Source organism: Mastigoproctus giganteus, chromosome 12 (genome assembly GCF_048544385.1).
Source record: "Mastigoproctus giganteus isolate SK-2022 chromosome 12, ASM4854438v1, whole genome shotgun sequence".
In the NCBI taxonomy this organism is placed as follows: Eukaryota; Metazoa; Arthropoda; class Arachnida; order Uropygi; family Thelyphonidae; genus Mastigoproctus; species Mastigoproctus giganteus.
In genome coordinates this window covers 9397892-9469980 of record NC_143586.1, presented here as the reverse complement: position 1 = coordinate 9469980, position 72089 = coordinate 9397892, and the positions used below count along the sequence as shown (strand labels likewise).

The 72089-nt window shown below is 38.2% G+C and overlaps 1 protein-coding gene across 1 annotated transcript; it reads left to right on the top strand.

The window, feature by feature from the left end:
- The first annotated feature begins 17306 nt into the window (after positions 1 to 17306).
- glob1 (globin 1) lies at positions 17307 to 68025 on the top strand. Its single transcript, XM_090386609.1, has 3 exons — positions 17307 to 17550; positions 42101 to 42326; positions 67824 to 68025. Exons 1-3 carry the CDS (start codon positions 17417 to 17419, stop codon positions 67953 to 67955), a joined length of 492 nt encoding a protein of 163 aa, XP_090242735.1. The 5' UTR covers positions 17307 to 17416; the 3' UTR covers positions 67956 to 68025.
- Positions 68026 to 72089: the final 4064 nt, after the last annotated feature.

Genomic DNA, 72089 nt, shown 5'->3' with positions numbered 1-72089 from the left:
GAGGAATTCACTAAAAAAGTAAGTGCTACAGAAATGAGAGCCTAGAAGCCATTCGTATAAATCTTCCGGAACTTTTTAGGCAATGAAAAATCACAAAATTACATTGAAATTGTAGACGAGCTAGCGTACAGAGAGTTGGGATGCAACATGTTGTTAAAGCTTCATTTCCTACATTCTCATTTAGACTTTATAATCGTCCATACGACATTCCAACAGCAGTCTGCCAACATATTCGGACTCCAGTTTTCTGGTATCTTTTTCTCACTTGAGAAATGTCTTGGTGAAACCTTGTTGCGAGCTTTGATGTGGGCATAAAATGAAGCTGGAGTTTGGATACAATTGCGATATGCAACATTCTTATCTTGAACAGTCTTAGCACATTTATCTTTTTAAAGGTTTAGATAAAGGACGAGATTTTAAGGTGGAGTGTGGAATAAAGGATTTCGTCCCTAAAAGAATAATTGCACTGACACGATCTGAGAAAACGTTGACATCAAAAGAAATCTGAAACAGTAATCTGACCAAGGAAAAGAAATCTCACAGATCATCCCGAGAGGGAGAGAGAGAGAATGAAAATTATCGAATACAGTATATTGTTTGATTTTTATCTGATAAAAAGGAAAGTTTCAGATATAAGACAGCGGAGATTAAAAAAACAATGAACGCGTTATTTATTTTATTTTATTTTTTATCGTGGTGTCAGTTATTAGATGAAAGACAGCTGTTATATAACAACCGCACAGCCTGCATTTGTAAACGATTACAGTTTCACTAAATTTTTCCTACTGAAAAAAAAAAAAAAAGATTTAAGAATCAATTATCGATATATTGTAACATTTAATAAAAGATTCGCGTATCAATATTGCAGCATAAATTTATTATAAAGATAGAATTTATTCAGTTTTAATTATTTATTTATTCAATTCATTTCTAGTTACAATCGCCCCTCGTGCAGAGTGCAAGCTAGAGGGGATAAATAAATTACAACTCAGAATAAATTTACAAAACCGTTTAAAAATAAATTACAACTCAGAATAAATTTACAAAACCTTGACAGTTTAAAAATAAAAAAGGTCCTTCATGCTGGGTGTCTCAAAGAGGAGTACCCACAACATGCAAAGTTTACCAAATATGAAGGATACTTCATATCCTTCATGCTTAACAATAATGTGTCTCTCAGTTAGTAATTCTTGCAAGAGCGTGAGTAAGTTTCCTGTAATGCGACAGTGAGACTCCAGGGAGTGGAGGAGGGGTTGAATTGCTATCCTGTCGTAAGGCTTTAATGTCCAGGAAGAGGATATCCATCTGGCTTTTATTGTTCAGGGCTGTTTGGATCCTGCAACTGCTTGATGGCAGCATAACAGTGAGAAGCAAAAAGATTGTGTTGCTAGTTCAGTCAACCTCCAAAACCACGGCAGAGATTTTGAGAGAACTGCGCATTGGGACCACCTTCAACAGCGGGCAGGCTTCCAACTCAATTTTTACTTGTACCGCATGCAAAAGACTAAGGTGTCCACTTCATATTTGCATACAGAATGCCTCTTGATACAGTGAAGGAAATTGGAAGATCAGGTTTAACCACCTAAGGAAAGACAATATTCAATGCTTAGGAAGGTTTTGACGTACGTTTCTGGAGCTGATGACCAAATGACCGAAGCGTATAAGGCAGCCGGGCCAACGCACCTAACAATGTATTCTTTCACCGGTTGAGCATTATGGACCTCAGTTAATTCCTATCTTGCGCCAGATGGCGGCCAGGGTCTTCTTCTTTGTGGTAGTGAAATGCTCCGTAAAGGATAACTTGTTGTCCCAGGTAATACCCAGATCTTTGTGATATTCCACTTTCTGTATGGGTTGACCATTTAAGAGTATGGTGATGTTATGCTTCTTATGTTTTCTGGAGAAGGACAACTGGGCTGTTTTGAGAGGGTTTATTTCAATACCAATCGAAGCCAGGAAGTTGGCCAGGTTAGTTAACTGTTTTGTGGCTTGTAGAGCAACCTTGTGCTCACTAACACTATCGCTAGATGGAATAAACATTTTCATGTCGTCGGCGTAGGTAATGATGTTATTGCAGGTTGAGAGGAACAGATCAAGGGCTACAGCGAAAAGTGCCACAAAGAGAATTCCTCCTTGGGGAACCCTTCTGTTTATTGTGTAATTGGTGTTAAAATCTTCTTGCTTAACAATAATGTGTCTCTCTGTTAGTAATTCCTGCAAGAGTGTTTGTTTGTTATTTGGTTTTTAGGAGCATTAGCAACTAAGGCCATATTGCTCCGGGATATGCGGTGGTCATCCCCTGACCTTTCCGCATCCTCCGTATTTGGTGGTCACGGGCTCGAACCCAGGTCTAATCAAGAAGCGTGTGCTACGCACTGTTGCTCCTGCCCACCTGGCTACTGAGGCGCCCTGCAAGAGTGTAAGTTTCCTGTAATGTGACAGTGAGACTCCAGGGAGTGGAGGAGGGGTTGAATTGCTATCCTGTCATAAGCGGCTTTAACGTCCAGGAAGAGGATATCCATCTGGCTTTTATTGTTCAGGACGGTTTGGATGCTGCAACTTGTCTCTAATAAGTTTGCTATAGTTGATCTGTTTTCGATTACTGAGTAAAGATAGGATGGAGCGTGGCCAAAACATTGATTATTTAATTACCAGATAATTAGGCGCATAATCAGAATATATGCATAATGCGCCTGTTAACTTCAGTATGTCCGAGCTCATGTAATAACTAGACTCCTAATGGATGAATTTCATAAAATTTTATATTTGGTCCTTTTAGAAAGATTTGTGGAGCCATTCAAAAAATTACATTTAAATCGGACAAAGTAACAGAAATCTGGCAATTATTTCTTTGTCTGAAAATTCCATCTATTGGGAATGAAGTCATTAAATTTCACGTAATAATTCTATTCCCAGTGAATGGATTTTATATTTCGCTTTCTCATAAATACTATTTATGGGAAAAAGCGAATTATCGCTTCCTTTATTTAATACTTCAGTACTTATAAACGGCTTCAGCGTTCAATAAATATTGATAAATGCTTTAGCGTTCATGTAGCAGTAGTACTGAGAAGATGAAAGGTCAGTTTTAGCAGTGTGAAGTTCGTGTGTGAATGTGTACAACAAGCAACAAATGGGCACTGGAAATTTTTACTTGTCTAATTTTGCTAATAATGTAAATGCAAAAATTTTAAATGTATGGTTTGAGTACTTTACTTTATAAAATATCCATTTTTATGCAAAAAATGCGAAAACAATCCACCTCCCAGGGGAGGTGGATTGTTTTCAAAATTCCTGTTTTGGCCATTGAGCCAAAACCTACATTGCAATACTACCCAGTTGTCACTTATTTTGAGAGGACCGTATAAAACTACTGTCAGAGAATGAAGAAATTCTTAGAGGCCTTTCACTTTAGGCTATAGTAAGACGAACTCAGACAAGGGGAGTAGCATTCTCTCCCCATTTCTCTCTTGAGTTATTACGTTATTGTTCACCACCCAGCATGCAAATCTGCCCTGACCTGTGAACACATTTGTACCGATATAATACACAATAAAACTAAATGTGGTCTTTTTTTCTTTCTTTCTTAGTGCCGCAATTACGGCCTCGTTAAAACGTGGAAGAGGGGCTTAGATGAGGGGGCTACAGGCTTAGACGGGGTGATGTATCACTAGGACTTTTCCACATAGTTTGGGGTGACATTTTCTCTTTTGCATCCAGGCACTTAAAGCTGTTTGCATGGTGTTGTCCCAATATTTTTTTGTTTCACAGTACACTTGACTCAATCATAGACTTGGGCCTATGATATTGTTATTTGTTTTCAAGTTTTTCAGCAGCAAAGTTTCAGTTATATTGTGATGGCATTGATTGCGTATCGTAAGTAGTGATGGTCATAATCGATAATTTCAATAATAAAAAATAATCGGCTGTGCCATTTTAATATATATGTATATAAACGTAAATTCAAATAGGTCAGCAAAATGGGCACGACATTGGCGTATATAGGAGAGGGGCCGAAGGGGCCCTGGCCTCCTCAAAAAAACCCACATCGGCCGAAAATAGTGGGGCGCATAATAATAATATTTAAATTTAATATTTAAATAATAATATTCTATTTTATATATATATTTAAAATTCTTCGTGATCGACTAGAATTAACGCCACGATCGACTTGTTGGCCATCCCTGCTGTATATCATTGACAAGACCCCATGAGCTGCTCTGGCAGCCTGTCTGCACTGCTCAGGAAACTTCATATCTGAGTGCACAATTACCCCCAAGATCGTTTTCATTCTCCACTACCCTGCGTGTAATACTACACAGTTGGTACGTTTCTCTAGCATTACTGCTACCCATATGCAGTACTTTGCATTTGTTGGGTTAGGAGTCACGTCCGTCCAATAAGATATAATCATGATTAAATTGAATAACAAGACTGTGAAGATGGAACAAGTGTGAGATGGAACAAGATATTTGTGTCGCTGAAGAGTATTATTTTTTTATCGCTAATAATATTAATAAATTGAACGATATTACCCGAAGTTATTTATATATTTTTCTTTCCTTATAATAGTTATATCTTAAATCACGAAACGGTTATAAAAACAAACTTTACTGTTCTTCTGAAAACAGCCCTTTAGTGGGAGTGGTAACACCACAGAGTTAATAACAAATATGATGTAGGTTACTATGAAGGAAATTAGTGTAAAAGAATTAAGTGCAGAAGAGAAAAAAATAAGTTTTAAATAAACTATGGAGGCAAATGCAAATTTTAAATTTCCACAAGTCAAAACAAACACATTCTAGATCATTTCAAATGAAATGGCTTGATGAGTGTCTGGTTTCTTACTCAGAACTGAAAGAGGGTTCCTTTTGTAAATACTGTGTGCCTGTTTTTTTTTTTTTTTTTAATATAAAGGTCTGCTTTAATTTAATATAAAAATATTTAGTTTAATTTAATTTACTATAAAATACTACGCTTCCTTTAAGAACAAGAATATTGAGATGTTTTGTTATTTCGGTATTCCTTTATGAAGCTGAGACCTGGACACTGACAAAGAAGACCCAGAATAAGTCAAATACTTTTGCGATGTGGTATTACAGACGAATGTTAAGAGTGTTATGGATTGATAAGATAAAGAATGATGAGATCATGAGACGAATGAAAAAAAGACAGAAATAACTAACACCACTAAAGAGAGGAAACTAAAATATTTAGGACATTTGATGAGGATGACAAATATAAGATATTGTAATTGATAATCCAAGGCAAGATCAATGGAAAATGAAGTCGAGGGTAAAGAAGGAAATGTTGGTTAGCAAATCTCAGTGAGTGGTATGATCAGGGTAACGAAGGCTTTTTTAGGGTTCACGTTCTTTCATTGCGAAGATGGCAGCCAACCTCTGCAAAGAGAGCACACTGAAGAAGATAAAATATTAATATATTTAATATAAAATTAATATTTTATATAATGTATATTGTATTAAATATATCTTTAGATACGTCCATTGGCACTGTTCTTCTGAGTTGGCTTCTATAATTGCCGCTTTCTCTTCCCAACCAGTACGAGACCACGTGCCGCAACCAGTCGGTCTCCCTCACAGAACCAACTCTTCTTCTTCCTCATTTCTTCCTTCAACTTCCGTTTTCTGGGACAACTTCCCTTCATACGTATTTCCGGAAAATTACAATCTAGAGAAATTCAAGTGTAATGTCAACAAGTATCTTCTTTCATCTTCTCGACCTCCAACCCACGCAGGGTACTAAGTACTATAGGTTCTAATACCTCTCGTGCTTGGGGTTTTCATAAAAAAAAATGAAAGCTGGCTGCCCGCTTATAGTTAGTAATACTGAATTGCGATATAAAGAAGCACTGTTCCATGCGTTCGTTTTATGTTTCTGAAAGGCGTTGTTGTAAACAACTTATTTTTTTACTCGTTATTAATTAATGACTTGTGGTTTTTGAGCAGACATGAAAGGATCTTTGATACTCAAAGTACATAGTGCATTTTTCTTAGAATTAAAACTTATATTCAATAGTTTTAATTCTAAATTTTTCACCTGAATAATATATTTTCAGAAGGATCTTCCAATCCAGATTGTTCAAATCTAGATTTGAAGAATGCGTTATAAATAATTTAAATTAAATTGCTGCAGTAAAATGATCCGAACAAGCTTGTTGTATCAGAACTGAAGTCTTTATAAAGTTGACTGCAGTGAGTGAAGTAGTAACGCAAAATGGCTCTTTCGCAATTATGGATAGGATGGTAATAACTATTATTGTTCGACAAGATATTCATCTATCGACTGGTCATAATGGAGAGAAGGAAAAAATCATATGAAATTATACCAAAATAACGCAAATATACCAAGACAATTTAATGTAGAGTACGTGACATGCGGGTAGAAATGTTTAGACAGAAGGAAATTGCCCCTGATCAAGTTATCAAATGAAAAATGGAAAGGCTAAGTTTTGTGCATTTGCGAAGTCTGTCAGATGCAAATTATAAATTTTCTAGCTCCAAGCTCATGTTTATTTATTTATTTATTATTAGCATATAACATACACTATAGGCATAGGCCCAGTTAAAGAGTATAAGAGAGCAGTAAAGGATACAAAGATTGTACTAACTTATAAATAAATAGAAGAATAATACACTAAGTGCAATGATAGTTCATTTCAAACGGGAAAATGTCCGATTCAAGCAAATAAAAATAAGGTATTCATGACATCATAAGTCCAGTGCCATGAAGAGAATCGCAGAGAGCAGGCAGTTGCAGGACACACACACACACACACACACACACACACACACACACACACACACACACACACACACACACACACACACACACCGAATTGATGAGGACATCATTAACCTTGAACTCGTCCATCAACCAACCATTCTGCTCCAGATAGTTCTGTGAAACTGTTTACTGTGAAGAGCCATATCCAGACCTTCAACTTCAACTCCAGATCTTCAACTTCGGCCACTCTGGAAATCGGAATATCATTGGTATAGTATTGGTGTTTAAAAAACGGAGAAACAACACAACTTGTTTTAAAATCTTTCTGTGTATACATATACTAGCAGAGCAGAGTACAAAGTGCGTTATGTTTCTCCAAATCCATCTAAATAAGATGTTAGAGTGCTTTAAGATTATTATCAGAAGATGGGACATTTCTTAATCTGATTATGCATCATTAAGATTGTACACGTTGTTCTGTACATGTCAGTAATAGACCACCACTACATGGTGAGAGTTCACAAGACAGAGATAATATAAGAAACAACACCGTATTTAGCAGTCACGTAGAGTTAGACCACGGTGACCGTGAATAATTTAGATAAGTTAGCTAAATTATTTTAATTTAATCTTAATTCAGCCAACGCTACTTTTCTGTACCAAGCTCACTTCATTTTCGTATCTAAATTATTATAAAAGCTACAATGTAATAATGTAATAATATTAATTTATATCTCGTGATTTGATTTTAAAATATGATTAAATGAATATTATAATAAAATAATTAAATAAAACTTAACGTTGTAATATAATTTAATTTTTTACTAAATAATAAACTGATAAAAAAATTGATGAAAAGCAAATGTACATTCTCGATATGTGGCGTCAGTACTTTGCAGTGTATCTGAAAGTTGCGTGTAATAAATGGTTAGATCTGGCAAATTGCCTGTGTCTTGTTGTTGACAAAACGATTATTTCATTTTCGCAAAGGTAACTAAGGCCATGAGATATTGGTGGGATAGTTGCTGGAATATATTTAATGCTGAATTAAATCTATTCTGTACTGCATGAAAGAGTAGCAAGCCTAGCTGGTGGAACTAATAATTTTGCCATTATTTCATTCGATTTCCTCCTACTCAGTAGACACTTATTTAAACCCATTACTATCCGCAATTTTCTCAGCGGGCCGGCTATCTGTTTCAGTTATGATTACAACTATAACCTTGAATTGCGCCTACTGTCCAACAAAAAGTGCTATTTCTGATATGTAATGGTGCTAACTGTCCTTTTGCAGGGCCAAGAAATTATATAAGTTTAGGATATGAATATAGAGTTTTTAACTTAAGACTTATATGGCTAAATCCGTGAAATAAAATGTTTAATGAATATTGAATAGCGTGAAATAAAATAAGATACTTATTTCCAAGCTCTATGTTTTACAACTATCAAAATGGTAGTAAAAGCTTACTTCTGCTTATATTGTAAGTAATATACTGTATATGAAGAGACTTATCACCGTATTGAGTAGGATTGCCACCTTTCCCTGAATTAATCCACGGTAGATGTGTCTTTCTGGCTCTCCGACGGTTTTTGTCCAAGAGTCTGAAATCGCCAAAAAGTTTTGCATTTCTAGATTTAGTGCATAATGTGAAATGTGTACTTTTACTGGTCTTCGAGAGAAATTCATACTACCTATCGTACCACAACATTTCGTATCTCGTCCAACAAGTGTTTAAGATTTGTCTCATTGCGCTTTCGCGGGCATCGCAATGACCAAACACTGTTTCACACAGTGTGCAAAGGGCCTGGATCTAATCCCCGTAGCCAACCGAAGTTGAAAATTGTTTTTCATCCCTGAAAATGGGTAAACAGGCTACTGAATAAGCAAAATTTATAAGACGATATACTAACACCTCATGGCGTTAACAACCTCGACACGTATTCTAAAGCACCAGATATCTCATCGTAATGCATGATGGAATTTATACTGAAAGACTTTAAAGATGCATGTATTATTACTTTACATATTAATAAAATGAAATATAAATGTCATTGTAATGTTAATTAATGTCTCTACAACTGCAGATATAACTGATATTTACCACAGCCAACGTTTTATATACTTTACTAAATGGAACTGGACGTAAGATTTGCCAAGGATATAAAGTAAAGTTAGGTTAATTAATGATCCAAATCTTATGAACTCTCAGAGATTGTCTCATAGGCGCTCAATTTCTGTTGCTTGGATTCCTTGAACACTGTTCTTTTCAACTGGCACCTGCAATTCAACCACTCTGCCAAACCGGTCAACATCCATCCACTGTTCCAACTCTAAGCATACAAAAGTACCTTTTCTTCATTTATCATTGGCTAGACCTCATGAGCTGCTCTGGTAGCCTGTCTGCACTGGGTTAGTTAATGCCCACTTTAATTAGTCACCTCGCTGGCTACGTACAGGAACATTTCATTTGTGAAGTTGGAGTCACATCAGAGTGGAAGATCTAAACTCGCGGCCTGTTGAGTTTAGTCCTGAGTGCGTGGTTATACACAAGTGATTTTTATATAAAAGTACATACACAAATGGATGAACCGACATCTCGTATATCAAAAAGAAATATCTGTATATATCCAGAAAACTGTATTCAACGCTACAGAACATTTTAATAAAGAAGCATCATTAAATTGAATATTCAAATCAAGCAAGAAACAAACGTGCTAAAATAGCAACAGAAGTTTCAGTGCAATTTATGATTCGAAAAAAAAAATGATTGGTACAAATGATTCGAAGTCAAGAAAAAGGTAAACGTTTTCCAAGTTTCTTAAACCTCCAAGAAATGTTGTTAAACTTATATTTTCTAGACCACAGAAATGACATCTTTAAGAGAAGAAAGTATTCAAGGCAATGAAACGAATAAGAAATTTTTCATATGAAATAAGGTTTATGTTTCATAAGACTCTTAATTAAAAATGTAATATCTATTTTCTAATTACCAAAAGTTTAATTTTTATCTTTAAATTCAACTACTGTCATAGGCGTTTGCCGCACCAGCAAAAAGATAAAAGAATCAAATCTCAGCTGGATCAATACCAGGTATCGATCCAGCTGAGCTTTGAATTTCCCAAACCCTTGACGTTAACTTTAATTAAGGCCAAGGCCATTTAACCTTGGTCTTAATTCCAGTAATTAACAACTTTCTGGCTAAAAGAATTAGCGCGATGACAACTTGTTGAACTTACTTCCATTTGAGATAATAAAAACAGCCGACTTTGCATGCGCACAGTTGTTGAGGGGAATATCTGCCGCGGTCAACAGACAGTGGTTTCGCTCTGTGGAACAACTCCCTCCAAATGTATTTTTTCGAAAATCACAATGTACAGAATTTCAAGTATAATGTCAACAAATATCTTCCGATTTCTCGACCTTTAACCCATGCACGGTACTAATTACAACAGATTCTATTACCTTTCGTGTTTTATTCATTCATTTATTGTACTAGGCGTTCCCTGCCGTATCATACAATACCGTACTTAGAGACATAAATACATGAATCCACTTATAAATATACATAAATACATATTTAAAACACAGATCCAGTTACTCCAGTCCAGTAAAAGACTCCCAGGAACTACAAACCCATTGGATAAGTTGCTTTTGTTGTTGCATGGTTTTAGGAGCATCAGCGACTAAGGCCATATTATCCATGTATATTGTCTGTAAATTGCGTGCGTTCTGTGGTCGATTTTCTGTTTGCTTGTGTGCCCTTGTGTTTTACTCCCAAGTTTCCGGGAGAAAAACACAAAGGCCCATTTAGATAGGAAGCTCACTAAAAAGCCATCAGTCGATTAATTATAAAAAGTGCATATTGATGAAGTTCAGACTTAATGAAGATGCTACAAAAAGAAGAATCCGTGTTAGCTGACTTAACTCAATGAAGTCCAAAAGAAGTAATGGGTTCACCAAAGATGTGCCTCCACATCAGGATGATATACATCTTGGCATACTGTAAACATCGTTAGCAGCAAGTCCAGATAAATCAAATTAAGTCCACCCATATGATCACTAAATTAGAATACAGTACAAGCTGAAACTCTTGGGGGTTAAAAAAAAAAGTGAATATTCATGTTAAAAATAAGTTTTTTCGAATTTAGAATTATGCGGAACTTCAGATGATCCAGATTAGAAACAAGAAAAAAACATAAGAAAATAAATAAATTAAATAATGTACACCTCTGTTCCGACAACATTTTCCAAATCACAATTTTCTCCAAACCAGAGAAAAAGCACGGGAAAAAAGAAACCTATGCCTTCCGAATATTGTATGATTTCAATGAAATTTTGGATGACTCACAAATCTAGACACAAATAATTTTTTTTATTAAAACTTGTCTCCTGGGAGCAAAGTTGCTACATCGGACTGACAGACAAATGGGCGAACAAGGGGAAGACATACGGGAACGCTCCTAAAAGAACAATTAGGTATATACATAGCACTGCGCTACATTTTAGAAACTTCTATATGGGGTGTGATAAACTAAAATGTTGTTGTTGTATGAACAGGCTACATAGTACAAATCTGAAATCACGTCCAAGTGATAGAGGTGTTTGATATGGCACCTTTAGTTACTGCACAGATAACCTATAACCAAATTCTTTTCATATTCGACTCAATATATCCCTGTCATTTGGACTTTTGCTTCACAAATGCGTTGTTAAGTTCCATAATGGTTCCTGCCATAGGGGGAACCTACACCTGGTCTTTAGCGAATCCTCAGTAAAATCTAAAGAAATCAAATCAGAAGACAGTGCAAGCGACAAAAATCAATCCTCATCTTCTAATCCCCTTCCAAGGAAACACTGCATTCGGTATGCATGAATTTTTAGTAATGTGGTAGAGCTCCGCTTGTTGGAAAATCATTGTCATCTTGCATGCAGTTGGGGCAAAAGGAAATTCTGCAACAAGTGAAGATACATGCCTATGGTGGCAATTCTTCCAAAGAAGAAACGTCCGTACACTTTACAATTCATGGCGCGAAGGCAATTATCCAATGCGCCCTCATTGAATTTCGTTCTGCTACCGTCTCGGATGAGATGATTGCACGAACAGGTGCCGTATGAACTTTCTGTACTCTTGCAGAATTATTGGTCTACTTGGTAGCTTCTTTTTAAACGCTTTCCAAATTTACTCATGTGGTGGTAGACTGCAACTCGTTGAACCAAAATAAGCATTGAGGCTCATCAGTGGTGATAAATTAAGCCATGATTACAGTTTTACAATTATACTGCCATCTACTGCAGCGCGTACATTTTCCAGGTTAATAAAAATTTGAAGATATCCTCCGTCATCTGTAAGTGGCTTCAGATTTGCATCATGTGCTCTATTCAGAGAATAACGTTTTACTTTGTAATTCAAGGTACTTAGGTTAACCAATTGACATGATATTTAGTACAAAGGACCAGAAAAATATTCTGAATAAGAGATTAAATTTTGTAAAGGAGATTAGAGTCACTGTTCCAGATTTAGAGCAACGTTTCTGTTGGGAGAGGGAGCGAGAACGCGGAGCTATGAATCAAAAGGTATTGCAGGATGCCCTGTGGTAGTGCTACCAATGCGTTGCACAATGTGGGGGGTGGAAATTAAAGGAATTGATGATATATATATTTTATATTTATTATTTTATTTTATATTTATTTTATATATTTATTTATTTAGTTCCCTTATGTGTTTATCCACCTTATTTTAATTTCCCCACTTACACATCTGACTTTACTTTACAGGAGAATTCCAAATTCAAGGGAACTTCTCAATTAATTATAATTCCCTTCGGAAGGGCTGAGTGTTCAGGAATAACAAACAACACATTTTAATAAGCAACAAGTTTATTTACATATATATATATATACAACATAATATGCAATTGAATAAAAAAACATGTAATATGCATACAAAGTTAAATATAGGATACCTTGCATATATTATTCTTATATTAACAATCAATATGCTGTTTTTATCATTATACTCTGTGTTCTCACCATTCTGTTACAATAACTGAAGACCAATCTTAATTTTCCTAAAGTCTCTATTTGTTATTAGTCTTTCAGTTGGACCAACAATTCTTCATTAATACTAACCCTATATTCAATTATCTATCCTTAAAACATTATAAAACCTTCTCATATTAACTTTACTATCCTCCTAACACATTATATAATCATTTGACAACAATCTAATCTCTTACTTATCTTTCGTTTATCTTGCATTCTACAATAGCCTTTTTTTTAATAATTAAACTCTGTTTGTATATCTATAATTTACTTCAGAGATAATTTATCTATCAATTTACTTTTAGTGCTACCACTCTTTTTCATTTTAATTAATCACTATACTGTTTCCTAACAGTCCTTGTTAACTTACATTACTTACTATTATCTTCTTTCTTTCCTTTCCGGGGAGGTTTCAAACTTCCATTTTTGGCTCACTGAGGTTCTCCTTCATCTGCTTTCACCTGGAACTGCTATAGATAATTATCAGGAACTCTTTGCTGCATGGATCTGGCGTCCTTCCTCCACTTTATTCGGCTACCTTCCATTCACTACTTCCTTCCTTCTCATTGAGCTACTAATTCCGAGTTTTCGCTCCTTCACGAGCTACTGATTCTGCGGATTTCGCTCCTCCATCGAGCTACTAATTCTGCAGTTTCGCTCATCCATCGAGCTACTAATTCTGCAGTTTTCGCTCTCTTTTCTCCACCTTATTAAAACCTTTCACAAGGAGAAAGCTCATAGGGGCTACCCTCGCTTTTCCGCTCCACCTATTAAAACTCTTTCCAGAAGAAAACTTCCCAGGGCGCTACCCTTCTCATTTTTCCAACACGACCGAACGCTCAAATGTTAACTGACACATATTTTCTACTACAACAGAACTCTCAACTGTACATGTTACTAACACATTTTTACCTATATCGACGAAAAACCCAACTGTCTGTTCTAACTCATTTTTACAACTCTGACAAGAATCTCGACTTTGTCATTCTTAACTCGTTTCCCCAAACACCCACAAGAATCTCACTTTGTCTGACGTCTAACTCATTTCCATAACCATCCACCTAATGCTCAACTGCGGGGTCTCACCTCTCTCCCCCTCTTCACTCACTTTTTGTACATCTCAATTTCTGTACCGCCTACATATGTCAAATCCGCTCTAATTTTCAGTTAACCAATCTTATTCATTTTATCAACTTTCCCTATTTCCTATTCGTCCTTTAAAATTTCTCAAGCTGTATGTATCTTCAGAGCTAATTTTAATCTTTCTCACGGTGTCCGTTTAGTGCCCTATCCCTTCTTATTTTAAGAACTTTGTAAATTTCTCAGGCTGTCTGTACTTTTGAAGTCAGCCGCTTATAGTCATACTGTGGCAGACTAATTTCCCACGATCTAACAACTTTGCCATCACGACAGCCAGCCGCCAGTCTTATATCTAATTCCCAGCATTTGTTCTGTTTTCACTGTCCAGGTGTAACCGATTAAAGAGATGTCCCGACAGCACATGTTCCACCGCGCTATTGTTTACCAGAGTTGACACCTTTTACTAATAACAGTTGCAACCAGTTTCCATTGTTTTGGATGCTCCTGTGCGCTGGGAACCGAAGTACACCCCCTTCCTTGCCATTAGCCTTTGTCAAGCTTAACGCTGACCTTCATAAACGTTGTCTAATTTAATTGCTTGGCTTGTAAGGTTCGCTCCCCCATACATCACCTTTTTTTTTTTTTTAAATATTAAACATGTAAGATTTTACCTCTTACAACAATGTATCCAGTAATGCCGCACAGTGTCAGATGGTCGTAGCACCGACTGTCCTTTTCCAACTGAGCATGTTTCTCAAACATGCTCAGTTCGGTTGAGATTAATGAATTCGGCAGCAATGGGAGGATATAGAACTGGTTTTCATGTTCTTTAAATCTGTCAGATCATTCGAACAAACTGTCAATACTGACAGTGGCAGTTCGTTCTTTAAGATGTTCGACATTGTGCAATTTCGTATACCACAGTTTGAGATGCGACCACAGGTAAAGTTCAGCTATTTAGGGAAACTAGTGGCACAGTCTTCATACACACGAGATCTGGAGCTCGGGAACTTATTTCACATCTTCGCTATATTTAAGAATTCTCCACTACGTGATCCAGTAAGATGTAACTGCTTTTGAGTCAAGTATTTAAGCTATGTGCGAAACCTTGGGTTCAAATAGATAGTCATTTTTGTAGAATCGCGACAGAAAGCGTGATTCCTCTTCCCCATTACACAGATTTCTTTGAAATTAAACAAAAATAGCAGCGCTTTTTATCTTGATTTCATGTCTAGGGGAAGGTTACCTGAATTGGACCAGCGCCAAGGATGGACCACCGAGTTAAATATAAGATTTTAACTTTTGTGATGGCATCTAATGCCCATTGTTATAAATTTTTCCAGTAGAGCCTCTCATAATAGTCTTCATCGAGCAAGTAGTGAGAATTTGAAATTAAAAACTGTGTTTTTGATGCTTTTAATATTATTTCAAGGTTTTCAATTCTCGCGATAATTTCTCAGTGATTTCTGGATCTTTATAATCGATTAATACTCATCAATAGATTCGAATTTCCTTGACTTACAGCCGATTTTTTTTCTTTGCTATCTTTTGACTACCTTACATCTGAATACAAGATAGCACTTTGTTACTAGAATGGACTGGTAGTCCAGTGAATTAAACGTATTTTCAAAGATACTCTAACTGTTGTCAGTCAACTTTTGACACTTCTTAAAAAAGAGATAATGCAGGAAAATATGTTTACATTTTACAGCAGTGTAAACTAATAGTATTATGAATCGGGCAATTTATTGATGTTTGAAACTTAGAAGTGGCTTCGTGCTCATTCAGGCCGGTGCGGTACGCAATTTCAAATATGTCAGTTGTTTAGAGAAGCATACTCCAAATTGCTTCTACTTCTGTTGCCATGAATGGGTTTGTCGAAACAGGAGTTTGGCCAAATGACAGAAATGTATTTCAAGATCACCATTTCTCTCCATCTGTTGAACTCAGCAATCTAACAGAATGATCTTCTATTCAAGAATGCAGTTTTCTTCACACAGATATTCAAAGTTCATAAGCCTCTGTGAGTGGAATGAGTTTCTCACCTCAGTCTCAACAAGATATATTTAGGCCTATTATCACTTGAGTGTGCCGCAAGAAGCCTAAATTTGATGTGCTTGCACCTAAAGAAGATATTTGTCCAACATCTGCTGCTATTTTTACAATGAAGAAAAGACCAAAGAAGAGCACTCAACCTGTTCTTGAACTGACAAGCAGCCCTTTCATCTGAATCTCTTCAGATGGTACACGAAGAATGCGTTGGGATTAAAAAGAGCAAAAATATATGCAATTGCTTTGTGTGAACCCATAAACAATAAAGTATGTTCTATTTTCTAAGAGCTGGCTACTGTATATCTGTATTATATATCTCATTATGTATAAAAAGCAGTACTTTATGATTCCAGTTCAATTCAACCTGTGGTCCAATCTAAAGCACCTACTGGTCAAATCCAGAAGCCAGGTTCCTACATTGGACCACTTCTACAATTTCAGAATGTATTTATTTAAAGTTGTTCTACCGTCATTATGCAAATAATTGATTACTATTTGGTAAAAGTATTTATGCTGATTCACATGATAAATTTTCAAAGACTTTTACCAACGTGTTTCGGAATAATTATCTTGAAAAGTTATGGGGGTCCAATTCAAGCACCTTCCCCCCTATATGTTCTATATGTTCGCAGGCCTGCAAGCCTATAATCGTATGTATTCGAGGCAAGTTTGTTTGTATGCAAGGCCTTTAAACCCAGTAGGAAGAAGTGTTGATGGCTTTATTAAAAGATTTCGTTGGAAATTGAAAGAACCCTGTCCCACCTTCCTGTCTGGTTAAAATGATTGTTGGAAAACTGCGTTATTCATTACTACAAATTGATAATAGTGCAGCAATTCGAGCCCAGATCTTCAGAGATCGCAAACGGGAAGTAGTTCAAGGGCACTTTGCATTCTCTTTTATTGTTCTATATTTCGAAAATCGCAATAAGGAAGACAGTCTTCAAATTGGTATTTATATTTGGAAAAGTGAAAGTTTTTCTGCAAAAAGTAACTGTAAATTCTCTCTCTCTCTCACACACAGCAATAGAGTTTGGATAATTTTATATCTAGCAAAACATGCCATCTTCAGAAGCAAAATTCCAATTCCAGATCAGCCTTTCAAATTATTATCATTTAACAGCTCATTGTTATTTTCAAGAAGGTCATCTTACTGTTTACTTTCAAGAAGGGCATCTTACAGTTTATTTTCAAGAAGGGCATCTATACTTTCCCCCTCCCCCGAAGGAACTTCCACTTTCCTACACCAAACGCGATACCCACCGTAAGATACACAGAGAGACAACATCACTATTTCCGGAGGCGCACACACACATAAATGTCAGACATTGGCTGTCCGTTAGAAACGTCACATAGTCGCCCCAGTAATGAAGGCCACATGTTCTTATTGCATAACTAAAAGTTAGATAAAGTATAACCCAACACCTGCATCCAGAGACTGCACACGCAGTTGGTAGTTTTTACACATTAGCTGTCCTCCAGAAACTTTAGTTGACAATGTCAGCAGGCGTGAAAAATGGAGCGCAAGAAATCTTGATGGGAATTACCCTCCGAGAAAAAACGTTAATAAGGGAGAGTTGGGACTTGATTCGGCCGGATCTTAAGGGTAATGGAATAGCTTTCTTTATAAAGTAAGTACCTACGTTTGTCAATCAAGGTTAGATGATAACAGGTTTCTAATAGATAATATTATGGTGTTTTTTCATGAAGGTTAGTTGAAGTTGTAAATATGTTTTTAAATTGCTACCGTCGATATTGATTTGCTCAACGTTCAAAAGGTTAAATAACATCAAATCTGAAAGCTAACTGAAAAAGCTTGTTACATGTTTTTAGTTAATGAAATTTCCATTTTTTGGTTGCCTAACTGAGATGCTTTGTTTTGTACCTGTAGGTACAAAAATTCAAAATTTGTTCATCTTGTTATTATTAGATACAAATACCCGTGGAGGCGAAGGTGACAGCCTATGGCCTCTCAGTTGATAATTTAGTCCCATCTTAAATAAATTGTCAGACAATAATTTAACCTTAGATCTGAGAGGAACTACAACAAAAATGGATAATATTAATTTTTCTATTAAAATTATAATCAATAATAAATATCGATTCATTAAATCCAAATCATTGGTTAAAACTGATGCCTACTTGAAAGCGAACTGTCGACATTCAAACATCTCCACTACGACTCGGATCCAGCCTCCTGATCAGTTCGTGCCTGCTTACAAAGCATCGTGAAAAAGTCCCAATAAGCTGTACAATACTGAGATCACGAACGCCTAATTTTCTAATATTTATTTATTTTTACCTTAATACAAAAAGATGGTTAAAGGGTCCACAAAAACTATATTTGAAATGTATTTTGGGAAAAGATGTCGGTATAGAGCAGTTCAAAGGTATTGTGAACAGGTGATCTTGAGGTAAAAGATAACACCGTTATTGGGTCAGGTTTAAATGAGATAGGGGAGATACGTAAATACGAGCAAACCATTTGTTTATACGCAACATAAGTTGCGTATAAACAAATAGTACATGGGCCGATTGTAACTTGCAATAAATTCAATAAATAAATGAGAAGGAAATAAATAAGGTGCTCGCACCAAATGAGGGGATTGTGGTTGTTGTTCGGAGGGGTTGCAAACTTCCAGTGTTAGTTCTGGATTCAGTTCGGGTCCAGTTCTGGGAGTGTCCAGCTATATAGTAAAGGATTCCGCCGGGCATGTTCCTGTGCTAGAAGTTAATCCGGAAGTTGAATAACAAGCCAGTCGGATAGTGCCCTACCTTCTACTACTGCTGCGGTAATTTCCTTCAGGATTAACAGAGAACTGTTCTCGAAATAAGAGTATTTGATGAGCTATAAGCAGAGATGCAGAATTCAACTAAGAAGAGAGAGAGGGAGAAATTACCGCACTCCGTGGAAGGAACCCGCACACAGGAATCCCACCGTGAAAGAGAAGGAAGGTAAGTGCTCTAAACTGTGTTGTTTTGGAAATGGTACTTAGATAAAGTGGGAGATTATTTTAAAGTAAGGTTGAAGTTGAAGAAACACGAGAAATAAGGAAATGCTTAGTATTGAGTTAATTTATTGGTTGAAGTTGTAAAGAAAATTGATATTGCTAAATTAAGAGAGATTACATGGAATTTTTAGCATTAAGTTAGCGACTTATGGATTGCTGTTGTGAAGAGAATTGATATTGGTGATTAAGAGAAATATGAGGAAGTGATAAGATTGGATTAGTTTAGCGTTTGAAGCTGTAGAGAGAGAGAATTGAGATTGTTAATTGAGAAAAATTTTATGGAAATGATAACAAGTATTAACAGATTAAATGAGAAAAATGAATAGATTATTAGATTGTAAATGAGCACCAGCTATGTATTGTAAGTATATTTGTATGATAAATGACTTTTGTTTTATATTTGTGTCATTGCTCTTCAGAAACTGACAGCTCATATAATATATATACTTGTGTGGAGGGAATATCCCTCAGCTCTTGGAAATTCTCATTTTTTAACGCAGTCAGGTAGCTTGTGGGGCTTAGTGCTTGAGGGGAGCTGTTGTACGAAAATCATAACAATGGCCACTGACAGCGATACTAAGGTACAGGGAAATAAAAAAATTGATAAATAAATAAATAACCCACCCCCACAACTTAGATTTGATTTGCTCACCAAGCTTAACCGTCAGTCCCTTTCTTTCATTAATATGGACAGGAAATATGATTCAGCCCCTAATTAAATATGTACCAAAATTAGCTCCAGTTTAAACGATAACAATATTGAGTTTCTTAAGAGCTCACTTTATTCGGACAGGTAGTGTGGATGCTTATTTTTTTGTTTTTAGAATAATTGTATGTTTAAAAATTTTTGCTAGAATATTCATTATTGTAATAAAAGTTTTATTTAAAACCTGAATTCGAGTAATTACTTGTTTTTTTCCTTACTTTATTGCACCTAATTGTCATCAAAATTATTGTGAAAAGTGTTTTTTTTTTTTTTTTTGGAATACCGGTATCCTGGTTTCATAAATTAAAAATACCGGTATTAAGATTTTTACTGATACTGTGAGCCCTAATGTCGAGCTTATGCTTTATGTAAAAACCAAGGGACTCAAACTCTTGAGTTCCCAACGTTAATTATCGATGACTCACATTTTTACAAACCGGAGCACATAATCAGTGGCAAAAGTAACCTACTTTACTACCAGGTCCACCACTGCAGGAAAGCCCGAGGAACCAGACACCCTACGGCTGATTTGGTATGGCTGTTAAAAATCACGTGGGGGACTGCTGAAAATTTGTAGTTTCACCTTTGCAGACAATACTGTAACCTAACAGCTTTCCCATGTCAAATTACAGAATGTGAACATGACTTAATTCTGAAACAACTATAGTATATGCATCATACATTGCTGTTGAGTTCACTTCAGATTCTGTATGAATCTTAAGCAACGAAATCTCCAAGCATTCAAAGAGAGAGAGTAAAAATAAAAAAATTATGCAACATGCTGTTCGGCCTATTCAGGTACCGGATTATTGGACTTTACTGTGGATTTAAGATTCTGAAAATTCTAGAACTTGAATGCAGTTTGGTCCCAATGAGGCCCTCGTTAATCCTTCTTGCTCGGTGTCTCCAGATTCCCTATGCCGTCAATGCCCCTTTAAGACAAGGTAATTATTAAAAGTATAAGAAGTAATAATACAAATAATTTAATGAATAATTACCATTTCAGGTACTTCATCTACCAGAAACTGAATATACTCGTTCAATGATATCTGCACTCTACTTTCTTTAATCACTTTATTTTTGACAGAAATTGATCTCTTTGGGTGTTGAATTAACCTTCTGGGTAAAGGTAGAATTTCAAGAATGTTTATTCAGAAGTGTATAAGTAGCCTTTTATCCAGGCAGCTCAAAGAACGTCTTCTTCGTTCAACTAGTCCCCCCCCTCCAAAAAGGAGGCTTTTTCTTGCTCGCCAGATGGAGTCTTCGTGATTATTTATTGTCTGTTTTTGTGACCAACGAAGCGAAACTAATGTTTCGTAGAATGACCAAAAAGAATTTTTGTGCAATCTGTCAGGACGTTACAGGTAATTTCAAGAAATATTATACATCTAATTGCACACTTAGACAAAGTTATGTCTGATATTAGCGCAGCAGAGAGAGAATAGAATAATACATTTTATTGTGACAACTGGAAACCAGTTGACAACTTGATTTCCATCCAAAACCAGGAGGAAATCAAGACAAAAATCAAAGGAACAACTTGAAGGATTTTAGCAATCCTCTTTCGCTGTCTGGTGCTTTACTCCGATTTAAAAATTCGGTATGTGTTTAAGAGAGGATAACAGCTTTAAAAGTTTCTTAAAATTTTCTTATTCTGATAAAGCAAAAAAAAAAAATAATCTTAATAACAGGAAGCTTTATAGTGAGATAATAAAATCAACAAAAGTAAAGCAGCAAAATATTTCTCGTTCAATCTCAGTTTTTAAACTTTCATTGAAAAGAGGGAAGGGGAACACAAAATGAAGTGAAAATTTTATGAAAGATTAGATTTAAGGCAATTCAGCTGAACTTTTTAATTTTAGTAGTCTTGGTACACGATGCAAGGAATCAAGCGTATACATCATCAGCCAAATAAACAACTACCCACCTCATCCATCCCTTCTAATTATTTGTCTAATTCTTCCTTGAATTTATTCAAACTATCCACTACCATAGCAGTAGATTGGAGTTTGTTCCAACAATCAAACCACTCTTATTAAAAGCAAATTTTTAATGCATTTCTATTTAATGCATTTATATGCATTTTTAATGCATATAAAAGCAATTGCAACCAAGGGCTAGTTCTAGGGGAAGTAAAATAGAAAACATTAATGCAGATCATTCGTGTAAGAAGGAGATTCGCCATTCTCTCCTTTGCATCTTCTTAAGCCACTGATAAACTTATAAACCATGGGCAAATTAACGTTCATTAAACAATCGCTAATCAGCAAAATAGGTTTAAAGATTTTTGAAAATATTGATGCGTGTGACCAATTTCCAATTTGCCAGCAATTATAGAATTCAAAAGTTATGTGGAATTATTCGATTCAAGAGAACACTTTATCTAAAATCGTAAGTGCAGCGGAATAAATGTTTAAGGTACCCATTAAAATAATTGTCAAATGAATATATGAACATAACAAACTGAATTGGAAGAGAAAAGTTAAAAAGTATCCAAATGCTGGGCTACTGAGCCACGCAGATGATATTAGTATTAAAAGGGCAGAACGACGAAGCTTATATAGCCTTCGCCGTAAATGGGAGGAGGGGAGGAGGTGATGTCTTTCCCATCTTCATATAATCTGTACCTTTATCGAGTATTATCCATCTACATCAGCTCTCGATTCTAAGTCCATGTTTCCTCATATGTATTAACTTCCAACAAAGTTGAACGAAGATGAGAAGCAGTGTACGTGCTAGCTGAGAGCAGTCTCCGAATAATTAGTATTCAACCTTGATTACTGCCCTTGTGCTACCCAACCTTGATTACTACCCTTGCGCTGGATAGCACAAGGGCAGTAATCAAGCAATTAATAATGGTACTGCCAATATAACATGTACTGCAGCCGCATTACCACTGAATTAAGTGCACGATGTTTATAGATACCTTGAATGCCATAACGTTAGCAGAAAAAAAATTATAATTTCTAAAAAATTAATAAGTGCCGGCTTACTTTGGCCTCAATTACACACGGTATCCTCGTTGGTAGAATCCGAAAAAAAAATTGATAACAAGTAGGTATGATGATCCTTTATTCCATCAGCACAGCAGTCAATTAAGCTATGCAGGCCTGCTGATCTAACCCAAAGCCATGCAACCCAGTGATGTTCAATGATATTAAGTTTTGAAGTTGACATCGGAAGTCTTATACTGCGATTAGTCACTCCATAACATAGCTTTCTAACGTTCCACAGACCAATTATGAGTTCCGCACCGGGCAGTGCAACTCTGTGCTGCAATTGATTTGTGGATCGCAACTCTTTCACAAAATCCGATATCGCGCAGTTCCGTACTTATCATCTGTACCAAGAGCAGTTGCTGTAGCCTCGCTGAGCTCCAATTTGATAGTATTCGAAAAGGACTGGCAGGACCTACATCCTGATTTATAGTATTTGAAAAAGACTGGCAGGATCTACATCTTGATTGATAGTATTCGAAGAGGACTGGCAGTATATCTTCTGAGCACCCTCTGGTTTCTTTCTGTCAATTTCTGTTGTCTGCCCGAGCAATATCCTTGTGATAGCACTATGAGGTGTTCATTCGGTGATTAGGCCAACGACCAAAGCTGTAACACCATTATAAATAAATCTTTATTTGTCGTACCAAATTTAAATATAGGTTTACATTGGTAAGTGACAAATTCCCTTCACGGCAGAAAATGCCAGGGGATTACCATAAAATGTGAATAAAAGAATGTCTAAAATATACAAGAAAGGGCAACAAATATACAATAAATATACACGAAAAGATGACATATAAATTGCATTACTCTTCACTACATTTCTGTCTAGAGTCCTGGCAATTGTAATACAAAAGTTCATCTTACATCACATCCACTGATCAACTTGTGCGAGATATACATTGTTCAATTGCACACACACAGTCCTTGACAGAAATTCACACAACTGCTAGGCAACAGTAGCCTCAGCGAACCACACTGCGGTTTGTTTTCTATATTTTAGATCTTCTGTGAGCCTTAGTAGGTCAATTCCTATACGTGTTAGGCACTGAATTGATTCTAACGCACTAGCGGGTATAAACCTGTCGGCCATCTTCAGTCTGTTGGTCTTCATTCTCAAGGATTTTGTACCTCTTAATGCAGATGGCGGGATGTGCCACTCACAAAGCTGCCAGATGCATGGTGATGATATCGTGCCAGTCATCATTTTGATTGCGGTTATTAATCGTTTCCAGGAAATGACGTCTGGCAAACGCTGCAGTTTAAGCTGTTCAGAGAGCTGCGTGGTCCTTAACTGTTGAGGGAGATGGTGCTTATGGTTTGCCCACTTCAGCAGCCAGAATTCACTTGCATATATTCTCCTAATGTCGGTAGGGGTGGCTGACGCCCACAATTCGGCGCCATACAAAGTGGCCGAATACACTGTGGTTCTTAAATATCGTGCGGTTGTTGCAGTCTGTTTCACGTGCAAGAGGTGCTGTTTTGTTGCCCAACGTAAGTAGTTCATTTTCTTTACAATCAGGTCAATATGAGACTTGAACGTAAGTTTCGTATCAAATGTTACTCCCAGATCTCTATGCGTCTCAACAACTGGGATAGGTTTGCCATTAAGTTTCGGGTGTACGAGCGTAGGGGATTTTTTGAGCGAGTACACCATAATTACAGTCTTCTGCGGATTTAGGGCCAAGCCAAATTTGTCTAAGTACACGAATAAATTCAGAAGCTTATAATTAATCTGTTCACACAATTCACTATTGGTCATGGACGGTTGGATGGGTGTTAGGATCTTAATATCGTCTGCATAAGTGCATACATCATCCCTACCCTTGCAGAATGGGATCATCATGGCGGTAAAGAGGAGTCCAGATAAAACTCCACCCTGTGGAACTCCTGCATGGAGTTGGCGTTGGAGGATCTGACTATCTGTGCGGTAATAAATGGACCGACAAGTAAGTAGGGCCTGAAGGAACTTCAGCAAATTTCCTTTTATTTGGAAGGCGTGTTGGAGCAGATGAAGTAAGGCATGTACATCCAGGCTATCGAAGGCTGCTTTTATATCGGCATAAATTATTGCAATTTCCTTTCTGGCTTGGAAAGCATTTAGTATCGCGGCTTGAACTGTGAGGAGGTTAGTAATTGTTGATCTTGCAGTTACTGAATAATGAATTTGTTGAGGCTGCCCAGCCAGTATCTGATTCGACAACTTTGGCAAAAGAGCTTTCTCTAGTACTTTTAACAGGGTAGATGCAGTAGATATTGGCCTGTAGTGCTCCACAAGGTTAGGCTTTGTAATTTTCGGCATTGGAATTACAGCGTAGTTATTCCAGTTCTCAGGGAAAACTCGGCAAGCAAGGATAGAGCTATAAATTGCTTGGAGTGGTTCAATTAGGTAAGGGCTGAGACACTTTACCATGAAGTGGGGGACTCCATCAACTCCAGCTGTCTTAGTTGCCCTGAGGGAGTTAATACTCTGTATTAATGCTTCTTTAGTGATAATAACAGACTCCATCTCATTGTCAACTAATTGATCCCACTCAAAATCCCTGACTTGAGACTCATGATATATGCTGGAGAATCTGCTGATGTGGTCCATCCACGCTTCTTTGTCCAGCCCCTTATTTGTGTCACTTTTATGTGTGCAACGAGGTAGCTTTCCCCTGTCAAGTGTGTCTTTGATGTAGCGGTTGATTGCTCTAGATTTTTCCCTATTAAATATTGCTCTGGCCCTCGAGTAGTCAATTCTATTTTGTGGGTCATTAGACAGTTTCCATTTTCTGTGCAGACTTTGCATTAGTTTAAACAATGCAGTTAAGCTAGAGTTCCACCAGGTTTTAGATTTTGATGACCTCCTTACTACTTTGGAAGCCGCAAATTCTGTAATAGAGTTGATCCAACTGGTTAAGAGAGTTGTTGCAAATAAGGCATCACATTTGAGTAGACATTCCAACGGGATACAGCTGGCAGCAAATAAGCATTTATTTGGGTCCAGAAAGGCTGGCGAAGTGACAAGCTGGCTCTTAATTTTTTCCTTGACATTGAAGTCCACATACGGTAGCATTATGAGCATTGCAATTGGGCTATGATCAGATGGAAAGAACGTTTCGGGGGGTACATCAATTATACATTTACCAGAAGACAGAATTAGGTCAAGTCTATTTTCAACTCTTGTAGGTTGATCATTGATAAGAGAGATGGAGCATGGCTGTAGTTTATTTAACATGGTGTCCAGTAGGTTATTGAGCTGTGGTGGAAGGTTGAAATCTCCACATACTATATGGGTGGCTGACACATGTAATTTGGTGAGAAGCCAGTCTACTACATTATTTATTTATCATTTCTAGACTAGGGACAGGTGGAATGTAAACGACTGCTATATCTAAGAGTGCTGTGTGGACTTTTAAAGTGACAAGTAATGCCTCATAAAGCTCTGAATCCGAGTAGGCGACCGAGATTATTTGAAGTGCTCTGTCACGTACCAATAGGGCTACTCCTCCACCCCTCGCTACAGATCTGGATTTGAAGTAGGCATTGTATCCAGCAGCGTCAGCAGCGACCAGAGACTCTTGATGTGGCTGGAGCCAGGTCTCGGTAAGACAGATAACATCAGCAGACCGTGACAAGAGCATTTGTTCCAATGTATCCAACTTGTTTCGTATGCTCCTAACATTCTGATAAAAAATCTTCCCTATGGATAATGGTTTTATCTGTGTCCTAGTAGGTCTTCTACGGGGTATAGTCTTACTTTGTATCATGCGTCGGGTAGTGACTATTGTAGAAATTCGATTGACATCTGACTGGCGATCCGGTAGAGGTTGAGTATCCAGTGTAACTGACGGGGTACATATATTCTGCGATGGCCTGGTTTCCTTCCTTTGGCGTCATACTTGTGAGTTTATGGTTGGCTTACTGGGATATACATAGCGAGGTAGTTTTAATCTCGGGTGGCTGTTGTGATAAAAAGGCCTGATGAGAGCTCCCACTGGCCAGAAGGAAGTGGCGGCAACATTATTAATATCTTTTTCATCACACTCAATTTTGAAGGACGCATATGTGGCTGCCCTCTTCAGTAGGGTGACTCTTACAGTTATATTCATGAGTCGTAGGCATTCAGACACAATTTGGCCTGGAGTAGTCTGAGGGTCGACTCGGGAAACAAAGATGGCTTTAGATTGTTGGATGGGTCTTGTGATCATGGGTTTTATTCGAGAGGAGAATGATGCACCTGACAATCTACCGCAATTGTTATTGGTAGGGTATTGTGTACCAGCTGCCAAGATGGAGTTGTTTCGGCTGTACCCGCTACGACTAGATGAGTAGGAGGGGACGGAAGGTCTTTGAACAACTTTTCTATTGAAGAAAATTTCATTTCTGTTCCCATATGATTTGTTATTCAGTCTATTCGGCATAAGGCTACTGAGACAGTGTATAGCATTCTGTATTGGCGGGGAATCCGGCAGACTGGTATGTGAAGTATTAGCTTCTTGATACGGCCACTCAGTAACGTCTTCATTAAGGCAATTTTCCACTGGATTATTTTTTTTGGATCTGTCGATGCATTTTCCCATATGAGTTAAGTGGTCTCTCTGAAACTCAGTTGGTTGGTTTGTGTCGAGATATCTGGCCTTAGGACCTACCGCATTAGGGTTATTTAATGTGGGAAAAATGATATTATTCACACAGCAGTCACTCGATGCAGGTGTGAGACTTAACTTCTCCGTTCCATGACATGAATTGCTTGTGCTAAGTTTATCCTCATGAGGTACTGATAGATTAGAATGCTGCCAATTCTGAGTTTCAATTTCTAGCGAAGGAATTATACCGTTGATAACACTAGCTTCTGGAACTGATTGAACACAGTTTGTCATGTGTTGACGGTTTTGGGTGCCTTTAGTATCATGACCATTACGTGACCTCACCCCTGGTTGATATGTGTGTGAATTGACCCTAGGGATATTCGTCATCGTACCCTGATTGTCGTGATCTTCAGAGAGTTTTAATAATTTGGCTTTGACTAGAGACATTAGTTGACTGTCTAGAGTGTTGATTATTAGATGTCTTATTTCGTTCGCAATGAGTTCTAGTTTTTGGTCGTCTAGGCGGAGGAACGTAGTATTATCTGATTGTTGATACTCAGCTTTTTCTTTGTTTCCTAGGCAAGGTTCCTCAGCTGAGTTTGATATTTCACTCGGGGCGTCTAGACTCACGCTGTTATTTGTTTGGTTGTATTCATTTAAATTTACACTTACAATAGTATTTCCACTGTTAGAAGCAGTATCAGTCAGGGTTTCATTATAATGTTGGCTGACATACACAATACTATCACTAGTATGCCGCCGTCTGCATTGATTTCTGTAGAGTTGCGCTCGGAACGTAAGTGGCTTAATGGAGGAGGTAACATTGCCAATGACATTAGCATCGTAATTCCCATTCACGGGATGCTGTATCCCGATATCAAAATTCATTCCAGATATTAGTGTAGACACGTCAGATTGGCTGTGTTCGCGTGCTATTTTGTCATTCTCATTATGTCCTGGTGTTTTCTCCGGCATCAAGTCGTCTGTTTTACGCGCTAATAGTACGTCGCCATACATAGAATTTTCGACGCTGGGTGGCGCCTGACATGCAGATTCAATTTCATTGACAGCTACGGCGTTCGGTGAGCTGTATAAGACTGCAGGACTGACAAGACTGTTGCCAGCGTTGGTTACCAAAAGAGGCTTCGCTTTATCTATGTTAGTGGAGTTATTAGGTTGCATTTCTTTTCCTTTCGCCCTTCTATTTGGTTGTACCTTCCTATGTACAGGTGTTTTGCACGCTTGGCACAGGTACGATTTTCGCTTAGAAGCTGACAATTTTGAGAGATTATTTACGCAGCAAGCCCCTAGGCTAAGTGAGCAGCTGACACACTGCACAGTGAGAGACGCAGGCTTTTGACACTGGCTACACGTGGTTTTTCCAGCGCCCATTTTTTCCAGCGCCCATCGCATTCTTCTGGGTAGGGCTTAGCATATTTGAACTCCGACAAATTTTGCTGTAGTGAACTTTGAATATGCTGCTTTCAACTGAATTTTCAGTTAAGCCCAGAAGAGTTACTTTCAAGACGATTTTCTACGGTGACTTTCAGCAGATTTAATTACAGACTTCAGGCCGCTGGCGCTAGGGAGGAGGCCATTAGGGAATTTAACCCACTCAATGATCGAGGGGATTAATCAGGTCTATTGTGTGGCAACCTTGACCTGTTGAGGTTTCTACTTACACAGTTGGGCCAACTTCGAAATACCGTAGTTATGATTGCAATATATGAGACGAAAAAATGACAATAAAAAATTACCTGTCATGGAGAGTTCTACGACAGCTCCAACAATGGGCCGCAAATACTAAACGGAGTCTTGTGGTATCGGATTCATCATGGTACACAGTTATTAACACGATATTTTTAGCACTAAACGCGGAGCATGAAAATGCGTGGCCGCATGGTGGACATTTCGGGACTCAATCTGTATAGGGTGCTGCAGTTTTTTTCTGCAATGATGCGAACAAATTGATTGCTAATATGGCATCAGATTGAATTAGATTCGGGTCCTCTACGCGATGTCTTGGCTGGGGAAAGGTGATCCTCCAACATCCCTGTCGTCGTCCGCCTTTGCTCGTTAGAGTGAGTAAACTCAACGCCTCAACCCATGTACAGTATTCCATTGACGTGAGTAATAGGGTGGGTTACTTTCAGTAGCAAAATCTATATTAAAAACGAAGGGAAACATTTTAAAGGTGTCTTTAGATCTCTTTAAAACACATTTAATTCAGAAAATGATAAGTCAATTTGTATATTCGCATCCTCATTAATTCAATTAAAATAGTTTAAGCAAACGTTTTGGGGATGTCGACTTTTTTTTTTTTTTTAAATAAAAAAAGGTTGTGCTGAAGGTGAATTTGTTGGTCTGCTTAAAAGAAAGTTTACCATTTTCTATGGAATACTATTGCTGTCTCTAGATTACACCTGTCGAATTTTAGAATTTTAATAAAGAGGGGACAACGCATTGTAATTACAGAAAAGAGACAATACTTGATGTTTATATTTGTCTTTTAATGTGCACATCATTATCTTAGCTGGTAAATATTCCTGAAGAAGAAGATATTTTCATTCGTATTTTCTGCCAAAGAGTGCTTACTTTGTCTCCTCTTACTAGTAAATTATTCTATTGCCTTTATATGTATTTGTTCATGCATCGTTTTTCAGTTTGCTTTCCGAAATACAGAACTTCAAAAAGCAGTATTTATGGCGAGAAAAGCAAATGGACACTGCACATAAATTCGGGATCACCGTTCCTTTCTGTGACAGTCAACAGCACTTAACGTATTCATACTTATATATCATGAATGGTAACTACTTTTTTTTACTTTGTAAATAACGGTAAACGCCAGGAATAAATTAATCAGGTTTTATGCGCTTTTATACTTAATTCGTTTAGAATCTTACAAAAATGCAATATTTGTTTCCAAAAAATATACATCAATTTTGAATCTTAGCAGAACTGCAGAAATATCAACGCTAATGCATTGAAGATATAAATTTCTTAAATACTTAATATAATTTCTTAAGTACAAATTAACTGACAATTCAGAAAAACCCTTGTGAGAATAAACTGCTTATTCCATCATAAGATAATGCATCTCATATAAAAGACAAACCGGGTGGAAAGGATCTGCAATAAGTTCGTTCGAGTCCTGTTCGAATCCCATCGAACCCCAGGGACTCACATTTGCTGAGTATGGGCTCCTGAGCTGGATATCATCATTCTTCTCTTTCTTGGTGATTCCCTTCTACTTCTCTCTCTCTCTCTCTTAAGGGTAATTTTTTTTTTGGCTGGTGCAGCATAAGCCTCAGGCTTCCTTGCACCATATGGCTAATAATAATAATAATAATGACGTGAGGAATTTTTATGAGCCTTTCTCACAACGTAGCTGAGTTAGTCGGTCTCAGGCGAGGGTAGCAAGGTTTTTCTCCCATAAAAAAACCGCCCATTCACTTCCACAACAGCGAATGAAAGCCTGTTCCAGCAATCAACCACCACAGCAATCAAAGTGAATGGGCTGAAGGCAAACTTCCGCAAATCTATCCTACAACCATCCTTCCTCAACTTAAATTTATGCCCTCTCATGTGTGTAGTCTTAGCAAGTGGAAGAATACCATTAACATTCAGCTTACTCAATCCATTCAAAGCTTTAATCACCTCAAACAGATCTCCCCGTAGCTGCCTGGTCTCGAGACGCTGCAATTTGCAGAAGAAGCCTTTTTAGGAAAAAGCACCCTTTGGTTCCCTTCACCAATCTGGTTTTCCTTCTCTGCACCAGTTCCAGCAGATCTGCATCCTTCCTAAAATGAGACCTCCAGACCTATACACAGTACTCAAGATTTGGCCTAACCATAGCTTTGTACAAAGGCATAATCACCTCTTTATCGCTGCTAGCAAAGTTTCTGTATATCATTGACAAAACCCCATGAGCTGTCCTGGCAGCATGTCTGCACTACTCAGAGTATATATATAATTTACATTGGTTAACATATCCCTTCTTTCCTTTTCTCCTTTGTCTTATTGGTAATCACTCACACTAATCAAAAATTTCTAAACATATCTTTAGGAAGTGGTTTTCATCTTCCTCTTCAGCTTTTTTTTTTTTTTGCACATATCACCTTACATCAATAGGCTTACTACAAGTCACCTATTCCTATCAAATCAATTACTACTTACCACCTTACATCAGTAGTACTTGCTACAAACTCATCCACAAGCATATTTCTTATTTCCCTTTTATGATACAGGGCGAGGTTCCCCTTTCCTCTCAAGGCTTCTCAATAAAAATAAAAATAAAATTTCTTTCACTTTAACTTAATCTAAATGCTCAGCTTAATAACTTAACAGTACATTACAGTAAAATTCCATTGCAAGAAAATATCAACCAATAACTCAAGGAGTTCAGCTTATAAACCTATAAGTTCAGTGTTCAATAAAAAAGAGGAACACACGTTCCGAACCAGACTGCTACTTTCAACTCATTTTTCTCTTTCTACTGGGCTCCTAGATCAGCTCGGGCTCCTCTCCATGGCAGACAGGCTTCCCACGTCCGCTTCCATTTCTTTTTTCTGGCTGTCTATATCTTCTTCTAGACTCTTGGACTAGACCCCTCTTTCCACGTAGATTTCTTGTTTCACACATCCAGGTATGCTAAACCTGGATGTGTCACACAACTGGATGTTTAGCCAGGTATGCTAAAGTTGGAAAGAGACAAAATAACACAGAAATGGAAACTATAGGAAATTTTGGAATTGGTCAAAGAAATGAAAGAGGTGAAAGACTTGTGGAACTTGCAGTATCTCGAGGAATGTCAGTAATGAAGGCTTTTTGTCAAGAAAAGGTTGAACAGAAAGTGGACACGGAAGAGCTAAAATGGATTAACAACTAATGAAATTGACTTTATCCTCACTAACAGGAGATATATTGTGAACGATGTAACTTCAACTGGGTAAATGTTGGAAATGATCACAGAATGGTAAGGTGCACACTTGATATAGTCGTAAGAAAAGTAAAAACTGAGTAAACTCGAGTAAATAATACGAAGGTCCTTGAGATAATTATAAAGAAATCTAAAGAAGAAAAATTATCTTCTGTTCATCATGACACTTGTCATGATGAACAGAAGATAACAAATGAAGAGCAAGATAAACACTGACAAGGACAAAATTGAGTTATGCAAAGCCATTCGAAAGAGACTCAGAGTGGACATAAGAAGATTTATCACAAGAAAAGTAGAACAAACATTAAGGGAAAACAAAGGACTTAAATCAGCAGTCATGAGCAGTAACAAGAAAGACAAATGTTACTGAATCTGAAGAATAGCAATGGTATACTTATAAATAGCAGAGAAGGCATAACTCAAATAGCAGAGGACTACTATAAATTATTATATAAAGAGCAAGGGAGAAGATGCCAGCAGTGGAGAGAATGGATCAAAAATTAGCAACACGAACGACATACTCGATATCCTTCCTGATGACGTAGAACATATATTGAAGAAAATGAAGAACCAAAAAGCCCTACGTGAAATTAAAGTTACTGTACAGTTAAAATTAGGAAGAAGAAAAATGACACAGAAACTGGCAAGACTCTTCACAAAATACATTAGGAAAAGAATGACGCTTAAGGAGTGAAATAATACAATCTTAATTTTGCTGCATAAGAAAGGAGATAAATCAGAAATCGGAAATTATAGACCAATTAGCTTGTTATCCCACATCTAGTTGTTCACAAGGGTCATTACTAACAGATTAGAAAGAATACTTGAGGAGAATCAACCGAAAGAGCAAGCTGTCTTTAGGACAGGATTCTCAACTATGGATCACCTTCACGTAATATCACAGTTAATGGAGAAAGCAAATGAATATAAAACACCATTATGCCGGGCATTTGTGGATTATGAAAAGGCATTCGACACCATACAGCATAAGGCAATGTTTCGGGCACTGGAAAGACAAGACATAGGTACTCCATATATTATGATTTTGAAGAAAATATATGAGAGTGCTACCTCCTTTATTATATTATACAAAGACAGTAGCAAATTTAAAATTGAGAAAGCAGTTTGACAAGGAGACACAATATCTCCGAAGCTGTTTACTGCTGCCCTTGAGGAAGCTTTCAGAAGATTAGACTGGTCGCAGAAAGGAGTCAATGTGAACGGAGAGTACTTAAACCATTTACAATTTGCAGATGACATTGTGGTCATAATCCATGATCCCGAAGAATTAGAGGAAAATCTTATTCAGTTATGTAGAGTTAGTAAGGATTGCGGACTAAAGATGAATATGGCTAAAACAAAAGTAATGATGAACAAGTATGCCACAGAAAGGGAAATAATCATTGAAGGAGTTTGGACAAGTCATTAACTTTAATAATAATAAATGGCTGGAAGTCAAGAGAAGAATAAATTTCGGATGGATAGCATTCAGGAAATATAGTTACATACTGAGAATCAATATCCCAATTTGTCTGAAATGCAAAACAATGAACTAATGTATATTCCCACCGATGAGTTATGGAAGTTAAACTTGAGCAGTCACCAAAAAATGGAAGAGATGCTGAGAACTACACAGCGAAGAATGGAACGAATTATATTAGGTATCAGACTGTTAGATAAGAAGAGAAACATATGGATTAGGCAACAAACTCAAGTAAAGACCATTCTTTGAAATAGACTTTGGCGGGACACACAGCCCGAAGACATGATGACAGATGGAATAAGAAAATAACAGAATGGTACCCAAGAGGAGCTAAAAGAAAACCTGTAAGACAACAACGGAGATTGACAGATGAAATTCAAGAGTTCGTGGGCAGTAAATAGATGGCCATTGCACAAAATAGAAGGAACTAGAAAGTTGTTGGAGTGACCTTCATCCTGCAGTGGATGAAAATGGCTGATAATGACTCTTACAGATGTTTTAATAGCCAAAACGCTTTTTGCTTAATTTTATAACAACACAACCTGAATAAGTTCCAGTTCATTCCGTCTCAACAATTAAACTCTGGTTTACAGACAGCATACTTCCCTCCCTCTTTCCTGAAATATACATATATATATATATATATACACACACACACACACACAAACAGAGTCCAGTCACAATATTATGACCATCCCGCAATGCAGACATCACACAAGCCTAGCGAATCATACAGCGCACGTGTCAAGTTTATACACCGCAAGCATACAAGGCTTGTTGTTCGGCATCCGTGAACACAGCAACAGTCTCTGTCATGCAGAAAGCACGCGACCTGGAAAGAGGCATGATCGTCGGCTATCGGGCTACGGGCGCCAGCATTTTCGAAACAGCGGATTTTGTGAAATCCTCACGTGCTGCAGTGGTGAAAGTGTATCAAGACTGGACGAATGGGACAGTTTTGATGACCCGACGTGCCAATTGTGGGGCCCCACGCGCCATTGATCCCAGAGGTGAACGTCGGCCGAAACGGTTGATCAGGACCGATCGGCGCGCTACTGTTGCTCAACTGGACGTCCAAATGAACCGTGGAGTCACCAGAAAGGTGTCCAACAAGACAAAAAAAAAAAAAAAAAAAAATTCAAATTATTATATTAGGGCCATTCGTAATCTCTTACATATACCCATATGGTACAGACATGTATTATGTCTGTAAATTTCGCGTGTTCTCTGGTCGATTTGACTGTTTTGCTGGACGAAAAAAAACCCAATTTCTGTGGGAAAAAACCTTACTATCTACACCTGAGACCGACTAACTCAGCGACGGAGTGAAAAAAGCCCACTAAAGTTCCTCTCGTCATCGACGGGATTCTGACCCGGGCCTTTTCCACCCGGTGTGGGGAGAACGGTGACGATACCACTGTGCAGACCTCCAACACGACAGTTCAGCGAACCCTGTTGCGCATTGGGCTCCAAAGCAGACGCTTGGGTACAGCACCCATGTTGATGGCCGTCCATCGCAAACGTCGTAAGCTTCCACAGCAATACCCACACTAGACCCCGGCCGAGTGGCAACGGGTGGCCCTCTCCAATGAGTCACGGTTTCTGCTCCCCCGAGTGGATGGACGGTGGCGTATTAGATGTGAAACCTCCGAGAACAAACACCCGGACACGATTGTTGGCAGAAGGCAGGCTGGTGGGGGCGGCGTTATGGTCTGGGGAATGTTTTCATGGCATGGCTTGGGTCCGCTGATACCTCTGGAGGACACCCTGAACACAAATGGTTACCTATCGATTGTCGCGATCAACTACACCCGTACATGTTGACCATGTTCCCAGGGGGAAATGGTATCTATCAGCAAGACAATGCGCCATGCCATGTCGCCAGAATTGTCCGTGAGTGGTTTGAGGAGCACGACGAACACTTCAAGCTACTCTCTTGGCCACCGAATTCCTCGGATCTTAACCCAATTTAAAATCTATGGTACCACCTCGATCGACACATCAGATGGATGGATCCTCCACCAAGGAACCTACAGGAACTCCGGGGTGCACTGCAGTCTGCGTGGTCACAGATACCTGTATCGATTCTCCGCGGAATTATTGAGTCCCTCCCAAGGCGGCTGGCTGCAGTGCATGCTGCGAAAGGTGCATATTCTGGATACTAGGTAGATGGTCATAATAATGTGACTGGACCCTGTATACCGGACGGTTATAAAATAAGTTTCCCTATTCAGGAGACCCTAGTGTCAAAATGGTTAAGAGTTAGCGATGTGAAAATCGGTGGGAATGCCATTTAGGGTATGTGGAAGCGATTTATAGAAGAAAAAAAATTATTTCAAATTTACACTAGGGGAAAAACAGCGGCGCTGCACATATGTAAAAGTTGTCATTTACTTCTAGACACGCTGCTTACGCAAATGACATGCTGTTAGATAAAAGTAAAAGGACCAACGCACCGTCAATAACCATGATGGCTCTTACAAAAATGAAATGTGCTCTCTTAGTAAAACTGTTCTACCAGAATAACAGTAATGCTAATGCAGCACTACATCAACATCGGAAAACTAAAGGTTTGCGTAAAGGCCCTTTGACGTCAGTGGGGCTTCGAAAACTAATAATAAAGAAATTTGAAGCGACCGACTGGGAAGTTAGGTGTAATTCCGGGCAGGGGACAAGACCACGTATCGAAACGGAGATAGTGAATGAATTGGCAGTTGCAATGGTCAGGATGCGAAACACTACCAGTCAGTAGTGCCTGCTAGAGGTGTGTCAAGAGAATTGAACCTTCCTTGGTCTACTGTACGTAAAGTGCTTCGAATAATTTTACGCTGGTTCCCGTACAAGATCCAAGTAGTGCAAGAACTAAAGTCTTGTGATCAGCAACAACGAATAGACTTTGCTCTATGATTTCTGGCTCTCATGTAACTTGACGATACATGAGCTCGAATGATCTTGTGGTCTGATGAGGCACATTTCACTCTTCATGGGGCTGTAAATGCACAAAAACTGCTGAATATTCTCGTGCATGAAAGACCACTATCAAGTCCATACGTTACAGTATGGGGTGGATTCACAGCACAGTTTATAATCGGCCCATTTTTCTTTGAAGAGTCTACAACTCATGGCTCCGTAAGGTGTATGGTAATTAGTGCACGATTCTGCGCTGTTCTAATCACATTATTGTTCATGCAAGAGGGTGCCCCCTCCCCACATTGGTCGACAAGTAAAGGAACTGCTCCGTTCAACATTCAGAAATGATCGCGTAATTTCTAGAGACTTTCCGCAGTTCTGGCCAGCCCGATTATTAGATGAAGAAATGTTGTTGTAGTAGGGTTTTAGGAACATCAGCTACTAAGGCCATATTACACTGTGTGTATTGTCTGTAAATTGCATGTGTTCTGAGGACGATTTTCTGTCTGGGAGAAAAACCAGAGTTTCCGTAAGAAAAAACCATGCTACTCTCGCCCGAGACCGACTAACTCAGCCACCTTGTGAAAAAAAGCCCATAAAAACACCAATACCATATTTAAACATCTAACGTTTGAAAGTCGTCTTCTTCTGAACCGATTTCTTTCTCTTCTTGTAGGATCATAAGACACAATATTGTGAACTGCAAGTGCATCCATCTGTTAAGAAATTAGTTGTTGCAATATGTTTATGTTCCTCTAGACTACAATGTATTTCCATGGTGAAATGCAGGCGTAGCATAGAGGACTCATTTCGATATCGGGGGAGGATTGCTTGTTCAAACTTTCGAACTTCTCATCGTCCAGTACTGCAACGCATAAACACACTTCTGGTATATAGGAGGTGCAGATGACCAGATGACTCATGCATTGAGAGTGACGGGGCAGACACACATTAAGAGGTATTGTACTAGTAGCTTTTGGGTTGTGACCCCTATTAATTCTTGTTTAAGGCTCCAGTGTATAGCATAAAGTTTGTTTTTTAGGTTATTGAATTGATAAATGAAGCTGGGGGGTTCTTGTTCCAGGTTGCGTGCAGATCCTTATGTAAATGCTATGTTGTGGGTTTGCATCAGATCGATCAAGACACAGATGTCATTTTCTACACGCTTCTTCGAGAACGTGAGCGTGCTGATTTTTCTTTATGTAGATGGAGTCTAATGAAATATAGATAATTATTTAGGTACAGCATTATTTTTGGACTTCCAGGCTGGCCTAGATGCCTCCGTAGCCAGGTGGGCAGGAGCAGCATTGCGTAGCACATGCTTCTTGGTTAGACCGGGGTTCGAGCCCGTGACCACCAAATACGGAAGATGCAGAAAGGTCAGGGGAATGACCACCGCATATCCTCGGGGCAATATGGCCTTAGTTGCTAATGCTCCTAAAAACCAAATAACAAACCAGGCTGGCCTTTTGTACAGAGTCAGGAGTGTTTGTGCGAACGAAGAGCTTGAGGTCATCAGCATTTACCAGAAAATTATGACTGAACAGTTCAAGTTCTGCTGCAGCGTTGAGGACGAAATTCCATCCTGCGGAACTCCTCTTTTTCCTTTAAAAGTTTGCTGCTCCCCGTTGGTAAAGGCGCAGTATCCTACTGTAGGGTTCCAGCCAAGGAGTGAAGGAGATTTTAGGTAATATTGAAATGAAACTGCAGTATGTGCAAGAGAGTGTTTATTGAGCATTTATCATATGCAGCCTTTATGTCGAAGAAGATAATATCCAATTGACTTTTATTGTGGAATATCTTTTGTATTTCAAATTTGGAGCAGATTGGTGATGATAGACCGCCCACTGATGATATTGTTTAGATATGCAGGTCTATGGCTGAAACAGTGATCACCTATTCTTTCCATGGATCGCTTTGGAAAACTTTCAGAAGCGAGCATCCAATCGAGATTGCTCTCTAATCCTTCAGACATTTCGGATATAGATTTTGGAGCTGGTTTGACATAATAGGATTTCCACATTAAAGGCGTGGAGCCAGTTTTAAGAATATTATTAAATATGTAGTAATAGATATCAATAATGTAATTGCCACAAACTTTCAGTATGAAACGGGAAATTCCATCCGGGCCGATAGTAGCTTTATTGGGAAGTTTGTTGTCCACCTTTATTATTGATTCCTTAGAAATATGAATAGTTGCAAGGTTGGATCTTGTAGTTTTCTTAATATTCAAATTGCACATGCTGATTTTATCTTCAAGCTGTCTGAAGTTTGATTCAGCCCATGCATTAAATAGATTGACTCATATTGCACTTCTCCAAATGCTTACAGTAAATCCACTTATTTTCTTTCAGGCGGTTATAGACAAACTTACAGTGCCTAGCTCTTTTCAATTTAAGAAAATTGGCTCTCTCTTTCTTGAAACAGATGCAGTCTTGGTCGACCCCTATTCTTTTCCATTTTCGGAACTTTTTTGTTTTTTCAGGAAGGCACTTTTCAGCTCAAAAGAAAACCAGTGGTTAGTTCTGGGAGAATTTAGAAGTCCTTAGGTCCGCAATTCTTGAGAGATTGGGAGAGAGTTGGTTAAATGCTTCCTGAAGGGGGAGGTTTCAAATGTCTTCCCAGTTATAAGACGGCCGAGAATTCTTTCGACATTCATATATTTAATGGAAAAATTTTCCTTGAAGGGCACAGCAATCGTGAGCGTATTTTGGCGTAGGTCAGAAGAAAAAGCAAAACTAGGCATCATTCTTTTTAGCCATGGTGAGTTATGGTATAAAAGGTCCCACATCTGATTTTTCCTTGTAGGATTGTCTGCGCAGTAACACAGTGATATCGTCACCGTCCTCTCCACACTGGGTGGAAAAGGTGCAGGTTCGAATTGCGTCGATGACGTGAGGAACTGTAATGGTCTTTTTTCACTCCATGGCTGAGTTAGTCGGTCTCAGGCGTAGATAGCAAGGTTTTTTCCTTCCAGAAACTCGGTTTTTCGTACAGCAAAACAGAAAATTAACCCCAGAACATACGCAATTTACAGACAATCTACAGGGAGCGATATGGCCTTAGTCGCTGATGCTCCTAAAACCCAACTACCACAACACTGCTCAACTATAAGTTTACTTCTCTGGCTCATATATAAGCTGTTATGTGAGCTCTTGGCTCATATGAGTTATACAACTCTCTGTCTCAGCTAATATTTTGCATTTTGCATCTACATCCACACGAAGATTTTCGGGTTGGGAAACACCAGAAGTATATTAAGTTTTAAATGGAAGCTAAATAATTTTCTGATAACTAAGAAGAAGGTATAGCAAAAATTGTTGAAGCTAAAATGAATAAGGCACTTGGGACTGACGGCATCTATCCAGTTATTTAAATGAAGCAGCAAACTTGCTAAGTAAGCCCTTGGCCAACATTTTGAAAGCATCCTTGTATTTAGGGAAGTTCCGATAGCGGGAATGAGTAACTCTCTCCTATTCACAAAAGGGGATCAGAGAGCAAAATGAGTGATTAGACCTGTTAGCGTGACTCCTGTTCCAGGGAAAATAATGAAGTGGGTGGTAAAAAAAGTATTGCAGGATCATCCTAACAGGAATATGGAAATTACAGCATGGATTTATTGATTTCTGTATAACTACAGTGATGTAATCACAAAGAAATTGTAAACTGGATGTAAATTATTTTTACATCATATATTTAGATTTCTGTAAAGCTTCTGATATGTTCAACAAGAAAGACTGCTATGCAAATTAGAGTAGTGCGACTTTAGTAGCAAATTATTGCTATGGATAAGGGGATGGGTGAGAGGTAGAAGACGGAGGATAGTTATAAATGACCATTTATAACGATCGTAATATTATTAGTGGGGTTCCTAATGATTCAGTTATGGGGTCTCTTACTGTTTTCAATATATATTAACGATATAGATGAAACAAATCAAGCTTATTGTCTGTTTGCAGATTTTACAAAGGTTGGCTAATAGCTAGAATCGAGGCACACTGCAGCCGAGAAATGACAATCGAGGATTAACATTGATAAATGCCGATAAATGGATTTGTCGATAAAATGCAAAATATATAATACTGCATATGGGCAGCGGTAATCCCATAATAATATACCATTTGGGTGGTTTTCGTACTCTACTACCTTGGGTAGTAGAGAACGAAAGAGACCTAATCTGACCTAAAGGTCATTGTACATTTCGATATGGTCTCTGAGCAGTGCAGAGCAGCTGCTAGGATAGCTTGGGGGGGGGGGGGTCTGTCAATAATACACAGAAGTTTTACCAGCAGCCCTTATGAAATCTATGGATCAATATGTGGGTCGTTCTCAGATGTAAATGTTTTATCGAAGAAAGCAATTAAGGAGCATTTGGTGTTTTTGAAGATTCTGATGGTGTGCAATACTGAGAGCGTGGAAAGAGCTATCAAATGGTAGCGATGTTCTTATAGAATTAGAAGAAATCAAAAATGAAAAGAATGTCAGAATATGAAGAAAACACTATTCGTTTGGGTATAAAGGAATGTGGCTAGAAGACGCTGAAAGATGAGGTCAGATATCATATATTAACGGAATAAGAAATAGCAAGAGCAGTTTCAAGGAGAGAAAGATCTATAGATGAAGAAGTTTTAATGTTCTAACGTCATGCCTTCACCCCAATCATCTCAACACCATAAGAGTTGAGATGGCTTTTTACTCATGAGCGTCCAACAATGAGAGGAAAACATCGTCGAGTAACTTGAACCATAATGCTGACTTCAGATTGTTGTTTCCCCCCCCCCCCCACTTCAGCCTGAATAGACCGTAGAATTCGTCAATGCCTCCATTCGTCCTCCAGGAGCTTCGTATCTTGATGTTGAACATTTTTCTTCTGATCTGCGTGGACAGGTCTTTGCATCCATTGTTAGAATTTTTATAATTATATGTCAAAAGTTTATAATTTTGCTTCTTTTGAACATCATGTTCTTAATCCTAATGGCCTGAAGGACTTTTGCAAGACCATCCAACTTGCATAATTTCATAATACCAGTTCTGCTATAAAGACTCTCTCTCTCTTTCTCAACCCCCTTCCCAAAATTTGCTAAATCTGACGAGGAATTGGAAAAACGTTTTTACACTTTAAAGATAATGAAGATTCCTTTGTGAACCGAAAATGCAGTTGAACAGAATTTCTGATTTCTTAAGAAAAAAAAAAAAAAGAATTACCGGAGTTTGTAATTAATTAATTAAAGTTTATTATTTAACAAATCATATTTATTTAGGCGTACTAATAAGGCCCATTTAAAGTTGGCGGTTCTTAGAATCATATTGGAGCACGCTGGTACAGCTAAATTAGAATATTTCGTAAACGGGTTGCTATGCTAATCTTTGCAGTTCGTAGGGAGGACGTTGGCGCACTATGGCCATAGTTACCGATGCGCCTAATAAATCCCCAAAACAACAACAACAATAGGGAGGACGTTGAAGGAGTGATTCTGCGAAATATCTATCTTTAGCGTTACTGCCCAGAATTTATAGTTCCACTACTGATCTTATTTATGGTATTTGTTGTTTCCATAGGTTATTTGATGAATTTCCAGAGTACCAGAAGCTATTCAAATCTTTTGACAAGGTTCCAAAAGAAGAATTGCCAACTAATAAACGCATGATCGCACATGCCACAACTGTGATGTATGGCTTTGCATCATTTGTGGACAGTTTGGATGACCCAGACCTCTTGGAAGGGCTGATTGAAAAGATAGTCACCAACCACGCTCGCAGACAAATCACCAAAGAAAACTTCAAGGTAAGTGCAAAATATATAGTTTCCAAACATCACTTCCATGGGTTATTGGACCGTCTTTTATTATAGACTTTTAAAAACCTAGTGAATCACACAATGTCCAGCCCGATCCGTCATATGAGTGAGTACATCCACATCCCTTTCGTTTGGAAGTTCTTCCAAGTTATGCATATAGAGTACTGCTCAACGAATACTTAGCTCCACGAAGGAGAGTATGCAGGGAACTGGAAACGTAGCCTAATGGTTTTAAGTTCAGAATATTGCTAGGTGTGCGCCAAAGACTGAGGCTCCCAAAGCGTGGGGCGCGCCCATCTTAGGGGACACACAGTTGTTTTTTTTTGGGGGGGGGGGCTTGTTGTTTTCACGAAGCACTTTTTTTTAACGAAATATGGACAGACCATTCCACTAATCCATATACGAAGCGTTTTTTATTTAGTTCTGTTATTCACATTTTATTTCTTTGAGATTAAAGAAATATATTAATATTTCTATAATTCATTAATTATTAATTTATAAGTACAGTATATTTATAAAAGGATGTATATTCATATATTTTGTCACAACTGTTTATATGCACTTGATCAGAAACTTGGGGGAGGGCGTGAAATTCATGATATATTTTATGGGAGTTCAAGGTTTGAACTCCCTTAACAAGTTTGGGAACCTTTAAACTAAGTCTATGAGGAGCTGGTATATTGTGTCTGTAATTGCGTGTATACTTTGATGGACGAAAAACTTGTTTTTGAAAGAAGAAACACGAAACCCTCCCTTACCTAAGAACTGCTAACTCAGCCATATTGCACTAAAAACTGGGATTCCTCTCGTCTTTGATGGGAAGCCAGATAAGTAATGGGCATAATCGCGAGGTTATAATCTGTTCATTCGATTATGGGTATTAGTTAGTATATTTACTCCATCAACATTTTGGCTGCAGACATTCCGAATAATTGATAATTGTTCATATACCTACAAGAATACCGGACAATCCTAATCATACAGCCAAGCCAATACGCTTGATCTTTTTCTCACAAACAACCCTTCTAAGTACACGGTCGAAGTGACAGGTCCTTTAGACACTTCAGATCACAACTTGGTGATTGTCTCTTCTCCAATGGAACCTTTATCTCATGGCTATTCCCAACCACGTGTTGTTTGGCATTAAAAGAATGCAAAATGGGATGACCTGCGAGACTTCTTTTCTTCTTTTCCTTTGTCGGATTACTGTTTCAAAACTTCTGATGTCAACGTTTGCTCAGATCGTGTCAGTGAAATTATTCTTGCAGGAATGGAATCCCTTATCCCACACTCCACTTTAAAATCTCGTCCTTTATCTAAACCTTGGTTTTCCAATAAATGTGCTAAGGCTGTCCAAGAGAAGAATGTTGCATATCGTAATTGGCTTGTTTCTAATTCTTCAGTTTCATTTTCTGCCTACACCAAAGCTCGCAACAATTGTAAAGCAGTTATTAATCAGTCCAAACGAGAGTTTGAACAGGCTAAGAGTAGAAAACTTGTTTCTTGCCCTAATGGTAGCCGAGCATTTTGGTCTCTTGCCAAAGCTATTCGCCGAAACTTTTGCCCATCTTTGCTCCCACCTCTGTCCAAACCAGATGGTTCTGTTGCCACTTCAGCCAAGGATAAAGCTGACCTGCTAGCATCCCATTTTTCTTCCAGTTCATGTATTAATAATCTTGGTAAAACACCTCCCACCATTCCCAACACGCTCCATTCAATGCCTCCTGTGGTCTTCCGTCAAAAGGATATCAGAAGGATTTTGATGAATCTTGATGCTAAGAAAGCTCCAGGCCCCGATGGTATTTCTCCACTTGTTCTCAAAACCTGTGCTCCTGAACTTACTCCTATTCTTTGCCGCCTTTTTTCACTTTCTTATTCCAGAGGTGTTTTTCCTTCTGCTTGGAAATTTGCTCATATCCAGCCAGTTCCTAAAAAGGGTGACAAATCCCTCCCATCCCATTATCGTCCCATTGCAATTACTTCTACTCTTTCTAAAGTAATGGAGAAATCAATTAACCGCCAACTCTTAAACTACCTAGAAACCTTCCGTCTGATCAACGATCACCAGTATGGATTCCGTCAGTGTCGATCCACTGGAGATATTCTGGCTTATGTTACCCATTTATGGACTAATTCAATGGAAAGGTTCGGTGAAACACAAGTAGTTGCTCTTGACATCTCAAAGGCTTTTGATCGTGTTTGGCATAAAGGTCTTCTAAACAAGCTTCCATCTTATGGTTTGCCAACTGTTTTTAGTGATTGGTTATCCAGTTTTCTCTCTGATCGCTCGCTGAGGGTGATGGTCGATGGCTCTCTGTCTTCTAACTTCGCCACTAATGCCGGTGTCCCCCAAGGTTCAGTTCTTTCCCCCATTCTTTTCCTCTCGTATATTAATGATCTTCTTCCATTGACTGGCAATCCTATCCATAGTTTTGCCGATGATAGCACCTTGCATTCCACTTTCCATTTTGAGAAACCTTGTCCTGCTCAATCAGCTTCAACTTCTCGAAAATCTGCTACCAATTCCTTAAATGCCGATCTTCATGTAATTCTCCAGTGGGGCAAAGACAACTTAGTTGATTTCGACCCTTCTAAAACTCAGTCTTGTCTTATATCTCGCAAAAAGGATTCTTCTACTCCTATGCTTATCTTTAGTGACACTCCGATTTCTAGGCAAAATGATATATCTCTTTTGGGGATTACCCTGACTTCTGATCTCTCTTGGCACAAGCACATTACAAATATTGCTTCCTCTGCATCTAAAAAACTTGGTTTCCTCTTTCGCTCTCGGCGTTACTTTTCTTCCAAACAGCTGCTCCCTCTGTATAAATCGCAAATCCGCCCTGCCATGGAATATTGTTCCCACATCTGGGGTGGTGCCCCCAAAACCTCTCTCAGGCTTCTTGATTCCATTCAGAAGAGGGCAGTTAGGTTAATTAATGATTCATCTCTAACAGAGTCTCTCCACTCGCTTTCTCATAGACGCACTGTTTCTGCTGCATGCCTCTTTTACAGATACTTCCATGGGCATTCTTCTGAATTGGCTTCTAGAATACCAGCTCTCTCTGTCTTTCAAAACAGTTCGAACATGCCACCAGCCAACATCCATTTACTGTCCAACTTCAAACCCACAGAACCAACTTTTCATCTTCCTCGTTTATTCATTCAACTGCCGTTTTCTGGAACAACCTTCCTTCATACGTATTTCCTGAAAATTACAGTCTACAGAAGTTCAAGTATAATGTTAACAAATATCTTCTTTCGTCTTCTTAACCTCAAACCCAAGCACGGTACCAAATACTATAGGTTCTAACACCTCTCGTGTTTGGGGTTCACAAAAAAAAAAAAAAAAAAAAAAAATTGATATATTTGTCACTCTTATCTGAGAGATTCTTGCGAATATATTTAATCAAATTCAAATTGTAATCGCGTAAAATTTAAAGGATGAGATTCAGGACCAACTCAACAAGGTTGAGATCTTAAATAGATCCCAGCATCGGTTTGTTAACAGAGGTCATATCTGATTAGTCCGGTAAATTATTAAGATTTAAAATATTTGATAAATTATTATGACTAACCTGATGCTTTAAATTGCTGTTCCTTAAATAGTTAGATGCAGGTACCATTTTTAAAATTATGTCTGGACTTTTCGAATATTTTGATACCGTACCCACGGAAAGCTGCTATACAGAGTGTAAGAACTTGAATTACTGATAATATTCTTCTCTGGATCACAGAACAGCTAGAAAAAATAGGAGACAAGAGGGTTATCATAAATTGTCAGTTTTCATAATTAACCACTATTGTAAGAGGGGGTTCCCTCAGGGCTCGTATTCGGTTTGCTCCTATTTCTAATATTCATAAATGACATTTACAAGGTATCCAAAGGAAACTGCAAAAATTTACTGATGATTTGAAAGTGAGAAGGTAGTTGAAATTTCGAGCTAGGATATGAAGAGGTTGCATATATGGCCCGAAAAATGGAAACTAAAATTTATTTCTTCTAAATGTAATGCCTAGTGCATCAATAGGTAACATATACATCCTAATACCTAAGGATTTTTCACGATTAAAAGTACTAGCCAATAGGTATCAACTTTTGACTTTCAAAAAGCTGGGAACCAGGCATTCTGCATCTAACAGAATGCTTTTTACAAAAATTAGGAGTTCTTCCCAAAAAACAGAAGGAAAGAGGATTTTTACGGAAAAAGCAGGACGTTTTAAAAATTCGCACTGCACTAGAGATGAAATTTCACTGGAGAGGTACACATTTTATATTAAAATCAGCCATGGATTTGTCTACCAGTAAAGTATTCCTTTAAATATAGTTTACCTAACATTTTTCTATCTGAGAATTTCTGTTTGGATATTCTATTAGACCTCAATCGATTTTGATTGCTTTAAGGACGATATTTTTGCAGACTTTGTCCCCTCAGAAATGTTGAATCAAAGTGTGCTGTCCAGATTTGGCTGTCAGGAGTATTTCCAAAGAAGCTTTACCAGAAACGGATCTGAATTCAGCTTTTATTCTACTCTGGGGGAATATTCTCTCACACTCAACACTACTGTGATGAATTATTAAAATGTGCTCTTGTCAGTTCCCCAAGTCAAGGACTACCTTCTCAGTAGAAATGCTTATGACTAAGCAGAATCATCTTCCTGATTTTGTCTGCTATGGTAATATTTTCCCGAATGGAAGTGGAAGATTTCAATTCTGGTGAAATCAATCTGCAGAACATTCTTTACTATACTGTATCTAGACGTAATGAACTCAGCACATTGATGTGAGATGAGTTGGTGGTTGAAGAGTTATATTCAGATTTTCAATTTTTTTTTTTTACCAATGTTTGAAAATCCGAATATAGCTCTCCATATTATAAGGTTTAAAAGAACAAGCTAATTGCTTTATTCAAACCAGAAGGGAGTAAGATGAACAAACTTTCTGCACGAGTGAAGAAAACGGGCCAATTATCAACTTGTCTGGCCTGTTTAGGATTGACTTTTACCTTACGTTTGCAATTCAGAAGTTCGTTTTCTTGAGTCCATTAATTTGTCTTCTTTCAAACCTTTGGGTGACGAACTGAATATGAACAATCAGCGCTACTCACTAGTGACCATTTGAAGTACTGTCCAATTTGGTAACTCTTGAAAAGTACTCATATGGCTTTTCTCACCACTTCTAACTTCTTTAAATACCTAAAGACAGCACCGTGTAAACGTTACCGCTGAAATAAAAGATGCTTCAAAACTTTATTTCAGCATAATACATTAGTTGAAACTGTTTTATCTCTTTCCTTTCAGCACTTCTTTCTAGATAGCAGTAAATGTCCACCCAATATTCATCCGCTTTTACAGGAAGGTATGCAGCCCCTTTTCAGCTCACAAATTCATGAGACGTAAAGGACAGCCCATTAAGCGCGCAGTCTCTCTTTGTCTTCTTTTTTTGAAGGAATCCCAGATGATTTTAGATTTTTCAGATGTCCAATGTTGTACCCTGTAGTGTAGAGCATCACTTTCCAGTGCTCGTACTGAGATCAAGCTGTTATCGACTTGATAATTTTTTGGCCACCTCAACGGGATGTATACATTGAAATCACTTTGATTACTGCCATCTGTAACAATCGAAAATGGCTCATTTCTCAGAGCCATTGCTATGTCTTCTTTCTCCATTGCAATTTCAATTTCATTGACAATGCTTGCCGTTTTTGTTCTTTCACAACAGGGTTTTTTTTTTTATTTCCATATGAGGAAACATATTTCTCAAAAATGTGCCTGTATGATCAGCACATCTTAGAGAAAGGTTATGTTCTATGAAAAAGAAGCAAATAAACATTCAGAATGTACGACATCATGGTCACTATGAAATGCAACATCTATTTTTGCATTATTTTATGTATTGCACACTGTCGTTATGCTTGTTTGTGTTGAAATGTCTGATTGCATCGGCAACATACGGTTCACAAAACAAGCGAGTTACTTTGTCCAGATTTTGCGATACGTGGAAAATACTGCCTATAAGTCTTCTGAATTTTATTTCGTATTTCTTTAGCATCTTACCGAAAGATATTGTTAATTAGCTTCACTATACACAAGCACATAAACAGGGAACCACAGAGTAGTACGGAAAACAAAGCTAACATCTTGTTTCTATTTTGCAACGTAGACTGCAACAGACACACCTGACAGCCATCCGTTAACAAAAATAAGCAAAAATTAGAAAAATTAAAAAAAAAAAACCGATGTCTTCTCCGTCGTAAATCCGGAAAATTAGCAGCTACGCACATGGTGTCCTTTTCGTGGTTTATAGGAATTTTACTAACAGAGAGAAGTCATGTGCTATCTACCAAGCTGATACCTCACCAGACCCGGTAAATAATCTATCGAAGTCTGTTACCCTCAACAAAATCTATCCTGCTTGTGTAAATATGTCGCCTTTTTTGGGGCTAAAACTAAACCAGGAAAAATCAAAGTATATCATCTTCTCACCGAAAGCACAAGCACACCTCAATCCATCAGTCTCTCTGGAGCCCTCAATTGCGAGGCATCTACTCGTCGCTGCTCATTCAGTTAAATTCTTAGGGGTGATAATGGAATAAAATCTGACTTATAAGGATCGATTCCAGCAACTGCTCTCAAAAGCGCTACGGGCATTCTGGTGCATCAAACTCGACCCCTGTAGATCTAATAAAGAAACAGTTAGGAAATTTCTCTTCTACTACGTCGGCTCAATCATCAGCTACGATATTGAAGTCTGGTCCGCAGCTCCATTGTCCAGCCTGAAGATGCTTTGGGGTCTAGATTTCTGGGTCCTCAAGTGGGTCAACAATTGGGCTCACCTTTCCTATGCGACATCAAGTCATAGCTCTGTAAAAATTTTAGCTAACCCCAGCCCAGCACTTGGCATATGCGCGGAAGCTCACAATGGCACTCAATCTGTGTTCCGCAGTTCGCGACTTCATCAACATCTGGGAATTCGTGGGCTGGAAAATCCCGGGTAGAGCTCTCAGAAACCCTCCAGTGTGCTCTGCTCAAGCTTTCAGAAGCTCTCGACCTTCAAGCAGCACTTTCCCAACAGTATCATCTGCGCACTGAGCTCTGCTGACATTGATTTTGATCTGTGATCCAGTGATTCGGCCTACAGGGAAAAAAAAGAGAAAATCCTTATTCATGTGCCGTCACCATTCCTGTAACTGCCATTAAAACTAAAACTGATTCCAAGTGAAAGATGTCCAGACTGGCTCAATCGGTCTATCAGGTTATACTCGGATCATACCCTACGGTACGGCCCTTTATCATCAGTATCTCAGAAGATCCAGTTCAAATGCAATTATCGATAACTCAAAGCTATTTAGGTTATAAAGCAATTTAGGTTGGAGAAAGCGATATATTCGTTGTGTTTTATGTATTCTATGGATGTTATATGTATTATATTGTTGTTCTATGTATTATATGGATGTATGCATTCTATGCAGTTTCTCTATGTTTTAGCAGTTTGATAGATTCTTCTGGATGCTTTTAATGGGAATCGTATCCTTGTAAAATTTTGTGAATAAAGAATTTTATTATTATATACCCTTTATACAAGACGATGGTCATACTGCACTTGGAATGTTGTATTGGGGTCTAGAGAATGCACCTAAAAAAAAAGACAAAGCTTCTGGAAGGGGCGGGGGGAGCTGGGGTTCAAAGGAGGACGACCAGATTAGTGATAAGCACAAATCCATGCACTTATCTGGCTTATATATAATCTTTATTGCAAAATAAATCGGGTTAACACGGCTGTAAGGCCAGGGGTCCACAGCCTCCCTATATTTACGGGATTCTAAAACAATTAGTTATAAAAATGAAAAAAACAAAAGGTAACTATACAGTTATTTACAAATAAAAACAGAAAGGTGACTATACAAAGGAGAGAACTCCTCACAAGAGTTGGATTGGATTGAGCTGGCTTAACATAGAGATAAGAGAGCAAGCTCAATCAGACAGAAGCAGATGTAAAGGTAGAGTTGGGTTATGGCTGATTAGTCCTGCTATTGAGAATATTTTCCTGTATCTCCGATCAACGGAGAATTTGTTCAGGTCAGCGTCAAGATTCTGAGACTGCTTGAGCATCTGCTGAGCGAGGAACCTCTCCCAGAAATGGGAGTCGTGTTGAACGCCGATAGAGCTCAGGATTGGCTCTTAGGGCAGTATCCTCCAGCCACAGTTGTTCCAGAATTGTGTTGCAATTGTGCCTATCATCTTGACTGTTGCTAGGAGGCGTTGGTCGTCGATTAAGGTACGATTAAGGTGTGGTGTGAATGGGAGCCAGAAGGTTGTGCTTCCTGTTGGCCCAATTTAAGAGCCAGAATTCTGCTCCAAAGAGTGGTTTCTTTATTGGCGATGCCGCCGAGGATCAAAAAGCATGGACTTAGATCTCCCCTTAGATGTCTAGTTGTTAAACTTTGCAGTCCACGCTTTCTAAGCAGCTTTTCTAATTGAGGTGTATAGGGAATTGAATAAAATGAATGAGTAGGTCTGGTCTTCCTCGTAAGTGAGACAAGAAGCATGCAGTACAAATATAAAATTTCAGAGATTAATAGAAGACCGAAGAAAAGAGAAACAAAAATATTGTTTCTCCGTTTTTTTGTTTTTTTTTTAACTTCAAAAATTCAGTGTCAGTAAGTAAATATATTAAAACTTTTTCGGTGATATACAATACATAAAAAGGTAACTGAAAGAGAATTGAAACTAAAAGTAATCTAAATAGAATTTTGTAAAAGGATAAAATATTTATTATAAAATACATGGAAGATTTTATGACATTTTAAATACGAACTGCTATAGAATACTGAAATCGTTCAGGTTCTTTTTGCTATTTTAACCTCGAGAAAAAGGCGACGACACGTTTAATTTTTTCATTTTCTTTTGCTCACAATTAGAACAGAAAAGGAAACGGAAGTTGTTTCTTTCGCTTGAGGTTCATTTTATCATAGGTTCTTTGTTTGTTTCTTTCTTTCTTCCAACGAAGCACACTAAGTGATGACTCCACCTTTAACTTCTGGTTCATTTTTAAGAAGTTTCTTTCTTCATTTATTTTAATTTTTCATCCAGACTACATGAGGTCCTTCCTGGATTCGTCGTAGTGTGACCAATGGGAAATTTATCAGAAACGGGATAGCCTTCACACAATGCCGAGTGCCAAAAATAATGCATTAGCCTTTATAATTGAAGATTTATTTCTCTCTCTCTCTCTCACTCTACTGAAACTTCATTTTATTTCGTTTCTGCACCGTGACGAAATACATGAAACACGGGAAAATTATCAAGGATAGCTGATTTCGGCGAATAGAAAACGATACAGGAAGTAGGTTATTATTCTCAAAAAAAAAAAAAAAAAATTATGATAGCTTCGATATCGTGGCTTAGAATAAATAATTTACACTTTTTTGTTAGAATAAAAAAATACTTTTTTTCCATATATAATGCATTTTATTTTGAAAAGTCGCATTATCTTTGAAGATAACGCAATCAGGATGCAAAATAGAGTGAACTAATAGAATATACAGTATCGCATAATGTTCTTGGAGATTGAAGTCCAAATGTGCTAACCCTTTTCCGCGATGGTATGTTACATTAATGACTAGCATCACAAATAGAAATATAAACAAGATATTTATTAATAGTTAAGGTAAAACTAAGTAATATTTGACAGGTACTCTCAAAACATTCCAGAACATTTGCACAACAGTTTTGGTAAACACGACAATTGTGGCTGAAATGTTATCAGAAGCCCTCAGTTTGCTTCAGTTTATCATTTTAAATGGAAAACAAAATGTAAAAAGTTCACCAGGTGCAAACTAATATTTAGTTGAACCGCCTCTGGCCCTGATGACAGCAGCACACCGTCGGGGAATTGACAAGATCAATTTCTGAAGATAATCAACTGATAGTTCGTGGTTCCAAACACGAATTATGGCTTCCTGAAGTTCACGAAGGGTCTTTGCTTTCCTTCTGGCTACTGCAGATTCCAAACGATGCCAATAGTTCTCTATAGGATTCAGGTCCAGCTGTTTCCTGGCCATCTAAGAGTTGTAATGGACCGTTCTTCCAAACATTTTTTCACCTGTAACAAAAGTAAACACATTACTGTCGAAACTCTAATGCAGAAATGAAGCTAAAGTAACTACAGATGTGCCTACTTGCACTTTTCGCCCGGAGACAAAGAGCAGAGTCGTCCTGAAAGATGCAGTTACTTGGCAGGTTGAAACTATTTCTAAGGCAATGGTCTTCAACCGGGATGCCGCGGCATCACGGCGTGCCACGTAATTTGGGTTTAAGTTACTTAAACTTATTATTATTTTTTAATTTATGTTTATTTCATTACAAAAAGGTGTACAGTATATTTTTAATTTTGTGTTGATCTATAATTGATGTTTACCTCTATATAAAGAATAAAATTATATACTGTACATATATATAATTTGTATTATGAAATGTAATTTTTATAATTATATTATTCTAATAAATATCATATAAGATATATATTTTTTAATATTATATAAATAAATAAATATATATATATATGTTGCTGTTGTTGTTGTTATTTGGTTTTTTAGGAGCATTAGCAACTAAGGCCATATTGCTCCGGGGATATGCGGTGGTCATTCCCTGACCTATCCGCATCCTCCGGATTTGGTGGTTGCGGGCTCGGACCCCAGTCTAATCAAGAAGCATGTGTTACATACTGCTGCTCCTGCCCACCTGGCTATGGAGGTGCCTATATCTACCAAGTATTTCCGGAACATAGTTCCGGAAATACTTGGTTCCCGAGTTATTAACCGGAATGTCTTATCTCCCGCAGGTGATTTCCTTCATCACAAGGTACTCCATTTAAAGCGCCTGAGCCAACCACTACCTGTGCATCTGCACATCCGTGGTCATCACAAGGTACTGACAGAATCTGGTGGTTTTCCATTCCGACCATGTACTCAAATCAGGAGCAAGCGGATATGCACTTTATTTACGGTTTGGCGAACGGCAATGCTCTGGAGGCTCGTCGTTTGTACCACGAAAGGTTCCCAGAACGAAGATGTCCAGACAGGAAAACGTTTGAAGGTATCCATCGCCGCCCTTGTGAACATGGAACCTTTACACCTCGTGCTGCCAACAGAGGACGACCAAGAACTACGGCTCTTGAAGTAGAGGAGGAAATTTTGGATGTTGTGCATGCCCCTCTGAAATCAGCACATGCATGTTTGTATTCCTGTCTGGACATCTTCGTTCTGGGAACCTTTCGTGGTACAAACGACAAGCCTCCAGAGCATTGCCGTCTGCCAAACCGTACATAAAGTGCATATCCGCTTGCTCCTGATTTGAGTACATGGTCGGAAGGGAAAACCACCATATTTTGTCAGTACCTTGTGATGAAGGAAATCACCTGTGGGAGATAAGACATTCCGGTTAATAACTCGGGAACCAAGCATTTCCGGAACTATGTTGATATAAAATATTTTTATTGTCAACATATGAGGAACTCATTCCTGAAGTTATGCCGTGTATTTTTTAAACACACCCAGTGTGTGTATATACAAAGGGTACTAGGAAAGTTTTGCAATATGACGCAACAATGAATCACAGGAAGCTGCTTGTTGCTGCATGTTGAGACATGTTCATACGTGCATAGTAGCCGCCGCGCCAAGTCAATGGGCTCAGTTATTCATTAGTAGTGAGAGTGTAAAGTGCTTGCGATGGCATCGTGGTCACGAAATGAGATAAGGACAGTTTTGCAGTATAATTTCGTGCGTGGTTTAACCATAGACCAGTGCTTAGAAGAAATGACTCTTGCACTAGATGATGATTGTCCACATCGTACAACGATATTCAGGTGGTATAGAGAATTCCAAAGGGGAAATTTCACTCTGGAGGATTCTGAGAGGCCGGGAAGGCCACGAACGTCAGTTACGGAGGAAAACGTTACTGCTGTGAGGAAAATGCTTGACGAAAACAGGCGAGTGACCTACCAACAGATAGAGGATACTTTGGGCCTAAATGCACCAGCAATTCGTTCGATTCTGCAAGATCATTTGCACGTGAAGAAACTTTGTTCTCTCTGGGTGCCGCATCAACTGACTGAAGAGCAGATGACACGACGTGTGACTTGGTGCCGGGAGATGTTAAAAAAGTTTGATAAGGGACAATCTCGGTATGTGAACAACATCGTGACAGGTGATGAGACTTGGCTGTACTATTACGATCTGCCGACCAAGGCTCAAAACAAAGTTTGGGTCTTTGATGATGACGACACACCCGTAATTGTCAGAAAATCCCGATCTGTAAAGAAGAAAATGATAGCTGTATTTTTCAAATCGAGTGGAATTGTGGAACGTGTCGTTTTGGACACGCAGAAGACAGTCACAGCTAAGTGGTATACTGAACAATGCCTGCCTAAAGTCATTGGATCTATGAAGAACCTGCGGCCAAAGTCAAGAATGGACACCTGGTACCTCCATCACGATAATGCTCCAGCTAACCGCGCCAAAGCCTGCACCGAATATTTGACCACGACAGGACTGAAACTTCTCGAGCACCCTCCCTACAGGCCAGACCTTGATCCCTGCGACTTTGCACTGTTCCCGCATGTGAAAATGAAGCTAAAAGGGAGGCGGTTTTCCAGTGATGAGGACCTTCTACGGGCTTGGGACAACGAGTGTGCTTTACTCCCTAGTGAAACTTGGCAGAACTGGTTTAAAGATTGGTTTCGGACGATGGAGAGGTGTATTGAATGTAGAGGAAATTATTTTGAAAAAATTAAATAAACAAAGCTGTATTGCAAAACTTTCCTAGTACCCTTTGTATATATATATATATATATATATATATATATATTAAAAAGAGGCGAGGTTGAAAACCACTGCTCTAAGGGTTAGCAGCAATTCGCCTTCCAATATAGCTGGGTATCCATTGGCATTTAAGGAACCTTTTATAAACTGCAAGTGGCCTACTCCGCTATACGAAATGCACCCCCAAATCATTTGGCTGGTAGGCAACTTCACTGTATACACCATAGTCTGGATGGTATTCTTCACCACGTCGACGGCGAATCGTTTGTCACCCATCAGAACCATGCAGGTTGAATTTCTTCTCATCCGAGAAAATAACTGACTTCCACTGCTCCGTGGTCTATTTGACATACTCCTTACACAAAATTAATCGGGCCTTTTTCATTTTTTGTGAGAGGAGGGGCTTCTTCTTAGGACGACTCCATTTTTGAAGAGGCGTCTTCTGACTGTTACTGAACTTGCAACCACACCTGTATGTCCTACCCATTCTCTTTTCAGCTCATACGTAGAAGATTTACAGTTTTAGCATTAGTAAAAGCACATGATGCAAACAAGCAAACTTATATAGCATCAGCCAAAAAAATCTTCTAATTTCACCCATCCACTCGCTCCAAATGTTTGTCTACTTCTGCTTTGAATCTCTTTAAGCTATCAACTTCTACAACGACAGATGGAAGTTTGTTCCAGCAATCAACCACACGCTGGCTAAAGGCAAGCTTCCGCACATCAATCCTACAACTGTCTTTTTTCGATTTGGATTTATGCCCTCTCAGGCGATTATTCTTAGCAGGAGAAAGAATCCTATCAGCATTCAGAATGCTCAAACCATTCAAGGCTTTATTCATCTCAATCGGATCACCTTGCTTAGTCTCCGGACACTGTAATTTGCAAAACATAAGTATTTCTTCATAAGAGCAACCCTTTGTTCCATTCACTAATCTTGTTGCCCTTATCTGCACTCGCTCCATAAGCTCTACATCCTTCCTAAAATGAGGCCTCTAGACCTGTATGTATACAGTATTCAAGGTGTGGCCTGACCATTGCCTTATACAAGGGGATAATCACCTCCTTATCCTTGCTAGAAAAAATTCCTGTATATCATTGACAAAACACCACGAGCTACTCTTGCAGACAGTCTGCACTGCTCAGAAAACTTCATATCTGCCTGCACAATTACCCACCAGGTCTTTTTCATTCTCTACCACTGTTAGTGTAGTACCATACAGCTGATACGTTATTCTGGGGTTACTGCTTCCCATAAGCAGTACTTTACATTTGTCAATGTTAAACTTCAGTTGCCACTTCTCAGCCCATCTCCTGAACTTTTCTAGATCCTGTTGCAGCAGCGTACTGTCATTAGCATCATTAACAACGCTGCCGACCTTTGTATCGTCTGTAAACTTGGACATTAAGCCTGATATACCATCATCAATAGCATTAATAAATATAGAAAACAACAATGGACCCAACACTGAACCTAGAGGGACTCCACTAATAACATTAATCCATGAAGAGCAGTGTCCATTGATTACCACTCTGTCTTTTCCCATTCAACCATCCCTTTATCCATGACAGCAATTTGCCTCCAGTGCAGCAGTCTTCCATTTGCAACAGTATCAAAAGCCTTTCTAAGATCCAAATAATAGATATCAAAGTTACTTTCTGCATCCAGTTCCTTTGTGAGTACATCATAGTATTCAATCAAATTGGTCAGACAAGACTTTCCCCTTAACAAAACCATGCTGTGTCTGAGCTATAGCTGAAGTCTTGTCTAGATGATCCTGCAGTGTTTCTTTAACCACTAACTCCATTAATTTTCTTGGAACAGAAGTTAAACTAACAGGTCTTCATTACTTGTGTTGTCCTTTGTTGCTCCTTTGTGAGTTTTGGTCACATTTGCATATCTCCAGTTCATGGGTACCTGCCCTGAGTCCAAGGAAGCTCTCATAATTATGACTAAGGGTTTGCTTAATACCTTTGCTGCCTCCTTTAATATAACTGGATAGATTACATCCACCCCAGGTGCCTTTCTTATGTTTATCTTCAACAATTTCTCTTCCACTTTGCTCTGTTATTAAAAAATCAACCAGCTCACTGCCAGAGTTTAACTCAACTCTGGTATTCCCCTCCATGAATAACTCGTCACGTGTGAATATGGATGCAAAATACTCATTTATTTTGTTAGCTACCTGAGCAGGATCCTCAACAGCTGAACCATCAATATCCAGTGGACCAATATGATTCATTCCTTGCCTTCTGGAGTTTACATAGGTAAAGAACTCTCTGCTGTTTTTCTTTGCATCCTTTGCCAAAGATTTCTAGTAATCTGCCTTTGCCTGCCTAACCTCCTTTGTGACATGGTTACAAACCAGCTTATATCTATCATAGGCTTCCCGTGTTACCCATTAATTTATATATATCCCATGAATTTTTCTTCTCTGCCACATGTCTCATTAGTTCATCTGACCTCCACTTGGGCCTAAACCTTGAACAATATTTCTTAGTTTGTATGAAAAACCTAGTAGCTTCCAAGATTAATTCTTTGAATGCTTACAATTTTGAATTTGCTGTGGGTAACGTCATCAGTTAGTCCCACCGAATAGAATCTAAATACTGTCTCAGACCTCCGTAGTCGCCTTTACTAAAGCAAAATTCCTTCCCTTAACCCCTGATGGTAGTTACCTCTTTGAGTAAATTCCACTTCGGCACAGTGTGACCACTGCCACCTAGTGGTTCCTTTATCTGTAGATTCTTAATGCATGAAGAATCACTACTGATAATCAGATGAAGAGTATTACTCCCTCTAGTTGCCTCCCGAACATGCTGATGTAGAAAACAATCATCCAATAAATCCACAAAGGCCTTGCTAGTGTGAGTGACCAACCCACAAATTCCAGTCAATATCTGGGAAATTAAAATCCCCCATTATAAGACTCTGATTTACTGGCCCACTCTATTTCCCTGTACAGTTGTTTATTATACTCATCAGAGTCATTAGGCCTATAACACACTCGTACTCTCAATTTTGATTTCCCAGCGATTATGACATACCAAACTGACTTGACACTGCACTGTCCAGCCATGTCGACTGGTTATACTTCTTTGGATTTTATGTGTTTCTTAACTAATAGCATAACCCTTTCTATCCTTTCTGTACAGATTGTAATCCCCTAATTCCATTTCTGCATTCCTTATATCTGTATGACACCACGTCTCTGATATCCCAATAATATATGCCTTTGATGTTTTGACCAACACCTCAAATTCATCAAATTTATTTACCAAATTCTTAGTTTTGGTGTACACGCACGTACACATGCACCTGTTTCTTTTTTTAGCTACCCTAACACAGCTCATGTATTTACTTGTACTGCAATGACTCCCAGCAGTCTCCGAAATCCCCTGCATCTTGTTTACCAGGCTGCTGTTCCTTCCAATAGCAGTACAAGAATCATTTTCACCTCTGCCAGCGGCTACTGTTAATCTATTAGTCCTTGTATCCCCCCCAAGATAGCAGTTTTCCGACCCACGTAACTCTGCCTCGATAGCATCAGCAAATATTCTTACACCCTTTCTATGTAAGTGTGTCCCTTCCCTGTAGAAGCAGTTTCTCCTGTTAACAAGCACATACCAGGCTGAGAAAAATTCTACCCCTTGAGCCTTGCACAATCTCTGCAGGGCCGAATTGACCAATAAGGCTCTCATTATATACTCCCACCTCTCGTGTCTGGGCAGAATTGCAGACACTTTCAAATTCTATGCTAACTCACGGCTTTTTTTTCAACAGTATTTGTACTTGTTAAGTAATTCCACCGATCTTCTACTCTTAATCTCATTAGTGCCAAAGTGTACAACAATATCACCTTTTGTGCCCTTAAAAGATGATATCTTCTCTATGTCATCAATCTTTGCCCCTGGCAGACATACCCTGGTCCCGTTCCACCTATCCTTTTTACACAATATGTTCCCCGATTCCCTGACAATAGAGTCACCAACAACTACTAGTTCCTGTGGGATCAGCGCATTTAGCCTTGGGGGTTTCTGCTGTGTTGCGTGATGTTCAAGTGCAAGCTCTGGCGTTGATGTGGGCAGCTGAGAGCTTGATGGGCCTCTCAATTTAGATCCTTCGAGTACATCCACCCTGTCCTTCAAGCTCTCATATAAGCCCATAACAACTCCGAGTTGTCGCCTGATTTCCTTACATCGGGCACACCTAAAGACATTCCCATTCGCAATATCATGTCCAGTCGCTGATTGCTCCACAAACATCAAACAAGCAGTAAATAAAAGGCTGTGATTCAGAGGACAGCTTCCCCCCTCAGTTCTCCCCGGCTGATCCACAGCACTCCCATTAGCTTGAGCCTTTTGCTTTGCTGCTCTGGTCTATGATTATTTCGACTCAATTTCAAATAAAATTTCAATTTCAATACAAAATTATAACCCTAAACTTATATCCCAATGCAGTTATAACACTATATATATATATATATATATATATTTTTTTTTTTTTTTTTTTTTTTCAGTATCGAGTATTATCTGAGTTTCGTTATGTAACTTCTGTATCTCCTATCAAATTATATGTATTAATTAATTATGTTTTGATGTTAAGTCGTGATATGTATTTAGTTAAAAAAGTACAATTTAATTTATAATGAAGTATTAATTAACTTTCAAAATAAACAAAGGAACTTGACTAGGTCTATAAGCTACTTATAGAAAATAATTTAATATAACAATTAAGTCAATAAAACGGCTAAATATAAATAAAAACTTAGCGTTCGCCAGAGCTGCAAAACCTTGTCAAACACGTGGATTGGATACCCTTACCGGTACAAAATAATAACCTACAAAATCTCTATCGAAGTTCAAATTAAACTAAGTATCGTAACTAGGAATATAAAGCTAAAAGCAATTCTAGAAAACAAATTAATATGCCAATTTAAGTAAATAAAACAGCAAAAAAAATTTAAGAAAACTACACTATTAGCCGGGGCCTTAAAAACTTTGCTTGCACAAGAAAAACTTAAAAACTTCGTCTGCAGTTTGTAAGGCATAAGATCTTCAAAATGCGATCCTGTTTTGCAAGGAACCAGATCTTTTGCATCTGGTTCCTTTTTTCCCTTCAGCAGAACCAGTATTGTTGAGTTTGGAAAGAAATCTACTCACTGTCGACTGATTACAAGACACTATAAGCAATATGACGGGAAGAACATCCTTCCTCACGTAAAGCAGCAATTGCACTCTTTCTTCTTGGCATCAACTGCACGTAACTCGCCATCTTGACACAAGCAAGGAATGACTGCGACTCTTGCAGAGTGTGCTTATACAGGGTGTCGCAAAAATATTGGTACAAACGTTTAGGGAAGGTAGGTAACATCTAAAGGAATGTGAATCGCATAGGAACCCATAACCGGAAACGTCACCGTAAGTCGGTCACGGCGCTGTTCATCAGTTCGCGAGAGGGAAAATTTCTGGTTTACTCATTCAAGCAGTAGTCGCCGCACGAAGAGCATGCATCGATATACGAACTGTGAGATGGAAGACATGCACCTAGTGTATGGATTGGCAGAGGGCCCACACGGTGTGCGCCCCCATGCGGCACAACATCGCTTCGCAATAAATGTGTGGGCAGGTATGGTCGGTGACTGCTTAGGCGGCCCATACCTGTTACCATCCGGCATGAACTTCACTAAATATCGGATGTTTCTTGAGCAAGTTCTACCAGGGTTACTAGACGATGTTCCAGCAAATGTCAGACGCAACATTTGATTTCAACATGACGGAGCCCCTGCCCATTATGGAAGGTGTAGATGCACATATAATAATATAAATATTTTTTTTTTTTTTGTTGGAAGTTCCACTTGGATACATGAATATAGGTGGAGATGGACATTAGTCTGGTGCCACCAGAGACAGTTATACATAAACTAATTAACTAAACTAGATATTTCAATTCAGTAGTGAAACATATTGTGGTCTCGCCTAGCTTAATTTGTGGAAGTCTTCTGAGGGAGCATTTGAGTAAGATGGAATTAGTCTTCATTGGAGAGATTTGAAGATTGTGATCCCTTGCCCAGTTTTATAATATCGAGGGCCTGGTTTGCAGAATTTTTCTAATTGTGCTCTGCAGACACAGCCAGGATCAGATCATCTGCATAGGCCTGGGAAACAACTTCATTCGGGTTAGTGGTGACGAAGTCATCAAATACAACATTCCAAAGAAGCAGCCCCAGTATCTAGCCTTGGGGACAGTCCCTGTAAACCTGGCATTTCACTATGCAGTATGGTGTATTGACATTTATTTCTCTGGCTGTGAGGTAGCTTCTTATGGGGTTATAGAGGTTTCTGGGAAGACAGGCATGTCGTAGACAGCTGAGGATTCTTGGCCACCAGAGTGAGTTGAATGTCCCAGCAGAGTCTACGGAAATAATCAGGAAATATTTTCTATTGGAGTCTGTGGCAGTTGTAAGGATATTCTGGAGTGCGTCAACTGTTGAGCATCCTAGTTTGAAACCATATTGATAAATATGGTTTCAAACAAGGATGCCATATTTATCAATATGGTTTCAAACAAAGATGTACTGTTGAGCATCTTTGTCTGTTTCTGGTTCAAGTAGGTCTGGTCCAGGACCAGATCTATTTGAACCAGAAACAGACCTACCTATTTATTGTTGCAGTCTACTAGTTGCGGTGTGCAGCTCCTCAATGGTGAAAGGCGGCTCTTGATGTTCTGGACTGTATATACTGTTGTCCCAGCAGAGTTGTTGCTGTTGTCGACTTGTGCTAGGATCCATTGCTGGTTGGATAATTGTATCCAATATATTATTGATAATTGTATCCAATATGTTATTGATGGATCTATCCCATGAGGTTGTTGTTACCTTAAGGGGTTATGGTTGCTGTCATTACCTCCTCTCTGGGGAGTTTATTCTATTTATCTATGTTCGACTTAAATGTGGCAGATTGCCGCCTTATTGTTCCCATTTTCCAGTCACCGGACGTGGGCATCTTCAGCTTTCAAATTTTTCTTTCACATGTCTGATAGTGCACCTTCCTTCCGTGTGTTTCTAGGGTGTCCTCGCCTTCTCTTCCGTTGTGGTATCCACTCATATATAATTTTAGGCCATCTCACTTTTCATGTGCAGCAGATGTCCAAACCATTTCAACCTGCTACTTTCTATTTGTTCTATAATATCTTCATCTGTGTGCATAAGTCTTATTTCCGTTCGACGCAAACTCCCGCCATGGAAGAAAGTGTGTTGAATGCAGTCCAGAATAATCCTACTACTAGCACACGTAATGTTGCCTCTGCCTTAGGAGTGTCTCGTTGCAGTATACAGTGTCTGGCACCACGATTCCTTACACCCCTTTCATCTCCAAAGGGTTCAGTTACTGCTCCCCCAAGATCATACTATACATGTGGCTTTTGCGCAGTGGTTTCTCCAAGAAAGCGTTCAAGACTTGAATTTTCCAGCTTATGTTTTGGTCACGGATGAGGTTTATTTCACTGGGAAGGCTTATTCAATCAGGACAATGTTCATGTGTGCGCCCCCCCCCCATGCGACAACATCGCTTCGCAATAAATGTGTGGACAGGTATGATCGGTGACTGCTTAGTCGACCCATACCTGTTACCATCACGCACGAACTCCACTAAATATCGGATCTTTCTTGAACAAGTTTTACAAGGATTACTTGACGATGTTCCAGCAAATGTGAGATGCAACATTTGGTTTCAACATGATGGGGCACCTGCCCATTATGTTACCTACCTCCCCTAAACGTTTGTACCAATATTTTTGAGACACCCTGTATATTTCCCCGGAACCAGCTTATTTCCTTTATAATATATATATATGGATGAAATATAACTTACTTTCCGTTCATTTGGAGTTTTCCTTTGTCTTTAACTGCAGTTTCCCTAAATATTTAAAGCCTCCCAAATGTTACTGGGAAAGAATCATCTTTCTTTTTATGCATTCCATCCTCATAAAAATCCCCTCCCTTCCCAAAGCCTTGCATATTTCTCTGAGTTAATCCACAAAACCTTCCGCACATAGTTTTATCATACCCATGCAGAATTGTGGAGCATATTTATTCTGACCTAATTTGCAGCATTTTTGCAGAATCGGCCTACATGAATCCAATAAATCATCAGTTTCCATGTGCATTTAATTTTAATCATTACCAAATGAAAAATAATGCTTTCTTTATCCTCCTTAAAATCTGACAATCTGTTGGTAACATCATTAATTGTGGCTCCTAACAAACATGAATCTGGTTCTAGTCCATCTTTATTACAAGAAAGTTACCTATTTTCCTAACAATGAAATCTCTCAATAAAAGTAAATCCTCTTAGAATGTAAAAAGTAATTGAAGAAGATCACTTCATGATCTTCTATTACTTTTTGAGATTTAATGAATAACCAGTGGAATCCTTTTTGCTATTCTGGGTAATATGTAGCACACACACATGGACCAAAATATAATTTGACCTAACAGAGTAAAAGGGAACAAATTGGCAATTAATGCATATTTGATATGTTTATTCTCTGAGATAATGTGGTTACCATTAATTAATTGCTCTATGTATTTATTTGTTTATTACCCTTCTCATTACAAATTTCCATGCCTTCTATTGGAATTATAACATACCTTCAGCAGTGTACCAACATTGTGTTCAGGTAAAAGTTTGAATCAATTTTTGCTCTCAGCTTTATACTGGTGTTGAAATATTCACATCACCATAGAGCATCATCATCATCAGCCATTTTCAATCCACTGCAGGATGAAGGCCTCTCCAGCAACTTTCCAGTTCCTTCTGTTTTGAGCACTGACCATCCATTTACTACCCAAAAACTCATGAATTTCATCTATCCATCTCTGCCTTTGCCTTCCAGGTTTTCTTCTAGCTCCTCTTGGGTACCATTCTGTTATTTTCTTAGTCCATCTCTCATCATGTCTTCGAACTATGTGTCCTGCCCAAGACCATTTTAGTTCTTTAGTTTTGATAAGAATGTCCTTTACTTGAGTTTGCTGCCTAATCCATGTGTTTCTCTTCTTATCTAACAGTCTGATTCCCAATATAATTTGTTCCATTCTTCGCTTTGTAGTTCTCAGCTTCTCTTCCATTCTTTTGGTGAGTGCCCAAGTTTCACTTCCATAAGTCATGGTGGGGAGTATACAATGGTTCATTATTTTATGTTTCAGACAAACTGGGATATTGCTCTTCAGTATGCGACTATATTTCCTGAATGCTATCCATCCAAAATTTATTCTTCTCTTGATTTCCAGCCATTTATCATTATTACAGCTAATAACTTGTCCCAGATAAGTATATGACTCCACCTTTTCAATTACTGCTCCTTCAATCATTATTTCCCTTTCTGTGGCATACTTGTTCATCATTACTTTTGTTTTAGCCATATTCATCTTTAGTACAAAATCCTTACTAACTGTGCATAACTGATTAAGATTTTCCTCTAATTCTTTGGGATCGTGGCTTATGACCACAATGTCATCTGCAAATCGTAAATGGCTTAGGTACTCTCCGTTCACATTGACTCCTTTCTGCGACCAGTCTAATCTTCTGAAAGCTTCCTCAAGGGCAGCAGTAAACAGCTTCAGAGATATTGTGTCTCCTTGTCGAACTCCTTTCTCGATTTTAAATTTCCTACTGTCTTTGTCTAGTCTAATAGAGGTAGCATTCTCATATATTTTCTTCAAAATCATAATATATGGGGTATCTATGCCTTGTCTTTCCAGTGCCCGAAACAAGCATTATGCTGTATGGAGTCAAATGCCTTTTCATTATCCACAAATGCCAGACATAATGGTGTTTTATATTCATTTGCTTTCTCCATTAGCTGTGATATTACGTGAAGGTGATCCATAGTTGAGAATCCTGTCCTAAAGCCAGCTTGCTCTTTCGGTTGATTCTCATCAAGTATTCTTTCTAATCTGTTAGTAATGACCCTTGTGAACAACTTGTAGATGTGGGATAACAAGCTAATTGGTCTATAATTTCCAATTTATCTCCTTTCTTATGCAGCAAAACTATGATTGCATTATTCCACTGCTTAGGCGTCACACCTTTTCTAATGCACTTTGTGAAGAGCCTTGCCAGTTTTTGTGTTATGTCTCTTCCTCCCAATTTTAACAACTCTACAGTAACTTCATCTTCCCCCAGGGCTTTCTGATTATTCATTTTCTTCAATGCATGTTCTACCTCTTCAGGAAGAATATCGGGTATGTTGTATGTGTTGCTACTTTGCAATCCATCTTCCCCACTGCTGGCATCATTCCCTCGCTCCTTGTATAATTCTCTATAGTAGTCTTCTGCTATTTGAATTATGCCTTCTTTGCTGTGTATAAGTACACCATCGCTATTCTTCAGTTTCAGTATCATTTGTCTTTCTGTATTACTGCTCATTGCTGCTGATTTAAATCCTTTGTTTTCCCTTAATGTTTGTTCTACTTTTCTTGTGTTAAATCTTCTTATGTCCTCTCTGAGTCTCTTTCTAATGGCTTTGCATAACTCTCTATACTCAATTTTCTCACTGTCAGTGTTTTTCTTGCTCTTCATTTGTCGTCTTCGGTTCATCATGACAAGTGTTTCTTGAATAATTTTTTCTTCTTTGGATTTCTTTTTCCCTATAGGTTTCTTGGGCTTTATCACTTTCAGAAAGTTGTAGTATTCCTCGTCGATATCTTGGTCCTGAGCAGTCTGCAGAAGCTCAAACTTGTTCTTAAGTTTCAGTACATACTGCTTTTTCTCCTCCTCTGTTATCTCAAAGACCTTTGTATTATTTACTCGAGTCAGTTTTTTCCTTTCCTTTCCTACATCTATATCAAGTGTACATCTTACCATTCTGTGATCACTTCCAACATTTACCTTATTCAGGCTGGTAACATCATTCACAATATATCTTCTGTTAGTGAGGATGAAGTTGATTTCATTAGTTGTTAATCCATTTGGACTCTTTCATGTCCACTTTCTGTTCACCCTTTTCTTGAAAAAAGTGTGCATTACTGACAGTCCTTGAGATTCTGCAAATTCCACAAGTCTTTCATCTCTTTTATTTCTTTCACCAATTCCAAAATTTCCTATAGTTCCTCTTTCTGCACTGTTTTGCCTTTTTCAAACCTTAGCATTGAAGTCCCCCATAATAATAGCGTAGTGGGTTTTCTGCTCATCTAGAAGACTCTCAATTTTGGTGTACATTTCTTAACCTCTTCATCATCATGGCTCGATGTTGGTGCATAAATCATTATAATCTTTAGCTTGTACCTCTTAGAAATCTTGAGTATTAGTCTTGACAACCTTGGTGATGTACTTTTGAATTCCAAAATGTTGTTTTTAAAATCTTTATGGACCAGAAACCCAATTCCACCTTCACTCCTTTCACTGTTTCCATTGGCGTACAGCAGATTTCCACTTGATAAACTTATAAGTGATTCATTTCTTCTTCTTGTTTCAGCTAAACCGATGATATTCCAATTCACATTTTCTAATTCCTTTTCCAGCTCTAATATCCTGTCTTCACCTTACGTTACAACAGGCCAAGTTCAGTTTCGTGCATGGCAGCCTGGTCATACCCGGAGATTCTTAGCACCCTCTGCTTCCACTCTGATCCTCTCGCTGCCGTAAGAGGGAGAGTGAAAGCTGCTGGGGACTGAGGGCCATTTCTTTTGTCGTGCTGTCATATGCTGGAGGGTTTGGTCTTTTCCTCTTCGTGCTGACCAGGCGTCTTGAAGAGAACCACTCTACACGTTCGTTACCACTTAAGTGAAGTAACAGGGCTTACCATCGAGAAGGTAGAGCATTTATACCAAAAGAAGAAAATACAGTGCACACTGTTTATTGTGATCAGAGGTAATATTAATAATCATGAATAACGTTATCATTCGTGTGATATTATCACTTTTATGAAGTCCTGATCAGACGCATACTAATACATAAAGAAACATATATTGTAATCAGTGCTTCAGATTTTGTTTTAATTTTTCTGCCTTATCACACTTTACACACATCCAGTGGAAATGATTACGTAACACCCCAATTTGTTCTTTAACTCTGACACATTGCATGGCCAGTTACCGATATTGCTTTGTATAGTTTGCAAGGTTGTTGGTGCCATTACTCCATGCAAGAAAGTATTGTAGTTGTACTTCTCCCAATCTGACTGTTTTACAGTAGAGCATTAACCCTTTTCTAACTTAATATTGTTGTTTTTTGAGCAACATGATTGTTTAATTTAATCACAACTTTCTCAAAGATATAGTGGACAATCAAATTAAAATATTTTATATTGAATTTTTAAGATTTTCTTTCTGCCTACGTACACCTTTCCACTCTGCATCAAAACAATGCTAAACAGTTGCATTTATTCTTGTTTCATTTATTATTGTTACAGTTTAGCTGAATCTCACAGTGATCACAATTCTTGCCATCCACTGTGCTTGATCTTTTTTTTTTAAAAAATCAAACTTGCAACTCACTACACAAAAAACTTAATTCCGTTATAAGCCTGATCGATTTTATAAATTTTTACAAAATTTTTTAATATTCTTTGGTGCAAAATATTAATTTCAATTTGTTTTTAAAATGACTTGCATGTTGATCTAATTAAAAAATTGTATTTTATTATTTTTTTTATGGTTAGAATATTGGCATCGTGTTGGAGAATTATTTGAAAGACCGCTTGGGCATCAAGTTAACAGAAGAAGGAATTCAAGCATGGAGGAAGCTCTGTGACGTTGTCCAGGCTGTAGCTGAAGAGATACTTGTGAAATAGTAGATGTGTTCTCTGTATCAAATATACATCATTCTTTCAGTGAAATATCAAATTCACATTTTTCTTCATACTGAGTTTGTAATATATTGCAGTCTTGTACATATGAATACTGAAAACCAACACTTACAGAATTTCACTTTGTCCGTGAATAGCAAATTATGGTTATCATAATTGTCAAGGTAGTATTATTCAAAACATTTTCACAGTTCCAGCTGTACTTTGGGTTAGAGTGTCCAGTCTACTGGATCATAATTAGTGATCCAAACTGGGGGTTTTCCAATGATGTAGAGCAGTTTTTTGCAACCTGCGTGCCCTGACATTTTGGCTGGGTGTTGCAACCTACTTAGCATTAGCATTAATAGAGGCATATGATGCAAGCAAGAAAGCAAGCTTATGCAGCATCAGCCAAAAAAAAAAAAAAACACGCTCCCATTTAACCCCTCTGTTCGTTCCAAGTACCTGTCCAGCTCAGCTTTCAATTTATTTAGGCTATCAACTTCCACAACAAAGGATGAAAGTCTGTTCCACCAACAAACCACCCGCTGGCTAAAGGCAAACTTCCGCACATCTACCTTACATCTGTCTTTCCTAAATTTGAATTTATGCCCTCTCAAATGATTATTCTGAGCAAGAGGGAGAATTCGTCAGCATCGAGCATGCTCAAGCCATTCAAGGCTTTATACACCTCAATCAGATCACCTCGCAGGTGCCTAGTCTCCAGACACTGTAATTTGCAAAATTTAAGCCTTTCTTCATAAGAGCAACCCTTTGTTCCATTCACTAATCATGTTGCCCTTCTCTGTACTCATTCCAACAGCTCTACATCCTTCTTATAATGAGGCCTCCAGACCTGTATACAGTATTCAAGGTGTAGCCTGACCATTGCCTTATATAAGGAGATAATCACTTCCTTATCCCTGCTAGAAAAATTCCTGTATATCATTGACAAGACACTATGAGCTACTCTTGCAGACCATCTGCACTGCTCAGAGAACTTCATATCTGCCTGCACAATAACCCCCAGGTCCTTTTCATTCTCTACCACTGTCAGTGTAGTACCACAGAGTTGATATGTCACTCTGGGGTTGCTGCTTCCCATATGTAGTACTTTACATTTGTCAATATTAAACTTCATTTGCCACCACTCAGCCCATCTGCTCAACTTTTCTAGATCTGTTGCAGCAGCACAGTCATTAGTGTCCTTAACAACCCTGCCAACCTTCGTATCATCTGCAAACTTAGACATTAATCTTGATACACCATCATCAATATCATTTATAAATACCGAAAACAACAATGGACCCAACACTGAACCCTGAGGGACTCCACTAATAATATTAGTCCACGATGAGTGGTGTCCATTGATTACCGCTCTTTCTCCCACTCCACCATCCCTTTATCCATAGCAGCAATTTGCCTCCAATGCCACAATGCTCCAATTTGTGCAGAAGTCTTCCATGTGCAACGGTATCAAAAGCCTTTCTAAGATCCAAGTACACAATATCAAAGTTATTCTCTGGATCCAGTTCCTTTGTGACCACATCATAGTATCCAATCAAATTGGTCCGGTAAGACTTTCCCTTAACAAAACCATGCTGTGTGCGAGCTGTAACTGAAGTCTTGTCTAGATGATCCTGCAGTACTTCTTTAACCAGGGCCTCCATTAATTTTCCTGGAACAGAAGTTAAACTCACAGGTCTATAATTACTTGTGTTGCCCTTTGATCCTCCTTTGTGAATTGGGGTTACATTTGCACATCTCCAGTCTATGGGTACCTCCCCTGAGTCCAAAGAAGCTCTCATAATTATGGCTAAGGGTTTGCTTACTTCCTTTGCTGCCTCCTTTAATATAACTGGATAGATCCCATCCACTCTGGGTGCCTTTTTTATGTTTATCTTCAACAATTTCTCCTCCACTTTCCTCTGAGTTATTACAAAATCATCCAGCTCACTGCCAGAGTTTAACTCACCTCTGGCATTCCCATCCCTGAATAACTCCTCATGGGTGAATGGAGATGCAAAATATTCGTTTAGTTTGTTAGCCACATGAGCAGGATCATCAACAGTTGAACCATCAATATCCAGTGGACCAATCTGATTCATCCCTTCCCTTCTAGAGTTTACATAGGTAAAGAACTCTTTATTGTTTTTCTTTGCATCCATTGCCAAGGATTTCTCATAATCTGCCTTTGCCTGCCTAATCTCCTTTGTGACTTGGTTACAGACCAGCTTATCTATCATAGGCTTCCATGTCACCCATTAATTTATATGTATCCCATGCATTTTTCTTCTCTACCACATGTGTCAGTTAATGTGACACCCATTTAGGCCTAAACCTTGAACAATATTTCTTAGTTGGTATGTAGAGCCTAGTAGCTTCCAAGATAAATTCTTTGAATGCTTCCCATTTTGAATTTGCTGTTGGTAACATCATCAGTTGGTCCCACCGTACAGAATTTAAATACTGTCTCAGACCACCGTAGTCACCTTTACGAAAGCAAAAACCCTTCCCTTTACCCCTGATGGTGTACTTCAAGTGTGCTGCAAGATCAGGAAAAATTCTGATAAGTTCAATGGCAATTACTCTTTAGGTGCCAAAAATAGCATCTTTAACTCCTGATATGATTCAAATGACAAAAGGTTGAGGTGATTAATTATCTTCTATTAAGAGAAATTATTGTTCTATAGCAAACACTGTATGGTTATACTTCAGCAGTGACATTGATGTAACTTTGAAAATTGGATGCATTTCTACATTTAACTTCCATCTTTGGGAATGCTTTAGTCCTTCCTACGCTAGAAGCTGAAAGTTGGCAATTTATCATTCACTAATTGATGCACTACTGCTAGTGATTAAAGCCCAGAATTTTGAAACAGCTATCATGACAGAGCTGCAGGTTTTAAACGAATGGCAGATTCACTTTTTGGTAATGCCATTTGTGAAAATGTATTTGCAATATAGGCCAATCCTCGAATAATGGTATCACTTATAATGTGGGCATAAGCTCCAGCCTTGATGAACTATCTGTGGAAGGACCAAAGCATCTGCAAACACAAAAATTACACACAGTGATGTATATGATTTAAAGTTAGAATATGATGTATTTTAATCATTCAACACTTAGAGTGAGAAGTATCCAAAGTCCTGCCAATTTATCAATACAATACATTTTCAGAATAAAAAAATAATAAATAAAAAAAAAAAATGTAGACATTTATGAATGCATGAAACTAAATGTTCTTAGTTTGAACATAAAAGTTGTTGGTTTTTGCTCTCTTCTTTTTTGTTATAAATAATAAATTTTTATTATTTGCTAGTACACCATGTAATAACTTGGTAATTACATGTAAAGTTTACATTACATACATTAACTAACTTTTTTCTGATTGTATTCTCTGTTCATATACAGCAGTGGTGTCCAACCTTTTTCCATACGGGGACCGTATTCAAAATTAGATTTGTTACGTCGGCCACACAGTGATTTGAGAAAAAATTGTGTCATATTTTCTATATCTTGTTACTCGTAAAAGGAAGTTGAAGTTTCTGTTTTCGTGTTACTGTTTTTTCTTTTCAAGCTATATATAAAAAAATGCAAATTCCCAGCACTTTTATGTGCAACAAATCTATGATCAGTGATTTATTTTTTAGATTTTATGAAAATTATAAAAATATGACTTACTTGTTTTTTTTTTTTTTTTAAATACTTTACTTTTTTTCTGTTTGAAATACTTTACTTTTTTTCTGTTTGAAATACTTCACTTTTGTTTAAAAAAAAAATACTTTACTTTTGCTTTTAAATGCTCATTTTAGAAAATGTACAACCTGAAAAGGATCACTGCTTTTCAATATTAAGGTGAATAAATAAATATAATGATAAACCTAAAATTGAAATATTCGAAAATTTTATTAAGTACAATACAGAATAACATTTACTGGACAAAACATTAATGAGATGATTGAGGCTGGATATTTTTAAATAATTGTTCAAAATTTGGTTGCAAATTTGTGACACCAATCTCAATACATAATGAAGATTATGTCCTGATGGTATTTCTCGATGGAGCTCCAGGTCCTGATGGTATTTCTCCACTTGTTCTCAAAACCTGCACTTCTGAACTTACTCCTGTTCTATGC

Bases quoted from the DNA above. Each gene is read 5' to 3' on its own strand.
- glob1 (XM_090386609.1), top strand. From the start codon at position 17,417: ATGTCAGCAGGCGTGAAAAATGGAGCGCAAGAAATCTTGATGGGAATT. The intron at 17,551-42,100 runs GTAAGTACCTAC...TTGTTTCCATAG, and splicing joins GGAATAGCTTTCTTTATAAA to GTTATTTGATGAATTTCCAG. The intron at 42,327-67,823 runs GTAAGTGCAAAA...TTTTATGGTTAG, and splicing joins TCACCAAAGAAAACTTCAAG to AATATTGGCATCGTGTTGGA.